The sequence below is a fragment of the Pieris rapae genome, chromosome 9 (genome assembly GCF_905147795.1).
Source record: "Pieris rapae chromosome 9, ilPieRapa1.1, whole genome shotgun sequence".
Classification (NCBI taxonomy): domain Eukaryota; kingdom Metazoa; phylum Arthropoda; class Insecta; order Lepidoptera; family Pieridae; genus Pieris; species Pieris rapae.
Window position 1 is genome coordinate 10,011,947 of NC_059517.1, and position 60,948 is coordinate 10,072,894.

General features: G+C 33.3%; 4 protein-coding genes across 8 annotated transcripts in view; 2 read left to right on the forward strand and 2 right to left on the reverse strand.

Moving 5' to 3' along the window:
- The window catches only part of LOC110999374 (transmembrane channel-like protein 7), a 7,712-nt gene extending 1,176 nt beyond the window's left edge, over positions 1-6,536 (forward strand). The window contains exons 2-5 of the mRNA XM_022268387.2: positions 1,650-1,845; positions 2,219-2,326; positions 3,541-3,641; positions 4,436-6,536. Of these exons, the coding sequence (XP_022124079.2) occupies positions 1,665-1,845; positions 2,219-2,326; positions 3,541-3,641; positions 4,436-6,406 (2,361 nt within the window). The 5' untranslated portion in view covers positions 1,650-1,664 and the 3' untranslated portion in view covers positions 6,407-6,536. The remainder of the gene's footprint in view (positions 1-1,649; positions 1,846-2,218; positions 2,327-3,540; positions 3,642-4,435) is intronic.
- Positions 6,537-9,214: 2,678 nt separating this feature from the next.
- Positions 9,215-15,857, reverse strand: LOC110999384 (ADP-ribosylation factor-like protein 13B). Of its 2 annotated transcripts, XM_045629609.1 has the most exons (8): positions 15,504-15,857; positions 14,898-15,104; positions 14,390-14,489; positions 13,349-13,919; positions 12,936-13,089; positions 12,372-12,512; positions 11,236-11,351; positions 9,215-10,528 (listed from the first exon to the last, which is right to left on the reverse strand). In XM_045629609.1, the coding sequence occupies exons 1-7, from the start codon at positions 15,520-15,522 to the stop codon at positions 11,239-11,241; spliced, it is 1,305 nt and encodes a 434-aa protein (XP_045485565.1). In that variant the 5' UTR covers positions 15,523-15,857; the 3' UTR covers positions 9,215-10,528; positions 11,236-11,238. The 2 variants fall into 2 exon arrangements, with proteins under 2 accessions (XP_045485565.1, XP_022124099.1); XM_022268407.2 differs by lacking the exon at positions 15,504-15,857 and having other exon boundaries at positions 14,898-15,479.
- A 258-nt stretch (positions 15,858-16,115) lies between these two features.
- LOC110999381 (tubulin-specific chaperone E) lies at positions 16,116-20,178 on the reverse strand. The gene is made up of 7 exons (XM_022268402.2): positions 19,743-20,178; positions 19,158-19,264; positions 18,746-18,925; positions 18,221-18,632; positions 17,972-18,103; positions 17,674-17,830; positions 16,116-16,579 (listed from the first exon to the last, which is right to left on the reverse strand). Exons 1-7 carry the CDS (start codon positions 20,085-20,087, stop codon positions 16,266-16,268), a joined length of 1,647 nt encoding a protein of 548 aa, XP_022124094.2. The 5' UTR covers positions 20,088-20,178; the 3' UTR covers positions 16,116-16,265.
- Positions 20,179-20,481: 303 nt separating this feature from the next.
- Positions 20,482-60,561, forward strand: LOC110999375 (protein enabled). Of its 4 annotated transcripts, XM_022268388.2 has the most exons (16): positions 33,713-33,872; positions 46,254-46,744; positions 51,026-51,191; positions 51,863-52,018; positions 52,698-52,813; positions 53,467-53,569; positions 53,813-53,947; positions 54,595-54,701; positions 54,839-54,935; positions 55,013-55,063; positions 55,274-55,468; positions 56,042-56,206; positions 56,297-56,399; positions 56,991-57,082; positions 57,515-57,632; positions 58,000-60,561. In XM_022268388.2, the coding sequence occupies exons 2-16, from the start codon at positions 46,260-46,262 to the stop codon at positions 58,026-58,028; spliced, it is 2,118 nt and encodes a 705-aa protein (XP_022124080.2). In that variant the 5' UTR covers positions 33,713-33,872; positions 46,254-46,259; the 3' UTR covers positions 58,029-60,561. The 4 variants fall into 4 exon arrangements, with proteins under 4 accessions (XP_022124083.2, XP_022124080.2, XP_045485624.1 ...); XM_022268391.2 differs by lacking the exons at positions 33,713-33,872; positions 46,254-46,744 and adding an exon at positions 20,482-20,811; XM_045629668.1 differs by lacking the exon at positions 33,713-33,872 and having other exon boundaries at positions 46,136-46,744; positions 52,698-52,807.
- Positions 60,562-60,948: the final 387 nt, after the last annotated feature.

Here is a 60,948-nt window from a genome sequence, read left to right on the forward strand (position 1 = left end):
ACAATTCAACACAAGGTCAAAGTCTTAGAATTTGTTTCTTAAAATACTTAAGCGAATGTAAAATATACACAGAACCAAGGTTAATAATTATAAAAGTTTATATAGGTTTTACAACTAAAAGGTGTTAAAATTGCAGTTGAAATTACACACTGAGATAACTTGAAAGTCCTGATTTTTATGAATAGAGTTGTATCAATGTAGTTTATTGTTATGTTATAAGATGACTGCAATTATCAGATTAGAACATGTGTTTATTGTTCAATTTGATTGTGATTATCAGTTTATTGAAAATAATTTATTTGAATTTTGTTGGGTAATTGTGTACTTGTATTGTTTTATTGTTTCTTCATTGTAGCATTGTTTTCTTAAAGTATTTGTTGTAGAAACATAAACAATATGTTTTTAATCATATATGTTATGTAATGCATAAATATTAAGTCAGACATTATATAAAACTTTGCTCTACTTAGTTAACTAGCAATACATATAATACACTTAACAGTTAACTACCCCATATTTAAAATAAAAAATCTATGTATAATTAATGTACATTGATGTTGTTTACATATCACATAACAAGCATACGCAATAAATTATCATTTATTTCTTATTACTGATATCTTATCAACGGAAATTACAATAATTTCCGTTTAGTGAGTTCTATCATACTTATAACAGTTTATAAAAAAGTACCTGCGTCTAATAACTTTGTATGTTAATTAGATCTTTTTTTAAGTTGTACAATATACAATGCACATTGCCTATGTCAGGTTACGTTATATTGACAGTTCATATAAAATATTTAGTACGTGCGAAACGTCGCTGTCGCGAACAAGGTTACAAATGTTTTTATTGTTTCAATAAAGTATATTTATAAAATGAAACGTGTAGAAAACGTATTTATCACTTTAAAATTAATAAATCATTCTTAAAACGGCAAACTTGCACATAGAAATAAAAAATAACTTCAGTTTCTGGTGCTAATTAAAAATCAAATGTCGACTTTCGCGCCATTTATAGGTTCTGTTGGCTATTTTAGATCACGTCAAGGGTTTCTGCACAGTGTCTATAATCCAGGTCACCTACATTTGACGCATCAATGCCTGTATATATTGCTCTTTTGAAACTCTTTAAGGGCACTTGTTTTTACTCTATAAAAATATGAGTCCACTTTAAATATTTTAAGTGTAAGTGGAGAAATAAAATTAAATTATTGACTTTCAGTTCACAGTTTGACTTGGACAATTATGATTATTATTTACAATTTTATTATATATAAATAACGTGTTACGTCGTCTGTCCGCTAAGGACGCCTAAACTACTTAACCGATTTAAATCAAATATGCACACCGTGTGTAGTTTGGATTACTACTTACGTACCTACTTAAAAGATAGGATAGTTAACATAATTCTACTGTACGTGTATGAACTGAACTAATCCTAAACGGCTTGAATGATTTTTTTTGTATGCGTTTGGGTGGAGTCCTGGATGATTTAGATTCACAAATCAGCCCGGCAGATAGCGCTGCAGTACTTTCATACTTTGTTTAATACCCTAATCGCTTGAAATATCATGCAGGACAACGCCTGTGGGGTCCGCTAGTTTTTCTATATTTTGACGAGCGCGTAAATTTCTGATAAATTTTCAGAAAATGACATAAATAATGTCTGGAGGTAACTCAAAGAATAAGTCGCGATCCAAGCGTCACGAGGGATGGGAGGAGGCTGGTGGGGAGTTCTACCAGGAGTTGTACCCTGGTGGAGAGCAAGAACTCTTCGACAACCTCCAGAGAGCTGATGCTGCGAAATTGGCAACGTTGCTGCCTTCCAAACAGGCTAGAAATAGTAAGTAGAGTTGTTGGTTTGTCAAGTCTTAAACTAATAAGCTTTGTAAGGATAATACATAAATACCTTGATTCTGTGTGATCAGCAAGTATTTACAAATAAGCTTCTAAATCTATCATTATCACATCTAGTTGGCTTTGAAAAAAATTATAAAAATTTAGTATTTACGTGGGATTATTAAATTTAATAACTGTTTTTTTAGTGCTGATGGTGTCAGTTAACGATGGTTGGGGACTTTAAATCTGAATGTAATTAAGACATTTAAATACTTACATAAATTAAATTATTGTATAATATTTTAAAAAGTACATTATTGGATAATATTTTAGAATTTTAAACGTTGAAAAGCCAAGTAACGTAAACCTTATTTCAGCTACAACAGCGAAGCGAACTAGATCTCAAAATGAGCGTCGTCAGTCGACGTATGCGCGTACGACGCAAAGCAGAGACATACATCTCTCTATGTTGCCCGATCTATCTGGTAAGTTTTATTTTTAGTATCAAATTCTTGGATGACTATGATAATTGCGGCGTTATACTCATATATAATTTTTTGTTTTAAATTTGGCTCCGCGAGCCTCTTCATAGGATGTGTTCTTCTTTAGATTCTATCAAAAATATCGACCCTTTTTCGCACTCCTCTACTGCTTTATTAAAAAAATAAAATAAAACAACTGTTAATGTCCTAACTCTTCCATGTATATGTGTCGTTGTCATGTTTTGTTTTGTTTGTATCATATAGTTATATTAGTGAAACCTATTGTGGATACATCCAATGTGTTTATTTTATGTTTTATTTTTTACTTTATTTTTATTGTAAATTAAAAATAAAAAATAAAAATTATTTATTTGGAAACAAAACAGATGAAGTATCTGTTTTGTTTCCAAATAAATAAATAAAAATAATGAAAAATATATGAGTATAACGCCATAAAAAAGTTCAGTCGTATAAGTGAGCCGATGGCTGACCATGCGTCATACTCGTGAACGGGTGCTACTTGTGGTGACTGGTCGGACTTGAATTTGTGTATGCGGTGATATTAGTTGTTTCTACTATGTAATTGCGTGCTGTTCTCACGAGTATGTAAGTGCGTGCTCCTATTTCACCATGCCTCGTGCTGATAGAGGACAAATCTTTGTTTTTAATTTATTTTATTATTCTTTATTCCTTAAGATGTCGTATTGAATGCTGTAATGGTTGCAGCTCCTTACAAACGTTGAGTAAAATAAAAAACATGGCGATTAAAAAGAGTGGCGGAGAGTTTATTGCCAGTTTTTCTCTTTCGATCTACGCCCTTTTTTACGATTTAAGAACTGGCAGTAAAAAAAGAAGCATTCAAAGTATATTTATTTTTTGACGTTCATAAGTATACATTGTGTTACCTTCATGAATAAAGATTGATTTGATTTGACTAAGAGTATGATAATTGGAATATATTATAAAACTACATTTTAATAAAAACCACTGTGGTTGAGTGATTAATGATCGATCGATTCCTAGTGAAAAACAATTTGGGCCAGTAGTCGTCATAAATGGAATAAAAATAGCCCATTTAATTATTTTATACGGCAATACTTAAGCGTATACTCAAACTCTTCAATTAACACTAAATTAAGGAATGATTAGTACTAATTTATAATTTCAATGCGCACGCACCACTCTGTTATTTCATTGACCTTAATGTAATTTTTCAGAAAATCTATCAAATGAGGAAAGGACCTGGGAGGAAATTATGCAGATTAAGGCTATGCCTGTCCCGATGCATCAGAAAAGAGACCTCAAAGCAAGACTGCAGGTACTTTTATTGACTGAGTTGACGAACAAATTCGATCTGGTTTAGATTTTTTTTTCTATTGTGTCTGTTTTGTAAAATTTCTACTTGATAAATAATTTATTTTCTGATTTAAACCTTAAGTTTTGACTAGAATTGAGTCTAGGACTTCAACGTAATACAACATAATATGAAATAATGTATTTAATGCAATAAAAGTATTAACATTTGTATATACAACATTTATGTTCACCATAATTGTCATGTAACATTTATATTGTAACTTATACTATAGATATGTCGCAGCCAACTAGCTTAATCAGCCATTCAATTAACAGACTAGCCTTTTAGCCGTAGCGTTTGTTACGACATTTAATCAAGTGGCTGGCTAATGCTTCGACGTTCGTATATTAGAGTCATTATTTGGCAGAATTAAAAAAGATGTAACATGTGACAAAAACATTTTTCAATAAAATTTCACTGTCAAATTCACATTATTATCATCACTACACTCTTTTATTGTACTTGTTGTTTTTCATGAAACTTTGGAAAACACCATCAGAATTGTAGTTTGCCGACGTCATATTAAACGGTATAAACGTTTAAAGATAAATAAATTTACATTAACAGTCAACAGTCTAGGCAAGCAATGAAACGTCATCGATCCAAGTCATTTACCTAGCTGTTTAATCAACTGGCTAAACGTCTTTCAGGCCGTTAGTTAAACGGCTAGGCTTTTAATTGAACGGCTAATCAAACTAGTTGGCTGCGACAGGTACATGTGGTGGTATACTTTAATAAATAAATAAATATTTCAGAACGCTACAAAACTTCGTTTGCAAGGCTTCGAGCAGCTTCAATGGCGGCAACGCAAAGTGTGGCACCGATTCAGTAATCGATTTACGGAAATTGTGGGGAAATTCGAGTTATGGCAGTCCGCGTTACGGGAAATCGAGGGTAAATTTGGCGTCGGTGTCGTTTCATATTTCCTCTTCCTGCGATGGTTGTTTTTCCTCAACATTGCCATATCACTATTCGTAATTGTATTTTTAATCCTGCCTCAAGTGTTGCTAGTCGAAAATAGTCTGTTATGTAATGATACGTATCCGAATTCCACAATTTGTTGTTCCGAGGCGTACTTCAACCGGAATTTGACTGGAAATAATGTGATTTTAGACTTAATACAGGGGACCGGATGGATGGAACGCACCATTTTGTTCTATGGCGTGTACAGCGATCAGATTTATTCGTATTTCGTTAAAAATCTATGGGAGACAGAAATGTTCTTCAACATGCCATTGGCGTTTATCCTGGTCCCCATTTGTTGGGTTCTGTTCTCTCTGATAGCGATAGTGAAAACTGGGGCGAAGGGGTTCAAGGAACGGTTGATAGAGAGTGAAGGCCAGTTCTACATGTACTGCAATCTGGTTTTTGGGGGTTGGGATTTCTGTATCCACAACGAAAAGTCCGCTAAAATTAAACACAAAGCGCTGTATAACGAAATCAAAGGGTGTTTGGAGAAGGAAAGGTTCAACGAGGAGAAGCAGTTGAGGAGCAAAGAGAGTCATATTTTGATGCATTTACGACGTATTTTAGTTAATTTAATAGTTTTCGTTATCTTAGTTGCGTCTGGGGTTTTGATATATTACGCGTTTAATTATTCAAAGGATCTGCTAGACGAACAAGCGTCCGGGGCCGAGTACGTCAATCGGACGGCCGAGAGGTTGACGTTAGAGTTGAGGGAGGGGTATACGTTCGGAAGATTCCAGAACATAGTATTGGAATTCCTTCCGTCCATATGCATTGTCGTCCTGAACATAATTGTCCCAGAAATGTTCGAGTATCTGATCCATTACGAGAACTACAATCCCGCGCATGTCATTTTCATATCTTTACTTCGAACAGTTTTGTTGAGATTATCATCGTTCGCGGTGTTGTTGAGCCAAATCTACATACAAATAATGGACCCGAATAGGATCCTGTGCTCGGTGTACACGGATGAAGGGCGGCTGGAATGTTGGGAGACTTATTTCGGACAGCAGTTGTACAAGTTGATTTTGACAGATTTCGCCGTCCAATTTGTGATGATATTCTTCATAAACTTCCCGCGTTCGTTCATCGCTCGTCACTCGCATAACAATTGCCTCAAAGTGATCGGCACTCAACACTTCTATCTCCCAAAGCACGTTCTCGACATCGTATACGTCCAGACAATTATATGGATGGGGGCGTATTTCTGTCCGTTTCTTCCTGTCATCGGTTTGATTTATTCCTTCCTGATATTCTATATGAAGAAATTCGCGTGTTTGGTCAACAGTACTCCCTCCCCGATAGTTTACAAAGCGTCCAAATCGAAATCCCTCTTCATGTCGTTCCTGCTGTTGGGTTTTGTGATATCGATAGCGCCAGTGGCCTATGCTATCGCTGAGATCATGCCGTCAATAAACTGTGGACCTTTCAGAGGTTATTCTACAGTATGGGAATATGTTGTCATAACGTTTGACACATTTCCAAATATTCTTCGTGAGTTTATCTTTTTGCTGGGGACTTCCACGTTCGCCGTTCCCGCGTTTGCCGTGCTGTTGTTCTTTCTATATTATTATTGGGCGGTCGCGACGGCTAATAGGCATATGGTGACGGTTCTCAAGAATCAATTGGTGCTGGAGGGGCACGATAAGCAGTTCTTGTTGAATAGACTGAGCGCGTTTATTCGGCAGCATCAGAAACGCTGCGAGAGGAACAGAGCTAGCTTCGCGGATGACGATTCCGAACAGAATAGTTCTAGATAATTTCTCTCCAAGTTATCCTTATGATAAATAACAGTGGATGTTTATTGTATATTATATGTCTATTATGAAAGTACACATTTCAATAGCTCTCTAAATCGAAAGATATTTTAAATACTACCAAGTTATGATGGAAGAATATACAAAAATTTTAACAGCTTACAGTAATTTACAGCGGAAATTTACGTAAACAAATTCATTTTTTTGTGGTCGTTTTGTAAATATCAAAAATTGTTTTCGTGGGTTGATCTTGTAAAATATATAAATATGAGAATATAACGTAAAACATATGTGAGGTTTAAGGATAGTTATTTTAGATTGTGTTTTTTTTACTTTTTGTTAGTTGTTTGTTGGCAAAATTTTAATTTCCAACATATGTCTATATGGATCAGATTTTATATTGGAACCAAACAATATTACTGTAGGATCTTTGTAATGTCCAATTACCCAAAAGTTGGGAACTGCTCAATTTGTACTGCATTTTCATCTCCATCTGGCTTTTGGGCGAAAGTGCCAAATTCTCTTATACCCTATGTGTTGTGTCTTACCAAAAGCACTGTATATTGTCTAAACACAAACTTGAAGGAAATAATTCTTGAGTCCCCAGTCAGCGTTTCTTATGATGTTTTGAGTGATTTTTACAATTTTAAGATTAATTTTAGTTATACATTTTTAATATGTCCAATTATCTATTGTGATTTTTGTATTATCTTGTAAACTTTTTTAGTCTATCCTATTGCCAATCTTAATAACTAATAAATATAAATCTGAGACAAATATTTTTAGAAAACTTCACTTTTGGTGAATTTCGATCGATCACAGATTGAGACCGAATGTAAAGTTTTAAATTTGGTTATTAAAATTGGTAATTTAGTTTTGCGTCTTCGCATTCCACTCTTGTCCATTCTTAGTGCAAATTTTTAGTGAATTATACTCCTAGCATTTATAGATGTAGTGATCTCATTTTATCATCTCGCCCCATGAAGCAATTACTTAGGATAAAGTCTTAAAACTACTGTCCTCTTAGAAAACAGTTATGGCAAATAATTGCACCGTTTTAAAGTACTCAGCGTAAACAATGTGACAGAGACAAAAGAGTAAGGATTGCAATTACATGGATTTAGTGTTTATAAATAAATGATACGTCGTATATGTCAATGCGACAGTGACAGATCCTGAAAGCTCAAACGCATACAGCAAATTGTATACAAATAGAGGATTGCCATTCCAAAGATATACGTCCGTTTCATTTAGTTCCAAAGGCGCCCACGAGGCGCTGCTTAAGTTTTCATTACGAAAGTCTATTAGGTGATGCGTTTTTGTTCAATGGTGTTCATATGGTGCGAGCTGAACATATATTTCTGTGTTTCCTCTAAGAAATTGCTTTGTGTGGTGTTAATTCTATCTTATGAATTTCGTAACTATTGTACAATTAGATTTTTTTAATATACACATTTAATTACTCGTGTTAATCACATTTGACTATCAAATATTATGATTTTGGTATAATTGTGAATAATAATTTTGTTTAAAAGTTCCTAAAATCAAGTTTTGACCCTTTTACATTTATTTTCGTCACAAATTTAATAAGATAGTTTAAGTTTATTTATTGTGTATAATATCGTTCATTTACTAAAAGCAGACTTCTATAAAACATATAAGAGTAAATATATACTATATTACAATAGTAAACACTTTTGGAGTACTAAAAAAATTTATTAGTATTTTCAAAAATGTGTCGCTTTTTGAGATTTACTTCCAGTCTGTTGACTTTACTTATTAATAAATGTACTAAAGTTATAGATCTCAAATAGCTGCTAATGTTTCATTCTTGTCATAATTAAAATTTGCCAAAACTTTTGCCTGCCTAATTATTTATGATTTTAACACTAAATATTAATTAGTGATATATAATATTAAATATTAAGATAAGGTTGCTATAAATATTAGTATATGAACGATATTTAATGAACCATTTAGACGTAATAATGGCGCCAAATAATTTACTCAAGCACTAGCTGCCATAGATTTTGATACTCTAGTATTAATTAATAAGCATTTATAGATAATAGAAAAGCAATAGACAATTCAATATGTTAAGCAATTATTTCAAAAAACACAAATTAGACAATTCTAGTATAATTCGGTTAGAATGTATTTGACAAGTTTAAAAATGTTGCAATATGTGAAAATTTATTTGGGATTCGTAAGTTTCGACACTGCCAACACTGATTATTGTATCATATATTTATGTGAAAATAAATGAATGTAGAAACTTTATTTTTTTATTTATAAAACATTATTCAGAAAAAGTAAACCGAGCATCTGAACTGCCCTTTCTCCTTTCTGTGAAATGTGTTTACGCTTTGAGACAAATAAATGATGAATACTTAAATTTATAGAGCAGTGTGGGCCTAGTGGCTTCAGCGTGCGACTCTCATAGCTGAGGTCGTAGCTTCGATCCCCGGCTGTGCACCACTGGAATGAAATTCTTTCTTTGTGTATTTAACATTTGCTCGAACGGTGAAGAAAACATCGTGAGGAAAAAAAAAAAATAAAAAAAAAAACCGACATGTCTTAGACCCAAAAAGTCGACGATGTGTGTCAGGCACTGGAGGCTGATCAACTACTTGCCTATTAAGTTTAAAAATGGTCGTGAAACAGATTCAGAAATCTGTGGCCCAGACCTAAAGAGGTCGTAGAACAACTAAATTATTTTATTTTTACTTAAGTTTAAAGGCGCAATTTGACAGACACACGTATTAAATGTAGGAGAAAAAATTCACCAATAATAAGAACAACACATTTTATTTATATTATTTATTAATATTCTTCGTATACAAAATACAAAACTACTTTGGTATAACAACTTTAAATCACATATAATTTATTTTAGAAACCTTTTCTGATCGGACTATTAAATTTAACAGGAATTCAAGTTGAAAGTTTAATTACAGTATTTAAAAAAATGCCGACAGACATATTTTTTTATTTCTTATGCTTAAAAAAATATGTATACTTTCATTGTTTTAACAAACAAGTCAATTGTCTCTATCATACTGTTATAGAGACAAAAGAGCATTTTATTGAACTAGCGCCCATTCCCAGTTTCTTACGGGTAAATCCGTAGACGTCGACTCCTAATTCACTATTGGAAAAACAGTGCACTAGTCTTTGAGTATATCGCGAGCAGACGCGGGGGAGGCTTTTGAGCATCCGATCGAAAAGGTTTAATTGAACACGACCCTTATCTAATATTTAAATTTAATGTTCTGTGTCTATATACTCATATATAAGATAAGATAACTTATAATCATCGAATACTAATTCTTATATACCCTGTAATCATTTATAGCAAAGAAACTACAATTGCAACATGGTGCTTTATATTAAAAAAAACTATTTCAATCTGACAGGAAGGTGAATATTTTTGAATTGTCCCGTTCCATTATCAAGAAAATTTTAATAAAAAACTTACCCTACAACTAAAAATAAAATTCACAGCTTTATAACTTTAACAATTTTCGAAAAAAAAAATGCTCCGTAAAATCTATGAACTAAAAAAAATTCCTAAAAGTGGTCCCTCAATTCCATACATTTTTTTTATTTAATCAATCTTCAACGTATATAATCAAACAGCTAAACACATAAGTTGAGACAGTTCAAAAATGTGACAAATTATATAACTATTTGACGCTGATAATATTTCAGGAATTAACTGTTACATTTTAACGGTTCATAATTTGGTGAAAATATCATTGACCAACTATCGAATATTTTAAACTCGACCGGCGCGTCTTGTACTTGGTTACCATGGTAACGATGTTATTTCCATACAAAAATCTAATGATATAAAGTTTTGTAATATAACTGTTCCAACCAAAGACTTCCATATAACCGTTTAGCAAGGTTAACTATATATACGATCGTTTTCGCCTACTCGACAAATTAAACATCAAATATAATTCAAGTTATTAGCCAAAACATTTTCCAGTTTAAAGGTAAACGATATATTAACTTTCTTAGCATATAAAGGAACATAAATTTCTCTCTTAAATTATAAATCAACATCTTAAACAATAACTATGTTCTTGAATTGACAATTGAAAAGTCGAAAGAGGGTATCTGTAAAACATAAACAAATTATATTCAAAGATAAATCGATACTCTGATAATTCTAGCTCAAAAATCTTACGACAACATTCTCAAAAAAAGAGTGTGTGTACTTATGTACACGCGTTGAAGTTATACTTCTTTGGCGTATGGAAAATAATTACTAAAATGCAGTAGAGAATAACGATAAATATTAAAATTATAAATAAGATTTTATTTAAATAAATAAATTATTAGTAAATACTATCACCGTCGACCTAACTTTACCTTGTCGAATTTATGTGTCGGTGTGCGCGCGCATCGTAAAAATTCACTCTCATCATTTTTCTCCATCGCGCCAAAAAAAGTATAACTTCAAAAACGCACAATCTTATGAAAATATTTTTTTATCAAATTGAAATTTAACTCTCACCCCTGAGGTCGTAGGTTCGATCCCCAGCTGTGGACCAATGGACTTCCTGTCTATGTGCGTATTTAACAATCACTTGAACACGGAAGGAAAACATCGTGAGGCAACGGGCTGATCCCCTACTTACAGATTGACAGATTACCATGAAACAGATACAGAAATCTGAGGCCTAGATCTAAAAAGGTTATAGTGCCCCATTCATTTTTATTTTATATTAAATATAACTTCTTATCAAAGATACATAAATTACATACAAAAATGGTCGTTTTCTAACTCTCAAACGAATGTTATATATAAGCTATTTATATACCTATTAAGAAATGGTAGCGGCATGTTCAAAATCTCCTTTGTCGAGTTGTTTCTGTTTTCCCGGTTCATAGAGAAGCATCGAAGTGCGTACAGGACTTGTCTTATTACGCTGCATATCTGAAATTAGACAATGCAAAAACCCCCCGAAAATAAAAATGCCACAAGGACGGTAATTTTCATGGTATTTACAACGAGCAGTAGTGTCATCATGAATCTTAACACGTCGTCCGGAGAAGGAAATCTTCGTGAGGAAATCGAGAAAAATTTGAGATGTGTCAAGGGACACCCGAATGGAACGAAGTTCTTTTCGATTAATAAGTGAAGGAACTCTAATATATTTTTTTTAAAGTTATAATAATATTATTTTTATTATTAACAAATATAATGTTAAATAGACTAAATCAGTAGGGCTTAATTCAAGTAATAATTGGCTTGCGGTAACTAAAGTAGGGAACATATGTTATGGATTCTATTTTATTTAAATGTCTTTATCTAGTATTATAATTTATTTCTTATGTACAAAAACCTGCATACACTCAACAAAAACATCGCGACACCACTGTTAAATGCGGAATAGAAAGACGAAGCGCTTCCTTTCTGTAAGCGAGAGAGAGAGAGAGATTTTCTGTGTATTTTATATGTATTATGTGTGTCAAATTTTATAGAAAAAAAATACTAATCAATTTAAGATCTCCGCTAACAAACTGTACTAATAACGTTACTAGACAAAACTTTTCGAATTTAATCAAAATAAATAAACTTAAAAATTGATTTCATGTTTGGGCCCGTTCTAGTTTTACGTAAGCACTATTTGGTGATTTTCTCATGTCGTGATTACGTCAACAGTAATTATTTGCTTTTTACACATATTACCCACACACGCTGTCAATGCTTGAAAACTAAATACTTTTCGAGGATTCCCACAAATACTACGTTTAGGTACTATTATTTTAAGAGATTTGATTACTTTTGTCGGCAAGAGGAGACCTTCGACCTTCACTATTAACAAAAATTACATAAAATTATTTAGTACGCGATTAAAATGAGTCGATTTGAATGCCTGTCTAAATCCATCGGTTCTCTATTATTCAGACCCCTGGGAAACGGAACATCAAAGGATATTAGGATTTAGCTCACATCTCAAGCTGAGCCGACGGCGATGCTGTGAGCAGATCTCGAGTTGTCTCCTCACCAGTTGAGAGGCGGAAGCTGGCCGAGCGCTCAAAGGGAGGCTGGAAGTCCCCGGGATTATGTCCGATGATGCCGTCTTTGTGTGGTCTAAAGAACATTTAATTTATGATCATTTGACTTGGTCCATATTCTTTTACTAATATTAGGATAACAAAACAAATCTATGCTGTATATTCTACTTTTGTAATGATTGGCATTAAACTGGAAACTGAAACTTTTAAGATTATCTTCTTTAACAAAAAAGTCTTGCCCAAACTACGAGGGTAGGACACAAAACCAAGTGCAGGTAGTTAGATTTCTCTTTATAGATCAACAAAGCAAAGAGAAAAAGTGCCATCCTAATAATTTGTGTTACCTAATTTTATATGTACTATTTACCAACAAATTTCTGTATTTGTATAAAACCTTGATCGGCAATCAAACACTAATAATTTAATAATTAACTCACCGCCGAAGATGTTCGCTAGTGCGTTGCTGGCCTTTTCAGGGAAGTCGTAATAAATAACTTACCTCTTTCAGTCAACACGATTTCCCGATGCATCTGCGAGAGTGCAGCGTCGTTTATCAACACACGGTGCTTATTAAAAGCGTCGTAAGTTTGATTCCTATCAGAAAACATTACATTCGCCTTATCCTCTTGTATGGATGAGTCCATTGAAGACAGCTATAAGGTAAAACAAAAAATATTAAATGAACAATAACGCGCAATCCCACTTTGCGGAACCAGCTTCCCACTAAAGTATTACGAAACCAATTCTTAAAAGGCCGGCAGCGCGCTTCCGACCCTTTGGCAGTGTGAGTATCCATGGGCGGCGTATAACTTACAGCCACCTTCCCTTTTGCCTCCTATTACCTATATATATTAATGTATATCTGTATGGATATGTATGAATAAATTTTTATGTATATCTAATTATACATACCGTCTTACTCTTATTAGTGGGACTCGATTGCGGTCGATTCTTAAAATCAATATGATTAACCCCAGCCCCGGCACTCCTCTTGATGATCGGCGACAATTTCCTGAACTCGTTTCTTGGCTCCAATTCGATTTTCACAGTTTCCGTAGTAGACGTATTCGCTCGACCGAATAGAGGCGACAGTTTTGGTTTCATTACGCTATCAGAGTCATCCATACTTTCCACTGTTATTGTTGAGTCACTCGAACCTTTCACAGGCTTAACTACAATCAATCCATTATCTTTTGGCAGTGAAAAATTGGGATTCTCAAATCCAGTTTGTGTGGCTATGTCATCGCTGTGAGCAGTAAACGTCTGAGAGCCTCTAGATGACTTTGTGAACATGCGCCGTCTACGTTCCAATTCGGCATGTATATCTGTTTGCACGCGCAGGTTGATGTCGCCATAACGACTGACTATATAATTAAGGAGCCACTGGTAGCCTTTCCGAAGGCCTGGATCGATTTTGGGCTTTTTTGAATTGGTATATGACGCTTCGGCTGTGTAAGATTCAACTAGTGTAGGGCATCTGTATCTGTAATATATTTATATATTACATGGAATGGAACATAGTGTACTAAATTAAAAACTAAGGGCAATATAAGAAGCACAGAAATAAAACAAAATTTATTTTTTTATACCACTATACCATTGCAAAAAATTAAAGTGAAAATGGGCCACTAGGGAAAAGAAATAAGAAGCTCATTTGCATGATGGGCAGACAAGCTAAAAGAGGGTGGTGGAAAGGATTGAAAAACTCTAAGGATCCCATGGAAAAAAATATATAACAATTTATTCATTTATAATTATTTCTGTATAAATTTGAAGTGTGTATATTTTGTGAAGATGGATGAATGTGTCAAGGAATAAATGATGCTTAATTAATATAATTAATAATTTATATGGACTCCGAGATAAACTAACCACCTTAAGTCCGATAACTTAATCACTACCCAAAACATTTTATAAGACTAATGAGAAATAAAAAAAAAATAATAAACTTACCTGTTAACTAGAGGTTCTATATTTAGTTTCTCTACAACATCTATATCATCAAGAGCTCCTGTTTTGTCTTGTTTATTAGCCAGAACTAACACTGGTTTACCTGAAATATTTTTTAGATTAGAGCTAAATTCAGAATAACTAGAACAAAAAAAATTATAATAGTGATTGAATTTACAAGACTAACATTTGCATCAAATTGTTATAAAGCGGTTTACACTTTATCAGAGGTTGATTGTATGATCACAGGTTTTTAATTATTTTTAACAGTTTGATATTAAGTATATTATGAGATATGTTGGTAATATTTTTAAAATTTTAGACATCATTTTTTTATTAGAAAATATTAATTAATAATAATATTATTTAAAAAAAATCGATTATAACATTGAAAGTATAATCTAAAGTTCACTTCATACAGCAGGAAAACTAATTAAAAAACTACTACGCAACCGTGACAATCAATTATGATACACTGATAAGGCATTATTAAAAACGCAATATCACTTACCCGATATTTTGTCGTGTGATAGAACCTCTTCTAATACGACTTTACATTCTTCCAATCTGTTATAATCGCTCGAGTCGATTACAAATATTATACCATGTACCTCACTGTAATATTGAGACCAAATCTGTCTAAACTGCGGCCCGCCGCCCAAATCATATATTGTTACAGGCGTATCCTTATGAATTAGATTTACTGCCTTAAAACCAACTGTAGGCAAAACTTTATCATCATTTTCTCCGGCTAAATTATTCACTGTTTTAGTCTTGCCCGCGTTGTCTAATCCAATCAAAATTAACACTATATGACGGCGTAAACGACGCCGCCGGAATATTCCCCAACAATTACCCATTATATAAACTTTACCACACTATTTTGGCAATAATATCACGGATTTTATGATAAATTCTTCAAAGAACTTTGAAATTGCAACGTGCCGCCATTCGTATTGTTACCTTTTTTGTTGACACAATGGTTACCAATGGCAATAGAGTATGCGGCCAGTAATATTCCAAAGACAAAATGTCAATAAGTACCACACATAATAACACAGGAGTTTGCACTCTATATGCACAATTCCATAAAATTTCGTCTTCGTAAAAGTCTTACCTAGCTTTGGAGTGAACATATATTAGTTTTTGCACTATTTTTAAACAAAATTCAGATAGTTAAATGTTACTTAAAAACAAAATATTCCGCCAACATAATAGGCCAGCTATGTAATGTCTGCATTTAGTACATAATAAAAAGTTAATAACTTCTAAAGGCACGCATAATAATATGTTTTATCAATAGCAATGTTGTTAAATAGATAAACCAAGGTTACAGGTGTTCCAATAATAAAGAATTTACAAACTTCACCTTCAATAAAAGTCAGACACATCATAATAAGTAATTAACGATCGATCTAAGTCACGATCGAACTCGCAATTCGTCTAACGTTAGATAGAGATTTACAAAGTATATATCGAATTAAAACTAAATCACTAACGTCCATTCGGACGGCTACCTAAATTCATCCGGTAAAACAAAATTAATATAAACAATTCAACTAAGGCATAAAAGTACCCGCTGATAACGGGCCTCCGCCTTCCCCTACCTGCTCTGTGCTCAACCGTTTCCCTGAAGCATCTTCTGGTTGGCTATCTTTTCACCGCAAAAGTTACCATTTAAAAACAATTGAATCTACTTAATATAGGGTTTGGGTTTAAAAAGTTAGGCTTTCAAAAATACATAAGACTTTTATTTTCTTGAAATAAATACAGGTACAATTCCTTGTTATTTACAAAGCTAAACTTTGAAATTATAATGTTAATAATTGCGCGCCAATAATAACAATGCATTTTGTGTTGCCATATCAGTAAATTTAAATTATCTAAATCTGACAATTATTGCGTCGCCACTTTTGACCGAAAAGTAAGCTAAATCTTTCATCACATTGTCCAGTTCCATTTCTGAGCCATTATCTTTATCGTACAGTAGGTGTAAAGTTGGATATTTGGTGTTGCCTTTTGAGAAGAGTCGTTGAGCGAGTGTGACCAATTTTTGTACTGCCATTGTTGAAGGAAATTTCTTTTTTAATACTTTGCCATTTTCATCTTGTAAAGTAACTTCCAAAAGTTGTGATGTCAGTGTCATGTTCTTCTGTTGCTTAACAAGCAGGCTGTCATCGGGAATGCCATATTCTGAAAGAATTTTAATAGTATATAAAACACCATAAAAAAGAACAGAGAGACATTGTCAATAAATTTAGTTTAATTTATGAATAAAATGTAAAACTTGCTTAACAGATATAGATATATTTTCTAATTTAATACATTACTGCTATGATTAGATGTTTTGAGATTTTTTATTATTATTGATTATTATTATTTACAGATTTAAAAAATCATAATATGTTACATTTGATAACCGTTGTGGTTTGTATAAATATCGCCGTAGCAGTCTAGCTTAGGAATGCGACAAATGCATCTAAAAGTAGTTTTACAACTAACAACTTAGTAAATTGATTATTATTTTATATAAGTTAACACTATTTAACGTGGTGTTCGTCAAGGTTGAATATTGTGTCCGTCAATTTACATTATGAAACAAATATATCAGAAACCATACACGCCGACGCTTAGAAGCACTTGGGATATGGTGTGAAGATAACACTTAGCACTATTCATATACATGCTGGATCCAAAAAGTCTGACGAGAATTTTTTTAACCATTCTGGAATGTCAAAAAAAATCCAGGGTAAACGGCATGTTGGTAGAACCACTCTTTGGACGGGTAATGCGTCTTCGGAAGAGTTCCTGCATCTGCTACAGGCCATGAGTCTCAAAACAATGATAGGGAAAATTACGAGCCATTGTCTCCTTAATAAACATCTATTTGTCCTAGGCGCGACACACAGCCCCATGTGCAGAGGCTGTTTCAGCGCAGAGGAATCAGTCACCCACGTATCCCAATCCTGGATTGCGAGGCTCTGGCTAAACAACGTACGAAAATCCTCGGAACAGTGAGGTCGCTCCGTGAAGCCTGTGAAGTGCCCAGGTGACTTCTGTGCTTCTGGAAGGAGCTGGGCTGGCTTAAGTAGCCAGGGCTTTACGCAAAACGGACCAAATTCGAGTCTTGTTGCGGAAATTGAGCTCACCTACGTAATACCTAACCTATACAGGCCAAGAGACGGCCAACCCCCTATGGAGAGGCACCAAAAGAAAAAGAATTCAACACTTATTGGTAATATTTGTTATTTTGAAAAAAATTAGATTAGTATATAGCAAAAACTTACTATCAATTAACTCCTGAAAACGATTGTGCTCCAAGTCAAAAGCCTTTTTCTTGCAAGTGTCACTCTGCGCTAACTTCCATTCCGCTCCATAACGTTTCAAATAGTCATATTCGGCTCCACGGCGTAACTCACGAGTTATTATTGATCCATTTAGTTCCTGAAAAATTATAGTTAGGTTAATATTTAAAACATATGAAGTTCAGTACTAAAACATTTTGTTATTAATGTTACCAGTTTAACATTTGTGTAATTATATAAATACTGTAAAGTAAGGCACAGGTTGCAAAGTTAATATTACCTGTAAAGTCCCAATTTTAGCGATAATCAGTTGTGAGCCAGTGTCATAGTCTTCAGAGTCTTGTATTGGGTTCTTCAGGAAGTAAAGCTTTTTGAGATTCTTTAATTTGTTCAATTCACTCACTGACTGCCACTGAAAAGAAATATTTTTGCATGCAAATAAATATTAATGGAACTACAGATGTAATGTAATAATCCCATACAAATTGTACACTTTGATACATCTGTGTATATTTTTAAATTCACTTACATCACAAATTCGATTTCTGTTTAAGAACAAAACCTCCAAATTTTCAAATAGATCTTTTGCATTCTCAGGGTCATTGTTAAAACGGATACTTTCAATGAAACAGTCGTTTAAACTAAGAACATTCAATTTTTTTAATCTTCCCAAATGAACAATTTCTTCCCATGAATCAATAGGGTTGCCATCTAACCGTAAAACTGATAAAGTGCTCAAAGTGACATCTGGCGGCGTTATTTCTTTGATCCTATTATATGCAGCTATGATTTCATTGATATTGGGCCAAAGGTGAGAGAGTGCAAGAAGATCAAACCAATTGTAGTCACAAACAGATATGTTGAGTTTTTCTAAATTTGCAAAATTAATAGAGAGATGTAGCATTGTTTCTTCGGGCATGTCAATTGCCATACGGTTTTTGCTGTAACATAGATAAATAATAATTGTTAAGACACTTAATTCGGTAGTCAATGCATTTAGTATCCGATTCCTCATTGATCACTTAAACACATAAACAGTAAAAATTTTAAACACCTGATATTCAATTCATTCAATTCAGGTAGCTGTGCAGATATATTAATCACTTCCCGCCAGTTTGCAAATAGATTTTGTGAAACATCAAGACTTCTCACATTTGGACACAGAGTTGCTAGATTACCAGCCTTTGCAACATTCTGATCATGAACACACACTTCTTGAAGACGGTCAAACTTTCTAAAATAAAAATTAACATCTATAAATATACATATAAATAATAATTACTATTAACTAAAGTGACTTGAACTTAATGTTTGTGTTACATTTTAATAAAACAGAGTTTACATTTTCTCCTCTTTTAGTAAACATTATTTTCAAGGAACAAAATTGAACACTTTTGAAAAATATTTTATGTTAAAGTTCTAACAAATCGCTTTACTTTTAAGTCCACAATAAAAAAATTACTTACTGTTTTTGATGTATCTTTTCAAATCCGACCATTTCAATAAATGGTGCACCCATTTCTCTTTTCCATTCATTGATCACAGTTCTGCGATGAGCAGCTACAGTCTCATCCTAATAATAAATTTTATTTTATTTTTTACATTTACATTTAATTTATATATATAGCACCAAAAAAAGGTTTAAATATTCTCATTCAAACTAAAACCATTATGTGACTCAAGTTATATTTGTAATAATAAAAAAATAATTTTAAAGAGCATTTAGATGTGAATTGTGTTTATACAGATCTGGCTTTTACTTTCATACATATAGATCAATTTCTATTTAACAAAGTTGTTTCATCAAAGATTTGTGCTACTCCTAAAAATTTGCAAGCCATTAAAGTATTCACACTGTATTGAATACCATCAGTTTCAATGAAGATTTAAAGAGAAAATATCTTTGAAAAGACAATGAAGCACTTGTTTCTTTTGTGTGGGTGGCTGAATCATACATATTGAGATTCAATTTATTCAACATATGATAGGATTAATAATAAAATCAACAACATATTAAAATTTATTTTTATATAATGATAACAAATAAATACCTCACGATCGCCGTAGTACTTTTGAATGGCTTCAGCACAAGTTCGCAAAGGAGAAACTTTATTAGGGCGAATGAATGATCCTGCTTCTGGTCGAGTTGTTTTGAAGTATTGGATACCGTCAAGACTTCCGTCATGCTTTCCACGTTTAATGTTATCCCATTCGACTCCATACCAGGTGCCTTTATATCCCTGGACATCACCTATGTACTTAACAGTACCAAAATCATCATTACTCTTGATCCTACAACCTATTGTCACCTGCACTTCATCATCGTCACCATTATGGCTGTTCATGGCACCATTACAAAATTTTGGTATTAAATTTACAGGCATTGCGCCCACCATTATTTCAACAAATTTAAAAATGGAACTATTTATCAAAAGAAAAACAGTCTGATTGATTTTTTTTCTTACAAGATACAACTGCGACAATCGAACGTCACTGTCAAAATGGCATTATTTTTTTTGTCAGTTGTCAAGATCTTAAATATAAGATGTCTAGTGATTGACGATTGTCGATTTTAAAAGCCATCGTCTATGGTCAATAAGCGAGCCGCTGAAATATTGTGCGTCTTATTAAATCACACAAAAGTAAACAATGCTATTTTAATATCACTAATGAATAAAGACTTCCTCCATAATGAATTAAGATTCTTAGAACAAGATTAAACCATATGATGTAACACATTCGAGCAATCTATTGTAGATCGTGAATCGTTAGATAGTATCTGTACTCTGCTGTCTCATTTTTACAGTCTACCTTCCCAGTTCCCGGTACACGAAATAATTTAGGTTCGCACAGCAAGCGTTCTCTAGTCTTGCGCGTATTTGAAGTCGAAAACAGAAAATCGGAACGTAAATTGTGAAGAAAAAAACTTCGGAGCTTTTGAGTTTTGATATTTGACAAAAATGGCCACCCCGAAAGTGCCAGACTTTTACTCCAGTCAATAATTAGGAAATGTTATTTTGTGATTGTGAAATAATGCTGTTTTTAAGTGAACAATCGTTCAGTGTCGTGCAATAGTGCATCAGGGTTCATTTTAACAAAGGATAGGACCTGCAAAATGAGGTATGTACCAATCGTGTTAAGGAGAGCTTTTATACAGAAAACAAATAAATATATTTTAATATCAGCACACACGTATCGATCTATAATTAAACTTTAATATTTACTTCTCTCTTTCATCTGTTTCGTTCTTTACTGAGGTGTGTGACTGACATAAAATAAGTAAACATTCTCGTCATGGACCATCGATCTTTTCGTAATTATGGACATATTTATCAATTTTATGAATAGAAGTGTTTAAAAAAACAATAATACGCTTGCATATTTTTATCGTATTCCCGTATTTTATGAATGAAAAGTTTCTTGCTTCATGTTATTATTGATTTTCTAAGGTGTGTTGTGATCTATCTAGTGTACCCCACACGAAGGTTTACGGATTATTTTAGTACCCTTATGATTTGGTTGCGATGACCTTGAATCAATTTAAATGAATGAGCGCGACACGAAATTTCTTTGAATTAGGGTGGTGTTCCCCTACCAAGGGTTGGTTTGTACTTGGAAAACAAACTCCCTATATAGTTTTATTAACAAGGAAGCTATTAATATATTATGTTGAAAACATTTATTACCTATAAAAAATAAATTATTCACTTCAGTTCTTTCAGAAAATTAAAAAGTGATATAAAAGATCAAACTAGTATCTTCATTATCTCATTACCATTGTGTTATAATAAACTAATACTCTTCTTAATTTCTGAAATGATCATATTAAATTATAGGCATTATAACATAGGTACATAAATTAAAGGTATAATTAAAGTAATAGAAAGCTATAACAGGTATTATACATTAGTGAAATTTTTCCTCATCTTTATAACCATAATAACATTATCATAATTAATTTAATGGGTCAAATTCAATCCATGACAGTTTTTAATTTAGTAAATTACTGAATTTACAGTAATGACATTGAGCCTAGGGAATTATTATAAAACACATAGGTAGTGTACAAGGTAAAAATATATAATACTTCTTTCCATTATTATAATTTGTTCTCTGGATACTATGGATTTTCGATATAAACATGGTTAAGTAACAATATTAATTTAAAGGTGAATAAATATTGCAGAAATAAATAACTTATTTTAAAACAAGCTATTCAAGGTAATCTCTTTTTTAAACTGGTACCATAAAGACTTATTTGGTATAAGAAATATATTTGTCAATGAATCCATTTTAAAAACCAGAATGTCCATCTCAAGGTTAGTCAGTGGCAATAAATTAAAACTTGTTATTGATAACTAAAAACACTGTGCGTCTCAGTAATCAGTTCTTAGTTAATTAATGGTTTTCTCTGAAATAATGATATGGGTATATACTGCTCACCTATATAAAAAAGAAAATGAAACATTTATACAGTCTAAATTGAAGTCTAAATTACCATATCCTCTTAATTTACATGCATGCTGCTATTAATCATAATTAACAAAATACTCCCCTTGAATGCATCCTTTTTAAATAGTCCTAAATTGTCACTGGTATGAACACATTATTAAAAAAAAATTTAATAAGGTTTATGATTTAACTGCAATAGTTTGTTTAAATATTTATGTATGACACAGTTGCATGGTCCCTTGCTTTTTAACTAACTGTAAAAACCTAAAGCATTTCTTTATATGTATAAATATGAATTCAATGCTTACAATTCTGATTTGTTGTTTTTATCCTCTGTTTTAGTACTTGTACAAAACAATCCTTTTTTTGGAAGTACTATACAATTCTTAATGGAAGTGGGAAATATGTGCCTATAATTTTAATCAGTGTTGAATCATCAACGATAATTGGTTTGATTGCAGCATTATAACACTCATGTGTTGCAAATGTTATTACTAGGTGGCTAATGATACAGGTACTAATTATATGTATTAAGCCAATACCACAACTTTGCCTTACAAAAATATTTATGATGTGTAAAAATTAACTTAAAACACAAGGTGTGTTTACACAAAATAATTAGATAGTAAGTAGTCACATTTATTTCAAGCAATCTAATGCTGGAAAATATATATAAAAAATTTGGTTGGAAATCAATAAGAGTGCCATCAGCTCTTTACTTAGCATTTCTTTTATTGCCTTCTCTGGAGTTTTTAATCTGAAATTCACTTGTAGCAATTTGACCTAACACTGAATCATCCATGTCCAGTGTGGATGCTAATAGTATAATCGCGCGGATGTTAGATTTATGTCGCATGCTTTATACATGACGACTAGGGGCCTAAGGAATGTGAGATGTAGGAAATGTGATGATTAAGCTACATATTGAAACATAGTGACATTGCTGATAGTGGCTGACAAAGGCATTTAGATTATGTGTAATTTAGCCATGTAAAAAAATGTAGACATTTCTGATTGTGACGAAACAAAGCTTGTATATATAATATATATATATATATATATATATATATATATATATATATATATATATATCTTGTATATTTTAATAAATAAATATAATTTATAAAAGTAATTGAATATACAATTTGAAACTTACAACTGTTTGATGTGTTTGCAGTTTTAGCGTGGGAGGTGAATTTAAAACTTGCTTTAATACTTGACACAAAATTAACAGTAACTTAAGTGTTATTAAGTATATCTTTATTGTAAATTTTTACTTTCATTATTGGTCTTATTGTTTATTGAATTATACTTTATAATATTATAATTACATGTTTTAGAAAATATTCCAACAGTATGAATGCTGAATATAATGACTTATTATTTTAATAATGATTTAGAAAAGAGTAAGGGTAGTGTTATTCAGAAAAAAACAGCAGGATACAGCCCTTAATCTGTACTCCAGAGGGATTATGGTTCTTGGAGTTTTTTTTACCGTTGATATATTTACTGAATGTTACAGAACTCATAGCAATTAGCTGTACGCGTTTATTTTTATTTGAAAATAATTTCGATTATCATTTACGATTATAAAGAAAATATTTTGACGAGTGGTTATATTATTAACTACTTATAATATTTTGAGTTTGTGTTAAAATTAAATAATTTTTTTTTTTGGAATGTATATATTTTTCTCACTTACTTTAAATATTACCCTGCTATTAACATACAGATGTATTAATACTTAATATCTTAAGCCTATCTGACCTTCCAAGATAAAAATACCTAAAGTGACGATTACGTGTTAAACCGTGATTCAAGGAATTCGCTGAGTAAACGAATGACTAATTCTAGTCCTGCTAAGTGCCGTATTTATATCCGTTATTTCAACTTCTGCAAATAAAACTAATCTAATACAGTTATACGTCAATCCCAGAAGTTCTTCCTTGGCAATTTTGAATCGTCGTTCCAGCTGTCCCCATCATCAACAACCTCTCGTTGAAAGATGTAGGCCTTTTATGAACAGTGGTTAATCCACATGACTGCCTAATTACGTGTAGATGACGCTTATCTAAGATATCCAGAGTTACTGAGAGGATAAAGAAAATTCATTGGTGCACGGGATTCGACCACAAGACTGAGCATCATATGGTAACAACTGAGCAAACATCTGCGTTTATTAATCTTAATATCTTGATTATAAATGTCTTTATCGCGAGATGGTGAGTTCTAAGAAGAAGTCGCTTCTAAGACAAGGAGGCCGTGAATCAGATAATCGTACAAAAAGATTTTCGTGACGGGTCTTCATTTGATAACACAAATTAGTGAACTTAAAGTGTCCAAAAGATAAGAAAATTCATTAAATATATTACTTACGTATATTTTAAAGTCGAACCCTCCATAGGTCAAAAACCAGTTGACATTTAAAAGTTATAGTTCCTCATAAAGCTTTTCAGGTGTCCGATCGTTATAACAACAATGGCAGTGAAAACGGTATAATACGCATCCAGCATAATGCTCGTTATTTTTTATATTTTTGCTGACTCATTCCGTGACCCAGAATGGTTTAGCGGAAAGCTGCAGTTGGGTTTAAAAACATAACGATGTGACTGTACATATATAGAGGTTTTTTCAAGAAACATGTACTTGAATAATACCTGTGTAGATGTTGTAAATTACAAAAATATTAAAAAATATATGTTGTATATTTACCGGGCTAGATTAAACGTTCTTTTGCCACCCCTATTCAACATACATAACTTTTAGTTTTTAAAAATATATCGTTAAATCAGGAAACATAAATGATATCTATCATATTTTTCCTTTTTAGAAAGAATTACTAGGAAATTGTTAACGATACCCAGGAAGTAAAACATATACTTAATGACAAACTTAAATTGCCCTCCTGTGGGCGTGTGCCCCACGTTGGGACTGATTTAGCCTATATGATATATATAAGTAGGTAACGTAATAACAGCATAAAAATAATAATAAAATATTTGTTACTATAAGAACAATAGAGAAATTCCTTAAACCTTAAACTAATCTTGATGTATTCAGTATTTAAAAACGACTATATATAGTGTATCTAAGAAATACTTCATCATAACGCTTTTGCTTCGCGACTCGAACTTGCGCAAGCCAAAGCGAACACTTTCGAAGGTAAGTAAGTAATTGTATCATTTTTGCTGGAGGCCATGACATTAGGAGGATATATTTTAATATTATGATGGAGAATCTAGTTCTATTTGTCATGACAGTAATGATTAAGAGTTACCTTCCTTGCCATTTGTTAACTGCACAAACAAAACAATTGTTTTTACATGTACTAAGACTTTTCCTTTCTCTCCAAAAAGTTTAAACCAATCAACATTCTTGTATCATGTATTTGTATCCGCGATAATATTTGTTGCCTGTCAAATTGTCAACATATCACCCAATGTTTGTTTTTATTATTAGATCTTTGTGAACATATAAAAACAATGTTGAATAAATTCATCGGAATAGCAAAAACATTCGACGAAAACCTCGATTTCCTACCGACGCTTCCTATTTTTGACCGCTATGACGAATTGGACGCGAAAAGCTTAAAATTTTCGACAAAAGCTTTTGTAGCGGACAAAGGATTACTGTTAAATATTGAATAGCAAATGCTAGGTGGCTAGTTTAATCGACGTATTGTCTGTGGGAATGTAGGCTTTGTAAAACATAATTTCCTGAAGAATTATTCTGCTATTTCTCACTCTTTAAAGGAATTCAACTTTCGCATTCAGTTACATATTACTTGAATATTTACTTAATTAAATTCTTAACATTTTTTATGAAACATATTCTTAAGAATCTTGCTACATGTGCAATAGTTATCTACTCTTTTCACTCGTTCGGTTGTTTACGAATTGACTCGAACCACTACCCGAAGTGGGATAGTCCGGTCGGAGTTGGGAATAGATTATAAATGAGGTTGTACACATGCGCACGGGCAATTCTATTGTTCAAGTTTGAAGTAATAGAGTTTACGTAAAATCAGTGAATCGAATTATAGTGAATCAAGTCATCATTGGAATTTCCTACCCTATGAAATGGATCAACTAGCTTTTACTATATTGACAATGATTTATTTAAATATTGATATATGTAAAGTTGATTAAAGGGCGTGAGCAGAAAGAAAGCCATGCACAAAGATACCTTTGAAGAGGTTCCGATCAACGTTAATTATTTTATTTTATTTTACTATGTATTTGCGTGTTGTTCCCACGATATTGTAAGTGCGTGCTTCTATTTTACCATGTCTACCAATAGAGGACAAATCTTTGTTTTTTTTATTTTACTTATTAATTACAAAGATTGGTAAAGTTGTCATTTGGAACATAGTGAAATATTGGCGATTATAAAGAGTGACGGAGAGTTTATTGCCAGTTCTTATCGACCGTTCTACGCAGTAAATGTAAATTTAGAAGCGTTTTATATGTATTTATTTATTGACGTTCATAAGTGTTCATTGTGTTACCTTAATGAATAAATGGTAGGATATTATTATTATGATGTATTATTTTTACTTTTGTTATGATTGGAAATAATAATAACTATTCTATATATATATATTTATATATATATATATATATATATATATATATATATATATATATATATAAAGCTGTCCCGGCAAACTAGAAATAAACTAAGTACTTACTTAATATAGTTTTGAAAAAAATTTGGTTCGTAAATTTTACGAACAATGCCGTTATAAAACTAGTGTATGCAATTAATGTAAGCAAATTAAGAGGCGTGTAAACAGTTTTAATTAAATGTTTATCAATTTTAGTGGCGTCTTCGTCACGGTGCGCGCTCGGACATTTTTTTTCGCTACGGCGTGCGTTCAATGATCGCGGTTGGTTGAAGGCATTAGTGGAAGCGGGAATACAACTATAATATTATTTTTATAATCATAATGTTGCATCGGGCTGATAAATGCATCAATCCCATTGCAAGAAATGGACAGGAAATTGAAAATGGACAGGCTATACCGCTCGCATGGACAATAGCAGATAAACAAAGAGAGTAATAACGTAAAGAAAGAGAGAAGCACGTTGGGCTGACGAGCTTAAGGAAGTTGATCGAGAAGATTGGGTGAAAAATGCTCCAAGAAAGAGAAAGATAGAACCAATAGGAGGAGGCCTGTACTGTATAAGAAAAAAAATATATCAAAATGAGGCTTGATTATTATTATTAATGACAATGTTTGAGTGTAGTTTACATGCTCTGAATCATCAATGTGATACGATTGGACGTGATTTTAAAATAAATAAGGAGAAATATATTTTTGAAAAATTTAGGAAAAATTATAACAAAAAACAGTAAATTTAACAAAAACTTACATGTTATAACGCTGATTTTTCTCCGTTAATTTCATGTTTTTTTTTTAAATTCAGCCTTTAAATGTTATTAGAGCAGAATGGACGCAATTAAATTAAGTTTGTTAACTAAACTATTTTTCGGTAATTTTTGTTACAGAAAAGTACTTAGTATGTAGTTTTAAAAAAGATGGTTATGCCGCTTCAGCTTATGAACTGTACCATAAAGTACAGTTAGCTGCCGTGACCACGGTTGTATGATTTAATACGTCCGTCCGTTTATCGCATGTGACATTAACCGACCAAATTAAGATAGTTAACCAGCAATTTATGTTATTTACTTGACTTAATGCGAAAATTGCGATTTTATAACTGTTGAGAATGATATATATATATATATATAAATATACTAGCTGCCCCCCCGAACTTCGTTTTTCCTTAATGCCTGGCCTACCTTTTAAGTACATACCAACATGGAACATTTTGTATTTTGTAGGGTAGTCTGTGATTTTTCTCTATATAAACCTCAGAGTTCAAGTTATTTAAGTTCTTAGCTAACAAATAATCAATAGGGGTTGAAAGTAGAGGGTAGATGATAATTGAATTTGAACTTATTACGAAAAAAAATTGTGTAAATATTTTTTAACTTAGGCATTGAGTGTCCATGGGCGGTGGTGTCACTTGTGAGCCTCCTGCACGTTGGCCCCACGTACTATAAAAAAAAATCTTGTTCAAAAACGGTAAATGGGTGACAAGGAATGCTGAAATGTTAAATTCTTGTGAAAACGGATTCTTTGGAGTGTTGTATGCAAATGTGTATGGCAAATGCTAAGCCATTGTCGCCACCGGATGCGGATGTATAAGGCTGTGCACTTATAGGTCATCGATTATGTATGTATGAATAATATATTTATTGCCTACCTTTTTTATTGAGTGATTTTGTTTATTATATCGAAATCGGAAGACGATTTTAAATCTATATTCGTAGTAAGCGGCCTGCATAATAATGTTATTTGTATTAAGTTACTACTCGATAGGTAATACAAAAAAAGAGCGTATCGATTCTTAAAAGGCCAGTAACGCATTTGCGAGCCTGCTGGCAATGTATAGGCGGTATCACTTAACATCCGATGAACCTGCCAGTTTGACCCCGGTTAAAGGTTGGCCGACTAAGTTCCCACACTTAGAATCCCACTAGGTACGTCGTGCGTAAAGGCCTGGCTAACTCAGTCAGTATTGCTTTCTCCAGAAGCACAGAAGTCTACTAGGCACTTCGCAGGATTCACTGTTCCGAGGATTTCTGTTAGACATACCAGTCCAGGACCACCTGGGTGACTGATTTCTCTGTACTGAAACAGACTATACATTGTTTGCACAATGCTATATAAAAAACAAAGTTTATAACTTTGACTTTACTTCGGACTGTTCAAAACTACTTCTGCACTCATATACAGTCAGTTTAGTTTAAAAGAATTGTTCCAGTTTTGATCACTAGTGTATTTACTTTTCACACACATCTCACTCCGTTGGAGAGTAACTGGACTTCGGATATCTAAATTTTTACTTAGATCATTTGACTTGGTTTTGGTAGTTATGGTAAATGGACAAAAATTTGGTAGAAGAATTGAAATCCGATGTAGAATGTTGTGTTTGCTCGGCCTCCAAAAGTCGACGTATATGGGGCTTTATCCTCACCAGTCTTTTTATTTAAAGACTGGGTGGGCTGGGCTTTAGGGTCGATCTCGTTGTGTACCAGGGCAAGGATGATTGCCTACTTTATTAAGAAGCTATCAAAAAACATATAAACACCTGTTCACTGGGTAGATCGCGGTTGACATTAGAATCTGAACAGCTGTTGAAATTTGATATCGTAGCATATGAATTCAATTGTGCGGAAAATTGAAGCCTTATTGTTATAAACATATGCTTTATGTTTGAGAAATTCGCGGTTAATACGCTTATACAAGGCAATTTATCTTTTGAATCGGATTGACGCATTTAATTATCACAATGATATGATTTTACGCCTTATTTTTAAGCCTTTTATTTCTAACAGCAGAACAAGCAGAAGTTGGAATTGTTAAGTTTACTTACATACTAGTGTTAGTTTTGTTAGTAATTAAATTTGTATCCTAAATTTAGTTGTGTTAGTTTTTCCTACTTTTAAACTATTATTCTTCTATAAAAACTCCTCTATAGGTGAAGGCCTCCTCCAAAGATAGTCCTCTCTCGATTGGGCTACTTGGATCCAGTTGGGACAAGCTGTTTTTTTTTTCGTTTTGCCATTCCCGTTTAGAATGTTAAGAAGTGTTATTAAAGCTACTTATGCGCTAAGCTCATCTCCATTTTAGCTTTAGAGCTTAAATGGAGATGAGCAGGGCATGTAGCAAGACACTCTGGCGATCGATGGACCATAAGGGTGACCTGGTGGGGTGGCCCTATTGGTATTACCTCAAATGGCTCGAACTGGATGCAACTCACCTAAAACCGAGATACCTGGAGATTCTTGGAGGAGGCCTTCAGCTATGGAAGGGTTCTTGCAAAATAATTGGGGATTAGTTATACAATAGGAATAGAGTGAACAAGTCATTATATTTGAATCGGTAGACATTCCTACTCATCGGATAAGAAGACAGAGGGTGTAGGCCGAGAGAAAAAGCCGGGGTTTAAAAACTCTCGGTACTCTTTTAAAATAGCAAATCATTATATAGCTGACAATGGCAAAAAATGGTCTGAAGAAATGAAATGGTATGAATCTCTCTGAAGTCGTGAGTTCAAATGTCCCGGATTCCGCAATGAAATTTTTAAGTCCGTAGCAAACTTGAACAGACTTGACCCATAAATGACATGTGTCAGCCAGAGAAGGCTTGTGTATACTAAAAGCAATGATCCAATTGATGCAATAGTTCCCTTCTAGAAAAGTTGCCCTTCCTTGTTCCTCCCTAGAAGACTCTTATTCGTGCTTTGTTTCATGTTCCTCACATCAACACTAACTATGCAAAAAACTCAGTTTTGTATCGTTCAGCTCGGACATACAATGACCACTATTTAAGCCTTGACTTGTTTAGGCTATCGCGGAATGTGGTTAAAAAGTGTATTAAGAATATCCATAGCCCAAAATTACCTACATCATGAGCACACCCCACATACACACCAACACGTATATACCCACACTTTTACACCATATGTTAGCTGTAGGATAACGTAATAAATAAATAAATATAATATTCATAGAAAATTGTAGCGCCACTTTATTATTATTAATTAAAACGAGTAAACTTCTGCATTCATAGTATGTAGTGGACGTTTTCATCTGTGATCTCGGTACAGAAACTTACGTCGCGTAGAATGGGCTTCACAAAGAACTCTGTAGCAAATGGCTCCGAGCTGTGTGACATGACAAATGACTGAGCTGAAATTTCAATCAGTAGATAAAGCAGCATTTCAGTTATATTTCGTATATATGTAGACGACATATCCGTTTAAATAGAGTTGATTGATTTTTTTTTTGATGAATTTTTTAAGTTATAATTAATTCAAAGGACACGGTTAAAGTGTTATTAGTAGAAGCAATTTGTGTTATTTTAAATACAGCAACATTGCGGTATTTTACTATAATTTAATTAAAGTATCGATGTTGTTTTTACACGCCCATATTTAATAGTAATTTGATGTTGCGAAACAAGTGTATTCCAATCAAAAGATATGACATTTTATCATGGATTGGACGCATATAATCAAGCGATAATGATAATTAAAGAATTATCAATTAAACAGAAGGCAAATGTTTATTCTGGGGCTATTGGGTGGTACGGGGCTTACGAATCAATATTTTTATAGTGACATTTGGTAATTTTACAGTACGAGTAATTTATTAAATAAAGAGCCAACCATTTTAATTAAGATTTTCTCCGTATTTTATATAAAAAGGATCTGGGTCCGGTTGTGACTAGAAAATAATTGGTTACAACCAGGTTTTAGGGCCATTAGTGTCCGAACTATGCCCCGACAGGGTTTATTCATTTTCTATATTAAACTAAGTAAAGCGAGAAGCGGAAATTAAAAGCCAGTACAAATTGGGTCGACGTACGCCCTATATACCGAGGTGAGGTTAAATAAATTTAAAATTATTACTACCTATAAAGACCGCTTCGTTTAATACTAGTTTTTTTATCGTTTAGTTAAAAAATATATGTTAACAGTCAATTTTACTTTCAAATATTACCTTGATAACATTTTACGTTTCTCTAGGTCTAGAGGAACTCGCAAAATCAATATATGTATTTGTACCTATAGTACATATAGTAGACATTTATATTATATCGTAACCATAAATTTAGTTTTATATTTTATTAACTCTGAGTTAATATTGACAAGCATTGTTGCATTAAAATTATGAAAGAAAGGTGTCGAAACAATAGTGACATTTTTTATTACGAATAAAACTAATACTGCTTGCTGTATTGGTAGTATTTTATCGCACACTTAAATACACTAGCGCCATCTAGTTCTTTATAAGTGAACTAAATGAAAAGTTGTAGCATTGTTGGTTTAGAATAACTTATACATAGTTGGTTTATAGTTGAATATATTTTTGCTAATAATTGTATGAAAAACATACTTTTATATTATTATTAGGAGATAACCTTACCAACTTTTTGTTATATAACTGTTTAAGGTAAAATATTTATAAAATTGACGTTTTGTTAAGGTTTTTGTCGCTTAAGATACATCAGTTAACTATAGCTTTTTGAGCAGTGCTGATGAATTAAATCCCGAAGAGCATAGGTTCGAACCCCGTTAGCGCACTAATTGACTTTTTCTTCTACATAAATATGTACGATGAAGGAAAAAATTATGCCGATCACGAAAGGGTTGACCAAGCGGCACTGTTCGTTTCCAGACGAAATCGTAACTTAATAGGTTTGAAATATGGGCATTTGAGTTAGAAAGTAATTAAAGAAAGCTTATCCAGGGAGAGGTTAATCGGTTAAGCTGTTTAGATAGTACTTATCGCAATGTTAGATAGGTAACACATTACTTTAACATTTAAACACCTACGTTTAGTATTGCGTCTTTTTATTTTTATTTTATTTTTATTATATGATCATTGAAGAATTGTTTTTCTAATATATGTTCATAATATATTAATTATAAGGCTGTAACGTAATCCTTCTTTTAATTAAATTTTTGTTGTGCAATAAAGTGTGAAAAAATAATTACTTATATAAGTAAATATTATATATGCACACAAAAATTATATATATACATATTGAAACTCAAATCATTTTTGATTAAGTACCCTATTGTTTCATTATGTAAATACTACTTTGCAAACTGCATTGCGGTACTTTGGGTATTAGTTTTGTATTTTATTACACTCTACGGTTAATGTAATTTTGTAAAGGTGAGTTTTATACTGTTATAATTTTATACAGAAATAAAATACGAAATACTCTCAATAAATTATTTTTACGATTTTAATGCATAGAAATAGTTAGTATTCTTTCTTATATTTCATCTCTTTCTGACAAATGGTGTTGACGTCTTGATGGTAAGAGACAATTAATAAGTACTTTAGTACAGAATTATTTATGTAAATATAAATGTACATTTGGAAAATGTAATAAAGGACATTGAGATATAGGATAGCAAAATGTTCTATATGGTGGTATGTAGCTACTAAAAAGGTAATAAGTAAAAAGGCCGGCACCGCACTTGCAAACCTTCTCGCCATGTGAGTGTCAATGGGAGGCGCTGTCACCTAACATCAAGTGAATCTTCTGGCCGTTTGCCTCCTATTATATAAAAAAATATATACATATACATATTAAATTAGGCTTAATCTATTTTGTATAGAACGAAATTCGCAGGTGCTACTACTTAGTTATTTTATAAATAGTAGTGTTTTTAGTATTTTGCTTTTAATTGCCTTATCAGATGTCAAATTGTTTGTCACTTTATTGACAGTTCTTCGGCTAAATTTTTTGTACTGTTTATACATTTATCAATATCATTTATCGGCAATTCGTTTAAGAAATAGTGAATTACTTAAAATTTATCACGATATTAAATGTTTCCTGATGAACCTGTGCAAGAAAATGCAATGGCTTAAACATAAACAAATCCCACATCTCTTTCCCACGGTCTGTATCCGTCCCTCTCTGATGTTGTTTACAATTTCCTCCCGCGATCTAGATTCTAGTTGGACGCGATCCGCGCGCACGCGTCGACGTTCCGTCATTGATCTATAGATCATTTAAAAGATTTAAATCTTTTGTGACAAATGTGCGTGAAAGTGTTTAATGGGTTCTTTTAAAAAATATTTGTAAATTTTATTTCTCTAAAAAAACTACGGGATTTTTTAAGAGCTTAAAGGTAAATCTTAAATCAATTAGGCTCATATATAAAGCTTTAGGAATATTATTTGTTTTATATACTTATATAAATTACAAAATCTTATTTCACCAAAAAATGATTTAAAATAATGCATCGGAATTTACGGTTATTTTTTTTTAATAGTTTAAATTTATTTTTAAACATGTATTGGGAAGCTGTGTTTGAGATATGTAAAATTTAACAAAAGCCAGGTGTAGACACAGCTGTTGGTTACCGTTTAAACTTAACTGCAGTTTTAACTGGCATATTTAAAGGTTAATTTTGTTTGGATGTTTATGTTATAATACTTCGTTTTACTGTTGTACTGAATAACATGAGGAGATTAAAAGTTCAGTAAAAATATTATTTAAATAATAACTTAAGGGTAAGATTTAGCGCTATTCGTTTCAGTCATGGTCCATAGTCCTCAATTGTCATAAAAGGAAGTTTTTCTTTAATATTGACCTATATATGAAAAAAAAAATACGATCTGGCCAAGAAACTAGGATGTAGGGGAGTCTTAAATCTCCCCCTTGATAAAAATTGCTTAGGACTCGTAGGCTTGGGGTCCTAGGCTCTGAAAAAGTCAAAGTCTGATTAGTTAACTCTCTGATTAGTTATATTTATATGGAGTTGGACCATATTTCTTTTTGCCTCTAATTGGATCGATTGTGAATTTAAATAATTGTTTGAACTTAAATAGAAGTTAGATATTATTGAAAGAAGTCTATTGTAGGTATGAGGGTGTGCAATTATTTAATCAATTACCGTCTAACATTCGCAATATTGGTTCGTTTGACAAATTCAAAGGGGCATTAAACATGTCAGAGTCATAGTAGACTAAAATTGGGACGGCTAATGGCGACGTGTATCTCGCAAGTATTTATATTAAGTTTCTCATGTAAATAAAATATATTTTTTAAAATTAGAAATAAAGTTCTATAAATCCATTAATTAATATGTGACTGTGAGTCCAGCGTTAATTATAATTTTGGATAGGAGAAACGAATTCCAGTGCCGAAACGTCTAACAATTCAAAACAACATTATCTATGTGTTTTGTTTGTAAACTTGGAATCTGGTATAACTAAACAAATATGGGTAAACACAGGAATTCGGTCATGTTGATAATGTTATCATTACTAACAAATATATAACGCATTCATTCGAATATTATATTTATATGTATATAATTTGTCGCATGGAAAATTTATTTTTTATTGAATCTGGTAAGCACTACTACTTACTACTGCAAAAACAAAAAGCGGCTTTATCGCTAAGTAGCGATCTCTTCCAGGTAACTCTAACTAAAAAAAAAAATTATGAGTAAAGTGCAAAACTTAACGTTACTTAATAAAATTATAGAACCTTAATCTCCAATAATACAAATTAACTAAAAAGGTAATTAAACGTCAACTACTAAGTAAATTCTTATCAAATATTTATTATATATTGTTAACAGATTTCATACCAGCGGCCTCTCTCGCTCTAGCCAGCTCTAACTAGTCTAGAAATCTAGCCTAGTCTACGGCGAAAGAGTTTTAAAAGCCGTGCAGAAGTTTTTTTTATCGTTACAACGAAATTACTTATTAATATACAAAATTCTATTCTTTTAAATTTTTGATTTTATCTTCAGCGGTGAAATATTTTTTTTTACTTTGACATCTACGAACATTTAAAAAAAATTGGCGTTATCGCTATTGGCTGAGTTCTCTTGAAACGTCAGGTGATACACATAAATTCCCACTCTGTTATTACAAGGTAATAACTCGTTAATGGGCTTTTTGTACGGAGAGGAAGAGGGATTGTAATAGTTAATTGGAGAGGAAATCAAACGCATTTATATATGTACTTACCTATAGTAACGTAAGCTACGCACTCGAGAGCCCTCTGTTGTGACAAAATATTTCCGTTTTTTGTCATAAAAATAAATAATAATAATAGTTTATTTTATGATTTTTCAGTGTATTCAGACAAACAAAACGTAACTTTTTGGTATCACGTGATAGTTATTGTAATTATTAAAACGACGGATTACAACAAATATATTATAAATATAAAAGTAATCAAAGTCAGATTAAATTTATTAATGAAAAACATTAACTAATTCATACGTAATTTGGCTGTGGCCTGTGATGGTGTAAATTTAGGGTAGATACGTGATGATGTGTATATATACACATCATCGCACAGTATTGCATGCAGGTGATTTTTCGCTATGGATATCATTAATACTCCTTTAAAGATTCCGAAGAAAGCAGTTAAGAGGCTTATTATAAAGATTCCGCGATAGCCTAAACAAGGCTTTAATATTGGTCCTTGTATGTCCGGGCTGCGCGATACAAAACCGCGTTTTTATCGCCTATAGATTAAGCCATTCTAGATGTCTAGTTACAGCCTGTGGTGTTCAGGAATCCTAGTTTTGCGGTCATCCGTGGCTTGACCACAATTGGATTAATTACTTAAGGTCAAGACTTCTATTTCCGTTATACAATATAATATATTTTCCTAATGGCACGTATTACCATATTATTTACTACAAATATAACGAAAAACGTTTTTTTTATATAAACTATAAGGAATTTACTACAGCAACTTAATTATATTAAGTTACCAACTTCCTATTGACGTCTTCCTAAAATCTATAATTAAGCTTCCTTAAGTGAAGATTACAATTTTTTAATATTAGAAATTATTTATGTTACACAGGCGGGGCATAAGAATTTTAGAAAGATTAAGGCCAGGCTTGGGGTAAAAACATTATAACTGATTCGAACGATATACCTATGGTATTTCTACAGCGTGAATTGGAAAACTATTTAACCAATTATTATTTCTCTCTGTATCTCTTGGTCTAAGGCAATATTAAAGTAAGATGAGAACATCTCCGTTCCACATACGTGAGAAAATAACAGTACATGCAGCTTCCTAGTCGTGTACCCATGCGAGTATTAATGACTACACGAAACTAATTTCTGTTCATACAATGGTTGGAAAGCCTTGTTGTGGATATGATGATAGATCATACATTAGTATCCCCGATATACACATGTAATTTGTTAGGGGGCAACGTTGTGATTATAATCATTAAGGAAATGCAAATAGTGGGAACTTTTAGAGAGATATTACATCTGTGTTGGACTTAGCATACACCCATGGATGTAAAAAGAATCCCGTGATGAATTCGCTTTATTGAAGTTAAAACACAAAGAAGTTATAGAATATTTGTTTGTTAAACCTATGTAGCCAAATTACGCATTTTATCGAATTTAGCGTGCAGCGCCATCTGTGCAATAAATAAAATAATAATAAAAGAAATGACATTTGACAGTCGAACAATAAAAATATATAGAATAGTAAGAAAAATTGATGTTTTCGCATTCAAGTCACATCCATACTTAGAACCTTAGTATTACCTAGAGGCGGTTATTCAATAATATTACGTAAAACAATTTTGTAAAAATCTACATAGGTAATGTTTAATTTAAAAATGTCACATCAAGGTTATCGCAAGCGCTGGGCCTTATAGCAGTATTGTTTTATTACTTAGCCATTTCCTAACAAGCCCAGTGGCCCACGCCATATTTGCTAAGTGGGTAGATCGTAAACTTTCAAATTAAGAATGCGTTCTATAAGGTCGGGTCAAGTCTTAGCGCGTTGGCGGTCGTAGAGGGAAGACGTCGCCTTATTAGGACTCGATACTAAATACTTTTATTTATTAATCATTTTATGGTTTTGAAATACTCCCTGTGATTTTCCAAGATTTATATTGTACTAGCTGCCCCCGTGAACTTCGTTTCTCCTGAATGTGATTTTACTTTGCCAGGGACAGCCCTTATCGCTTAGGGGTTCTAAATATACTATATATATATATAGATAGTAGCCGATTGTCAGACCTACTAAATATGCATAATAAATTTCATAAGAATCGGTTCAGCCGTTTCGGAGGAGTATGGGAACTAACATTGTGACACGAGAATTTTATACTATATGTATATAGATATAAAGATAATTTAGGCTCGATAAATTCAGAATCTGTAGGTGTACATGTAGGTATTAATCTAAATAAGACTTTCCAGACGATTAATTGTCTGACCAAAAATATTGCGACACTCAAATCGATGATGTCAATGTCATCTTCACAATCGAATCCCACGATGCCGCAAATGACTTGGGAATGACCGACACATTTCGTCGGTATTAGTAATTTGTATTAGATTATTGAAGATAATTTGAGTTGATTGTAAAGCTTTCGTAAGGTCTATTAGACCTGGTTAGAGTAATAGAAGATACTACAGCCTCATACTAGCTCAAACAAGTTTTGTAATATGGCAGTTTTTTTATAGAACAGAAGCAAGGGTCATCAAGCAGGAGGCTCATCTGATGGTTTGCCGGCCTTTTAAGTATAGGTGCGCTGTTGCTTGTAGGATTCTATGACGAGTAAATATATATAGAAAAATTACTGTACTTATATGGAGGATTGACAAAATACTTTTATAATAAGGCAGGTTCTTTTACGAGCTAGGTATTAGACACTATAAAGATGTTATGTATTTATGTTTGTATTGCTCCGTGATATATCTATTCGGGAAATGTCGCGAAGTAAAATTTGTGGTAATGACGTTTTTCCACAAAAATGCAGCCTAAATTTATAAATTCCTTATTAATTTTTAAAGTCCGTACTAATTCTTTTAAGGCCGGTAACGCACCTTGCGAGCCTTCTGGTATTAAGAGTGTCCATGGACGGACTTAACATTAGGTGGCACTCCTACTTTTAAAAGTAACAGAAATGTATTCATTTTAAACTTCACGTTTAAAGTAAGAAATCTAATAAAATGCTAGGGATAAGTCACAGAAATTGTATGTTTTGAAGGATGTAATATGAAAAGTTTGTTCGGAAAGTGAACCGAACAAAGCCGAGAAACCGAGAAATATCGTCTTTTTTTAATAATTTAAGTAAAATTCTTCAGAGTTAGCAAGGGAATCCATGATTAGACCTTGTAAATGATTATTGTGGTCATCGGAATTCAACAAAGCGATGCGGTCGAGGTGATTTAGTAAGAAACGTTTGGAATTTTAACTGTTTACAATCTGTTCCGGTGCACTGTCCTCCATCAAGACGTCACACAATGTAATGACACGGTCGATTTGTATTATGTCATTTACAAGTTCACTGTCACTGCTCAAAATTCGAACAAAGTCAAAAGACATTTAGTCATTTAGGTAACACAATGTACACTTATGAACGTCAAAAAAAATATATACATAAAATGCTTCTAATTTTACATTTACTGCCAGTTCTCAAATATTTTTTTTTAAACTGAAACTCAAAACATCTTTATTTCATGAATCGTAACTTTTAAGCCAACTATTACTAAATAAATGTCTTTAAAAGAGTTTGTTCTTTATTGACTACTCACTAAATAATTATAACTAATTATTTGGCCTAAATTAAACCTTTTGTTTTTTTTAAATGTCCCGTTTTGAGTCACAGAATGAATGGTAACCCAAGCGAAACAGCAAGTAAATACAATGTGATGATAAAACGAGATAAAATATCAACATTAATTAATAAACATATATTTCGAACATATATAACAATGGTGTAATAACATATCCCACTCCGTTTAACATCGGTCCTGATGGCTTATGCAATGTTTATATGTCCTTACGTATGAATTTGATTTGGCGGACAGGAAAATTTGATTGGATAAATACGTCTCTCATCGTTTATTAATAGTTAGTTAATTACGCAGAACATAGTGATTACAGTAGTAAGGATAAAGCTGATGAAAAAGTTGAGGAAAAATTTCTGTCATATTTTATATCGTTGACCAATTTGAAATCAGATCTAATTAGTTAATTATTTGGGGTGGTTTGGGTTCGTGTTATATTTAGGATTAAATTCGATGCCTGGAGTGTTGTTGTTTTTTAAGTCTATCAACGTATTGGCCAGGAAGAATGTTAAGATTTGTATGAAAGTTACGAACTAAATGTTTTTTTAAGGTATCGCGTACCAACGCTATGTGGAACCAGCCTGTTGAAGTATTTCCGAACCAACTTTTTTTTTATAGAACCGGGGGCAAACGGGCAGAAGGCTCACCTGATGTTAAGTGATACCGCTGCCCATGGACACTCTCGATGCTAGAGGGCTCGCAAGTGCGTTGTCGGCCTTTTAAGAATTTGTACGCTCTTTTCTTGAAAAGGACCCTAAGTCGAATTGGTTCGGAAATACTTAAGTATTCTCCAAAGAAATTCGGCAGCGGCAGTCATGATTTACTATGAATAAATTCAAACCCAGGAAAATTTTCGTTATTTTAAAATCTGCCCTTTTTGGGCGTCCGAACGTTACTACGTAGTAACTAACAACATTATAAGTATTTTTTCCGTCGGTAAAATCGGAAGTTAAACTTTTAAATTGGCAATTCGAATGTATGCTACTCATTTAGAAGTACACAGATAATCGCAGTGTTTAATTGTCGTCCAATGGTGGCTCGGCCCGTGATTGGCTACTTCCTGTCATGTCCGGTGATTGTACCGTAATTCCGACCACCAAGCTGCATTTATTTAATCTCGTGAATGATCGCCTGATAATGAAATAAGCCAAGTAACTGTGTTGCTTGTACTGTACTGTTTATTTGGGATGAACGATATTTTAAGATTGATCGTTAATTTAATCTTGACAAAATAATATGCGAATTATTTAATGCTAAAGCCTAAATCCTATTTTTGAATACAAAGCTTGCAAAACTAGCAAAGCTAATCTTAGTTCCCAATTTAGAATGTGGGTTAGTGCCCAAACAATGGACGTCGTCGCTCTATTGTTGTAATAATGGTAAAAGTATTACGTGGCTTGATGAATTGACTCCATCGTGACTTACAAACAAATATATTCTCACCTTCTGTGAGTTTTATTTATGATGAACCCTTGGTAATATCTGGCAAAGAAGCACTTATGTGGTATTGGAGGTGTATGCTTAGGATTACCTGGGTAGGAAAGAAACGTATACTAAGGAGACAGGACACTTTGGACAAAGTGAAGGACACCTGACGTCGTCGCCAATCCTCTACTCGTTGGATCGATCAAAGCTCTTATGTGTCTTACCGTCACTCAGGCATTGAAGTTTGCCAGAACGGGGAAAAGTGAAGGGAATTGTGCGCGGACATTAAAGCAATAGAAAAGAAGAGTGCTGCTCACGAAATAAGAAGTCCTGTTCTCACCTTTAAACCGTAGTTCCCCAGTACCAACCAGCTCCTTCTGCTTGACTGTATTCAACTAAGAGCGATTCTGATCGTCAATGACCAGTCACTTTCCGAGCGGCTGGAACCCTTGGCGTTCCGATGTGGGGTCTCTTTGCATCTTCTTCCGGATTTACCATGGAGAGAGTTCAGAGAGTTGGTCGCACTTATACCTGCAGCTGAGTTTCATCGTCGGACGAGAAGGCAGAGTACAAAATACCATCCGTATCAGCTCGACGTCCGTCGTTCTGTCGGTGGAACCACTTGCCCACTGAAGTAATTCCGAGCCAATTCGAGGGTCCATCAAGAAAAGAACGTAACAATTCTTGTGATTCGTCTCGTAATGTGAGTGTCTATCAGATGAGCTATCTGCCCGTTTGCTTTGTGTGCTTTAATAATAAAAAATGTTTGAACGATTAAAAACAAATATTTAAATTACTAAATTTGAGACATAGCGTAAACAATACGGTTCAAATACTAACGGTAATTTATATAATAATCCGTGAAGATGATTGTCATGAGATTCCCACGGAGTTTTTATTGTTTGTATTGGATTTCGTAGTTATTACAAACAAAGTTTTTAAAGTACTTTAACGGCGACCCCGCATCGCGTTATCAACAGGAAGAATACCGGAAGTGTGTTGCAACGCGATAAAAAAATAGCGTCCACCAAGGCGCCATGCGCGCATGTAATATATAATTGCTTAATAAATTTTTTATTTCTCTTTTCATAAAGCAAACATTTTAAATATATTTCTTTATTATTAATAATAAACTATTTCTTTGCAAATAAAGTGGGACACACAGTGAAATATTTCGTAGACGTGAAAATGTTTTGAAATTCATATTAATTATTTATAATGATCTCAAATAAACAAAACACATGTTTTCTTTATTTGTTGTGACTTCTTTCTTCTTCTTGAAGTGCGTCTCCACTACTGGAGGTTGGCGGTCAGCTCGATATGCTTTTTCTTTTTCTTCACCAAGCGCATCAGCTGTTCTACGCTATCCAATCCCTTCCTCTTATTACCGCGTCTTCTTGGAAAAGGAGGAGAATATTATAAAAATGAAACGAAAACTAAATTACTGGCTATCTGAGGTCGGGAAGGGGTTGTGAGTTTTGGTGGTGCGCGCTAAAATATATGATAAAAACGCTCTGTTGTTGAAAGACGTAGAGGTGATACGGGTGATACTACGTACTTGTTTAACAGTATATAAAAAAGTTTTATATACAAGTTTTTTAAACACTTTTAATGTATCTACTGTGATTACTTTACTGTGCATTACAACGGTTATGGCGTCACTTACGTAACACCGCGTCTAGATTCCACGTAACGTTCACCTGGCTGTGTAGTCGTGAGCTCTCCATGCACCAATGATAGCCAGCAATGCTCTATAATTGTGGCTAGTTTCAGAAGCCTAAAATGAATCATACAAATCACTTGACGCATTCAAGTCGATCTATCAGAAATATATATTTATTTACTGATACAAAGAAACCAAGCTAATACTTCCGCACTGAGTCGATTTACCATGAATCACGGCAAAAAGTTGTTTGGTTTTTGTCATCTCGGTTCCAGAGACCACTGCCCTTTTGCAGTTAATAGAATCTTGTATTGCGTAAAGGTGTGGTCATGTAATAAGCGGCTGATAGCGAGTGAACATATACAGTCAAAATATATTATAACATCGGGTCATAAAAACTGATGTTTTTGTTATACAATAGAATGTAGTCGGGACGTTTTTTTTATTACCGACTATATGTTGTTCTAAACGAAGTATTTTTTTAATATAACATTTAGTATTTATTGATTAGTTTCACTATTGACTTGAAAGAAAAAATTATCTACATACAATAATAAAAGTAAGCCGTTACTTGCTGTGTAATTTTTTTAATGTTCCTTATCTGTTAGCTGAGCCATATGGCCCAAAGCTCCTTTTAGTTTTTACAAGCATACAGGTAGATTTTTAGGCCTCTCGGTAATGAATTGCGCTACATTATTTAAGTAGTCAATGGTTTATTTATCGGTACACAGAGAGATTTGTACAGTCTATAATTTAAAATGTAGGGAATCTCTGAAAGTTAAATTCAAAGAAATAATATACTTACCTTTCCCTCGCAATACGTTTATGAAAATATTACGTATGTATACAAAAATAGTGATAAGTTTACTGGAATAGAACATACGCACAATGTTAATACTCGGAACAAATGCAGGCTGCAATTTCCCCGTACTAGACTATCTAAAGTTAGTAATTCTTTTTTGGGAAAAGGGATTCTCTTCTTTAATAAAATCCCAGAGGCTTTTTTATCTCTGCCTTTTAATAAATTTTAGAAATGTATTAAAGAAAAGCTGTGTATAAAGGCTTACTATAAAGTTAGCTACTTCTAATTAATATGCTATATTTGATTTAAAATAAGTTTTGTTATGATTTGCTTTTTTAAAAGAGTACCACACAGACAGCAGGGTTCCTGTAGTAGCCCGGTTGGCACTGCGTGTGTCCCCAACTGGCAGATGTCCTAAGAGGATAAATACAAGCAATGAGATGATAGGATCTCTATCTGGATACGAAATAAATTCAGTTTAATGTTTGGGACAATCAACCTGATTGTTAAATATTAAATGCAAAATATCAATTGATTTCACTGGTAACATCGGTTTGGTTTGGATCACCGCTCTTGATGTTTTTTTAGTGTTTTAGCATCTCACGACCGCCCGATCGATCAATTGTATCTAGATGCCTTTCTATCACTGACCCGCCAGGAGAAATCGGTTCTCCTCTCCCTTGTTACGGTCACGAGAACATAAATAATCGTCTTATATATTTTTTAATAATAGGTTATGTTGGTTACCATACATTTGGTAATATCTGATTTCTATAAATGACGTATTCAATTTGTTAAGTTTTCTTTTATTAAACGATTTTTTATTGAGGGCATGTGAAAGATGACGGAAGACGATAGAACCAGGAAACCCAGTTCTTCTGGCAACGCGTAGTGATATGGGATCTCTTTGTATCTTTTACCGTGGAGAGTGTTCAGAGTAGTTGGTCGGACTATATGCAGCCGAGTGTCATAATTGGACGTTGAGGCGGAATACAAACATCTAGTATCACTTTGTCGCCCGTCGTTCTATAATTGTTTCATGAGGCAATTTCTGCCGCGCACCTCCTCTATGTGGCCACTGAAGTATTTCCGAAACAATTCGACTTAAGATTCAATAGGGCGTACCAATTCTGAAAAGACTGGCAGCGCGCTTGCGTGCCTTCTGGCAGTCAGAGGGCTAGGAGGATCGCAAGCGCACGATTTTGCCTTCTTTAACAGAAGAAATCATAAAGGTATCTTTAAAATATGTTGTACATTTAAATTAAGTGTAAATCTGTTTAAAATCTCTTGAGAGTGAGACTGATTCTCTATCAGTTACACAACATTCAAAAGGTTATTAATGTTCAGATAAAATTAATTCGCGTATGCCCTCAATTGCAAAAGATTTACTCGTTTTAATTGAATCAATCAAGAGCACTCTGATGCTGTATTGTTTCCAAGTATTTATTACGCAAACTTTAGATAGAGTTTATCTTTGGTTTCTGTTATAGCAATTTTTTTAATATCATAAATAAGTAGTTCGCCCAAGATAGCCAAGTGTTTGAAACCACAATATTTATTTATGTGTGGTGTAAATACTTTATTACTCATATAGGAAATATGTCAATGAAACAAATGCAGGAAAGTCTGACCCATCCCTATATAGTGTGCTACTAGCAAAGTGTCTATTATGCTAAATCTAAGTTGACAGCGTAGCAGTCTCGCTAGTTTTGCAGCCCTGCTGTCAAAGCAGTACGTGATGTTTCGCGCTTAATTAATTTGTTTTGAAATAATTATATGTGATCACATATAAAAGAAAAACCTTGGCGATTATAAAGAGTGACAGTTTCATGCTAGTTCTTGTTGTCCGCTCTTAGTTTGGGAACTTTTTTTAAGGCTTTCGGAGTAAAACAAACTAGACGAATTCTAAACGAGATGTTTTTATTAACGCGTTCGTTGATTTAATTAAACTCTTAAGATGTTATTGTTAATTCGTCGATTTTGGGATGTCTTTATTCATATGTAATGTAGAGTACATTGCTCCAGTTTCATTGCCTTCTTTGTATATAAAGATGTTATATGATAACTTGTCATAACATCAGTTATATACATAACATGCTAGTGGTGTTATGCATCGTCATCATAATGATTACAGTTAAATGTTATGCGCAGTTTTAAGATGAAATATCTCTGATGATGAAATTACTAACAAATATGTTTTTTGTAACAATTTTTGTTACCTCTACACCGTGGGCGAGTATTACACCATAAGTTTGACAAAAATTATAAATAACATGCATGTTTATTTTTGTATGGTTGATTGTGCGGGATTTTAGTAATTAATCGATCTAATGTACCGCTTTCTTATCAAATAAACGTTTATTTATTGATAAAAAAATACAAATTATGTACCATATAGTATATTTGGATATAAAAATAAAGTGATCTAATTACTTACCATCCAAATAATTATGTAAATAGTCTGTTTATAACATGAATGTATCGTATTTGATTTTGAATATAACGTAAGAGAACATCTTACAGATGCAACCCTCGCCCTATTCCGATGTGATTTTGCTTTCACAAAGCACTAATCTATCAGACTACTTATTATACTGCTGTATTCACAAACCTTTCTAAATAGCACTCATCCAGTCGTTAACTTTCTCAATGACCTGCGCGAGCGCAGATTCAATTACACTTCATCTTAATTCGTTTTCTCACTACAATCCTTATTCCACAGCAATACGGGTGTTGAATGTATAGTTTTTTTAATCAATATCGGATGTCGACTGATAAGGTGATGAACTAGAATTCAGGTTACAAGTACATATGATAATTGTGTCAACTGTCACTGTAGGCTTAAGTTTGCAAGTCAGTTTTGCGCGGGCATTCGTCGCGGACGGACGTGTTAGTCATGTTAACGATATTTTATGTTTGTTAAATGTGTTTGACTGTCGGACAGTTTTAGGCGAATTTTTTTTAGTTTTTCTATAGTGAAGTGTTTTTAAAAGAACCCATTAAATTTGTGTTAATATTAATTAAGCAATGAAACAGTGAACCATGCGTCGGGCCAAAATGAATGTGAACCCTGACTTGGGTGATTTGGAGGAGATGCTTGCTCATGTGCAAACGCAGATTGAACAGGAGATTGATATGGAGAAGGAAAACAAGATGCCGTCAATTATCAACGTTCAAGAATCGCCGAAGATGAAGAGGAATGGATCTTTCAACCGATCTGAGAGTTTAGAATACCGGCGTCCCCCACGCCCTACGAGGTTAAATGGAGATGGACCTCAGTCTTTGGAGTACAGAAATGGTGATTATGGTACCACCAATAGTGTTAAAGGATCCCAAAGCAGCTTGAAGTCGAACGACGACTCTCAGGTGTCCTTCCAGTCTTTTCGTTCGGAGCCTGTGCAGCGTCACTCGGTTCTGAGTCTTCAGGATAAAAGGGATGCTTCCATGAATGGATGGTCTAAAACTGCGACTTTGCCGAGAGGATATGGATCCACTAAAGAAAAAAATTGGGAAGAGTATTGGTCACAGTAAGTACAAATTAAACTATTTTGTAAGTCACGGTCGTGGTATTTCTCCTGATGATCACAGCTCCAATCAATTCGCGTCTTTATTTCTTTGTTTGAGGGTGCATTTTTCAATGTCCCAGATTGGATATATTAATATTAAAAGTAAGTTTTATACGTATAAATTAAGTTATATTTGGAAAACGAAATTTATATATATTCTTTCATATATAGGCATTATGACTATCATAACTTAGAAGTATAGAGGCAGAACAAAAATGTTTAACTAAATTAAAATCGTAATAGTTTGATTTATTTCATAATTCTACAGCTAACATAAACTATATATAAGAAATAGCTAAAGGTGTAATACATAATATGTACAAAAAAGGTTTAAACATTTACGAAACGAAAAATTCTTTTCAATTACTTACTAAGAATTTACCCGCTATTGATATTCTTAATTTAAAATAAATAAAATAAAATAAAATTTTAAGCATATTAGCTTATTTGAAGGAATTGATTCACGTGATTCTTATCAAGCCTATATCGACCGGTACATTGCATAAGTGTACAGAGAGACATCTTTTATCAACATTGATCAATCACTATGACACGTCATTGAGATGATTCCAGTCTTGTAGATTGTCAAGGCAAGTTTGAAGTTAATAGATTTATTTATTTATAAGTTCTAAAACAACGTGTACCATGAAATTATACAAGAAATTTACACACATACACATAAATTATATAAGAACATAAGCAAGAGAAGAAATTAAACAAGCTAGCACAAAAATAATAAATAAAACTAAATGATAACTTTAATCTTAAGAGCATGATAAAGTTGGGAAGACTCTTGTAAAATATATCAATTAATTTATATTACTACTAACTTGTAGGTGACTTTCAGCGTTATTTCATTTAGAATTAATCGTCATGAATGAGTGTCTGAATTTAAAAAGTGTTTAATTGAGTAAAATCCCGAAATATTTTTGTGTTTTTTATACTCAACTACTGGACCCGAGAATGAAAGAACCGAATGCAGCGCTATCAGCCGGGCTGATTTGTGAATCTAAACAATCCAGAGCGCCATACAAATTCATTCAAATCGTACCAGCCGTTTAAGAGAAGTTCAGTAACATACAGACGCACAGTAGAGTTATATATATAAATATTAATCAAAGAAGACACGGCACCGCACAGATATCTTCTAATACAGATACAAAGTACGATACAAGATGTACACTGATGTTGTAATAATAAGCCCTATTTGAATAACGGTTACAATGGCAGATTCAAAAACAATATCTTATGTTTTGTAATTTGAAAAACAACCAACTTCCACGTAGGTGAAAGTTTTATCTACCTCTTGAAGCAGGTACATTTGGGATATTTTATTGGGTAAGGTACGATTCTAACGCGCGTAATATGTTTTTTATCGCATGGTTGCACTGGTTATGTTTGGGCATGTATGTGTTAAAACTACTGGTTTACTTGAATTATGTCCTTTTAAGTTGTGTATGTTATTGATAATTTAATCTTTACTCTATACAGATGTAATATTTTATTTGTATGTATGTGTATGTTAACGGTGGTTCTATTGTTAAAAACGGCTCCTTTAGTGTTAGTCTGTTAGCTTGATGGTTCCACTCTCCGCTCTGAGGTAGTAGGTTCGATTCTAAGCAACGATGGAATTCTATGCGCGCCTTTGAAGACTACTACTATCTATCTGCCAACATATGTACAAAGATACTGAAATCTGTGGCCTAGTATATCAATTGATTGTAATTATACTGTTTTAAAAAAAACTTTTATTGCTCCTCTACATTGCTTTTATATGTTTTTATTCTATATACATATATCTATGATGCTGTGGATAGAGCTTTTTCAGTTTGAGGTCAAAAGCGCTTACCAGGCAAATAAAATGAGGCGAGAGCGTCCTTACGCGTTGTTGCCTTAATTAAACAGACAGTGAAATTTTATAGAACGAAGAGATAATTGCAACTATTATAAGTTTAAAACGTGTTTAAAGTGTCTGAAAGAACATCTTACTGGCATACATTATACAATATACGTATAATATATAATATAATGTACATATGGGGGTGTTTATCACGTTGCTCGGAATTAATTATTTTTGTTTATCCGAAAATGTATTCACTTTTCTATTTGTCGCATAATTCCTCACTTAGACTACTTCAATCCTGTATTAGCACATTTCTATCACTTGAAATAAGGCTGGACCCCTGGCCACTGGACACAAAAACCATTGTTTACATTAACACATGTGTTGCGCATCTTAGGAATTTGTTTTTTTTTATCGTCTATGTATTGCATTTCTTATAATAATAGTTTTAGGTAGTATACATTTTAAAAATTAGGATTTTTCTTGTATTTGCATTTAAGTCCCTTTCATCTGCTGATCTTCTCCATCCTACCGGCAGATTATCTTCACGTGTATTTTTTTGACGGCTACTTTTCTTTCGCCCATCTCTATGAGTCTATGACGCCTTTCGTGTAATGTTTAAATGCCAGATATTTGAAGAATTTGTGTTTCTCTATTTTTGTATCTAATTCATGAGGAACATGGACTCTGGATGGACTGAATGCTTGTTGGTGTTAAATTCGGCTAACGGAATGTTGATGATTGCATTTTTTTTGCAGTAGAAATAGAATATTTTTGTAATATAAATACCAATACCAAAGCCGATACCAAAACTTAAAGTTGGGGTTTAAGTTGCTAGTTACAGAATAGCTCCACTAGCTCAGTACGAGCTGAATAGTGTACTCAGCAGCAAGATTATGGATTTGAATGTTGATATTTTTTTTTAATTTTATAGCAATTGTTATAACTATATTCCAGTTTCAAGTAATCGGTAGGGAAACTTAACGCGAGAAAAAGATAGAAACACATCAAAAGGAAACAAAGATAAGCTAGTTAAAAACATAATATTTACTTAATAATTATTATTGGTTATAAAAGATTTATAATGCAATAAAAGGCAGGAGATTTTAGTCGAAAACGAATGTTGAGTTTCTATGATATAATTCCATATTAAAGATAAAGTCATGAAGGAAGTACTTCTTCGAAATTGGATTTCGACGTTGACGTCATAATTTTTCGAATTGTTGATTCATTTATGTTTTACTGTGTAACCCTGCTCCGTATTTGTACGAGCCCAAAATGAGTCAAATTTGTATAGTATAACACGTTTTAATCCGCTATAACTGTGTTTTATTTGTTGTGACACCATGCAAATAGCACGGCCTTCTGTGGCAATACTTGTCTGCCTGCCCACGTCCTTATACAGAATGTTTTGAACAGTAAGAGAAACAATATCAATTTATTATCTTTAGAATATATTTATTTGGGCTAAATTTAATTTTAGTATTTAAATCGATTAAATAATTTAAAAAATCAGTGCCGCTACACCTGTAGGCCTCAGATTTCTGAATGTGTTTCATAACATTTCAATTCTTTTTTGGGGAAAGGGATACTCTTCTTTAATAAAATCCCAGAGGCTCTTTTATCTCTGCCTTTTAATAAATTTAAGAAATGTATTAAAGAAAAGCTGTGTAAAAAGGCTTACTATAAAGTTATTGATTATCTAGTTGATAAAAGGGCCTGGGACTAGTGCTGGGCAGGCTGCCTCTAATTAATTTGATATATTTGTTTTAAATATTGTTTGATGATTTGCTTTTTTAAAAGAGTACCGAGAGTTTTTTACGCCGGCTTTTTCTCTCGGCCTACACCCTCTGTCTTTGCCGATGAGTAGGGATGCCTACAAGTTTGAATTGATTGACGTGGAATAAGTGATACCTAGAAGATCTTATGTTCCAAAATAAACGTATTTTATTTTTACTTTTTTTAACATTTATCAATCTAATAGGCAAGTAAGGAATCGGTTTCCTCGCGATGTTCTCCTTCTGTAGTTACCGAATTGGGAGATTGCTTATTTGATTTTAAATTTGACTCTTTCCTCTGCGTAGGCGCATGTAGGCTGATATTGCGTGAGCACTTTCATCATTGCCCTTTTTAATGCGAATTGTGACAAATATCAAGTGGTGAAATCGGTGAATTTTAATTAAGCTTTAAGTGCAATGATTTAAAAATGCATATTTTAAAGTTTACTTTCGGTTCTGGCGACGTTTAAAACGGTTTTACTTGAAAATGGATGTCCATGGGAGGCGGCTTCACATAGCATTAGCTTCTTTCCCAGGGATTTTAAATGTCGTGGCCTCGTCTGTTTTCAAGACATAAAAATACTATTTTTTTTTAAATTTTGAAATATGTGTTTGTTACAGCGAGCAGTCGATAAGCAGCGCGCGCGCATCGGTAATGGTGTACGATGACTCACTCAAACGCTGGATTCCCTCCGGCTCCAGCTCGGGGCTGTCCAAGGTCCACATCTATCATCACACCCAACACAACACCTTCAGAGTGGTGGGGAGGAAGCTGAATGATCATGAGGTGGGTCGAGACTCGAGACACAAGATGGCAGAATCGTCTTTCTTCTCGCAATTTTTTTTAGTAGCTTTATTGTGAATAAATATCACGTATATCTACTAAGAAATTAACTTATATTATTATCTTGGTAGCATTTTATACTTGCTAAAACGATTTTCCGAATAATACCTCATTTTCGGCCGTCCCTTGAGTAATAATATTATGTGTTTCCTGTATTATACGTTTTCGCGACAGACGGATTTGTCTCTGTTGTGTCTGTCTTGTCAACAGCGTCTCGATTTCATTCAACTTGTAATAAAACCTTTTTTTGTTTGTCTAATGAATTTGAATGAAATATTAAAATTTAAAACCAGTGATTACTTTGAAATAAGTTTTAATTTTTCAGTGGTTATTGAGAACCCAATTATTTTTCTCTCTCTGTGTTTCTTTCTCTATCTACCTTTAAACCTTTACTGTACAAGCCTTGTGTACTAGGCCAACATCGCGATAAATGAGTTCTTTTATTATAATTCTTTACATTGTCTATCTTTTTTTATTTTCGATTCATTCTTAATTGTATATATTATGTAGTGAGCACTTCTTGCACACACTTTATTTAATTGATTTCGTCACAGAGCCATCATTTTTGTGTAATAATTTTAATAGTACTGTATTTAAACATAAAATATTTTCAGGTGGTGATAAACTGCGGCATCGTTCGAGGCCTAAAGTACAACCAGGCGACCGCCACATTCCACCAATGGCGCGACGCGAGACACGTCTACGGGCTGAACTTCTCCTGTCGCGAGGACGCTGACAGCTTCGCTAGAGCCATGATGCACACCCTGGAGGTAGACAATTCTTCATATTCCATTTGGCCGAAATGTCTGATATAAACGTGTTAACTCAAATCAAAACATGTTTTAAAGTAGTTATTCTTTTTGATAGAGCTTGTAGAAGAAATCTTAGATTCGTCTTGCAATAGTTTAATTAAGAGAGAAATTTTATTTCGTGATCTTAGGTATTCTGCTGTACTGGTTGTCCTATTTCTTCATTTATTTCTCTGTTGGTGCGTCCAAAATAACTCATCGTAGATTTGATTTTATCTAAGTAAAAGTAGTCTGATGCTTGAATTGAAAACAATTAATATGTATCGATCCTTCACAATAATTTCCATGGTTGAAATAAAAACACAATACAATATAAGTTGATACAAAAAAAATACAAATTTGGCTAACTTCGTTTTTATTCAATCATGGCGTGTATAGTCTAGCCAAAACGTAATATACAGCACAGTTTGGCTAAGAGAGTAGCTTTAGTTAAATATTGTTTATTTTACGACTTATTTAAATAAAATGCATTTGGCGATTACTTCTTTTTGGTTCCGTGAAACACGGTATCGTCCGTATCATACGATTCACGTTCTTTAAGTTAAATGAAAAAAAAAAAATTATGGAAATGGTAGATTTGTGATAATGTTCCCCATGCACACTTGTTACAAGACGCTAATAAGTATCTGGTTACTTCCAGGTGTTAGCGAACAAAGTCAGCAATAACTCCGCGCCGCCCCCGCCACAGCAGCCTAACCCTCCCGGGCCTTACAATGGACACAATAACACGCACTACGACGAAGATATGGGGTACAGGTGAGGTTTATATAAGACCTTTTTATATTAATAATAATAATTTAGCTATTAAGGCAGTTATTTTGGTAGTAATATTGTCCTAAGCTTTAAAGTATATATATATAATCATAAAGTTAAAAAATAAATTATCTTATTCGATAACTTCGCGAATATAACAGAAAAAACAATACATGCAGAGATTAATATATTCTCTAATGGGTTGTTTATTAAAAAAAAAACATTTTTAAGTGCCTATATCATACTTAATCCGCTGTTTTGCTAGTGTTTTTTTGTAACGTTATTTACTATAATTGTCATAATAAGAAAATGTTTAGAACTGGGGTAAATTTATAATCTAATTTACATTGCTATACATGCCTTAATTTAGTTTATCTAGCTGGTACAATATTTTAAAAATTAAGTAGAACAAATTTTTCTATTTATTTTGTAGCAATGTCATATTCAATGTAAAAAGTATTAAGTATTTGTTTTTAATAACTAGTAAAAACTGAAATAGGAAATGTAATATTTATTTTTTTTGTCATTTCCACCATAATTGTCTAGAATCTATTTTATAATAGATTGTTACATATATTGTATAAAATTTATTGTATATGTGGTGTACTTTAATAAGTTTATATAACCACTCAAAAATACTCATATTCTTATTTCAGAACAATGACCCGAGAAGATGCGGCCATGCTCCAACAGCCTCAATACCACGCTCCTCATCTTCAGCACCAGCTCCCACAGCATCAACCGATTCCACATCAGCCGGTAATAAACATTTAATAGAACTACAACATTTTAACATTTATTTTGCTTCATTGTAATGAAACCTACTATATTGAAAAAAAAAACCTATTATTATTACAGAAATGCATTAAGATTTAAGAATTCTTATAATTAATTTATGGTCTTAATTATTTAAATTAATTGATTTAAAATAATTTAAAATCTGTAATCGCGTTAGTTTTTATAAAACTATGTAATTAAATACGAGTTCTATAATTATTCCAGCAACCGGTGCCAGTGCAGCATCAGCAGCACCCGATGACCCCTCAGCACCAGGTAGCTCATCCTCAGATCAACCACCAGGCGCAGCACCAGCCCATCCCACCGCCCAGCCAGTACCACGCCCCTCATCATCACACCGTGAGTTAACCAAGTCGATAGTCATTCGTCAGTTTGCATTTGGGCAGCTTGGTAAAAGAAATTGAAATATATCGAATATATGTAATTCATAAAAAATGTGAACAAACATACATACACTTTTGAAATTTAGCTTAACTTTTTGGAGGCCTATATAGAACATAAAATTTAAATATTAGGCCCATTCTAAGAATATCACATACAGACTACTATGATAACCTCTTTTTTGAAATCAGTTAAATAAAGTTATCATTCAAAGAAAGGTCAAAGTATGATGAATTGGTCAAGTTTTTTATTATTAATAAGTATTAAGCTATAGCATAGATTTTATCGCGGGCCTTGAGCGCGGGGACCGAATCCAGAAATTCCGTAACGAAAAAAACCTAACACCCTCCACTCCGACTGGCACAGTGGTGATACTTTTTAGACACGAGACAGACTATATAGGCTTGTTAGTCTGAGTCTGGTAGATTGAATTAACGTTAAAGAAAAAAAAATACTGCATAAAAAAATAGGTTGATAAAAATGCTATGAATTATGTAATAGCTTTATCGCGGCAGTCCCCGAGTGCCACACGTTTCTTATTAGAAAAAAAGATTGCGCGGTATAGCTGTAAATCAGTTGGGGTATAAAAGTATATCTATCCCCAGACGGGTCCAGCCGTGCAATCTGCGCCCACTCCGCCGCCCCACGGTGTGCACACGCTGCCCCATGCCCCACACGCGCCGCCCACGCACTCGCACCATCGCACTAACAGGTAACTCACATATTTCTATTTAATTTATATTTTAATTACCTCCGTATATATTGTTATGATATTTCGTAAGCTTCAAAAATGACTGCTTAACTGCTAAAATATATAAATATATGTTATAAATATTTTAATGTTCACAGTGCCCCCATGCCCCCAAACATGTCCCTTACTCCAGCGAGTGGTTCAACGGCACCACCCCCAGTGCCACCTCATCAGAATCTACCACCGACGGCTAATGTAAGTATTTTTATTATATCTTCTATAGTGAAATTTATTTAGTTTCCTTTAAATTATTATTATTCATATATTTCTAGGGTCCCGTTGCCCCACCGACGCCACCAGCAGCACCACAGCCGCCACCAATGGTATACTTCAATATTTTTAACGGATTGAAACATGTTAATTTATAAAAAAAAAAAATTTTTTTATCGATGTACATACTTGGTAAATTTGTTATATATACGTAATTTATTTTAGCTGTAAATAAATAATAATTTATATTTATATAAAAGTATATTTTTTATCGTTTATATGTGTAGAGATTTTGTTAGTACTTACTGAAGCTCTTACTACAGCTCCAACAGCAGCCGCCGCCGGCACCTCCGGCGCCCCCTCCGGCCGCGGCCCCGGCCCCACCTCCGCCTCCTCCTCCACCAGGGGGAGCAGTGGCCTCTCCTCCGCCGCCGCCGCCGCAGCCGCAGCCCCCAGTCGCTGACCCCACGGGGCTAGCCGCGCAACTGCAGCAGGCGAGACTGAAAAGACAGGCTAAGGTCAGCAATTTATATTAATATTTTACTGCAAGCAATATATAATTCATTTGTGTATTTAAAAATACCAGTGCTAAATTATTTTTAGGTCTTAGCCTCAGATTTCTGTGTCCGATACATGATTATTTGTCAATCTAATAGGCAAGTTGATCAGTCTTCTGTGCCTGACACACGCAAACTTTTTGGGTCTAAGTAAAGCCGGTTACTTCACGATGTTTTCCTTTTCACCGTTTGAGTGAATGTTTTTAGTGCACAGCCGGGGATCGAACCTACGATCTCAGGGAGTAGTGTCGTTGAAGGCATTTTGCTCTCAGAGATTTTATTAAATTTAGTTCATTTATACATATAATAAAAAAAAATGGGCCATTTTAAATAATGCTTCAGTGCTATTTTAAAACATTATAACAATAAATATAAAGATATTAGCTAAGGCTGTGTCAACAATTTCCTTCTAATTCATTATTGACTTTTAAAATGACATTGCATTTTATATGTTCAGGATGAATTTTAATATATTGTATAATATAACATTATATATTGTTACAATAATATTGTAAATAACAATAAACCTTTCAGCAAGCCAACACAGAAGTGGCGTCGCCGCCGGGAGGCAACAGCGGGGGCAGCGCAGGGAGCACCGACCATTCCTCTTCATCATCAGGTCGAGCCAGCCTCCACTGCATGATGCACGAGATGCAGCGCACTCTTGCCAGGAGAAGGGCGCATCTCGATAAAGCTGAGGTAAGAAAACTATTTTTTTTATTAGATTAATTTATAGTTTAAGTGACCTGACTTCTATCATATGCTAACACCTCTGTTTTTACCTTCCAGGAAACATCGGTAGATAACTCGGTGAACTCCACCCCTATGAAGAGTTGGGAGCGATCTGCGACGTTGCCGCACCGACTTCCCGCCGCATGTAATGGCAACACTCGTGAGTTGGCGCAGCTTTTTGTGTTGCCATATTCATTAAAAAAAATTTTTTTAATACTAAATCAAAGTCTGTTTTGAATATATTTCGCTTATGCAATGCACGCCCATAGAGCAGCACTTCTTTTTTGTATTTAATATTGATACAGTATACAATTTTTGATGCGAAACATCTATAGCCGCACGTAAAACCGATTACTGGCGTGGCGACGCATGCCGTGGCGACGCATCGCCACGCTATATGATATACAGTCTAAATGCAGTAGTAAATTTCACATTAAAAATATTTAATGAAAATAATGTTTATTCAATCATCGTTCATCGTTATCTGGAAAAAAATCGTAATATTTTGTTTTATCATTATGACATATTTAGTTCCTATCACAATCTGTTCTTTTCTGCATAATATTACTTTTACAAAATAATTTCGATGTTTCACATCTGCCAGGCGTCCCGTGACAGCTCACATTTTTTTTAATATTTTTATATTAAAACCCTTTTTAGATCTTACTATTGTAAAAAGTATGTTGGCTAATGCACAAAGCGTGTTAGAGCAAAAAAAAAAGAAAAAAAAAATGTTTAAACATCGTTTCAGCGAGTGCCGAGTCTCCTGCGCAGCCGCAACCCCAATCACCTAGATCTGTACGGAAACGGTTCGGATCGGCCAGCGAAGAAACCATACTTAAGGTTTTTATATCATATTTTTTTTATTACGGTATTCTGAGAAATCTTATATATAAAATTCTCATGTCGCGGTGTTTGTGGTTAAACTCCTCCGAAACGGCTTGCCCGATTCTCATGAAATTTTCTGTGCATATTGGGTATGTCTGAGAATCGGACAACATCTATTTTTTATCCCCCTAAATGTTAAGGGTAGTCCACCCCTATTTTTTTTTTTTCAATTTTATAGATAAATGTTTATTTTTTTATCAACTGTATCAACGCCATTAAAAAATACATACAACACTACATTTTCAACCCTCTACGATCAACCCATATTTTTTATTTTAAATGATATACATGGCAAAACGGTGTTTGCCAGGTCTGCTATCAGACCCTATAAAAGTCTTAGATGTAAATAGTGCCTGTTTTTTTTTTAATTTCATACAAATTTTACAGCAAGTCAACGGAACCGAAGGTGGCTGCGTGTCAGCAGCTGAGTGGGAGGGCTTCAAGCAAGAGCTGATGAGGGAAGTCAAGACGCAGCTCACGCAGATGAAACGCGAAATACTTGACGGTAGGTCCAAAAAATATGTTAATACGATTTAATTAGACAAAAACTAACATACCCTCATCAGAAAAAAAAAACTTAAAATGTAATTGTCTATGGAAAAGATTATAATATAGCAGATTATATATATTATATATGTATATATAAATAAATGTCAATATTATTAATAGTAATTTTGTTAAAATGACGCATGCTTTATATTCCTGAAATCGTTATTTACCTAGGTTCCTATCTATGTCTATTCCTATATCACGTAAACTACTGAGCCATTTTTAGTGACTGCTGCCTAAGCAATATACCTGATTGAAACAAAGAAATTTGTGGAGAAATATAAAAAATTGATAGCCTAAATAGACTTTTCTTTCATTTTCAGCGATGAAAGCTGAGTTCGCTCGCAGATAAAAATGGCGCGCGGCGTCGAATGATTGCACTAGTCTACCGAACTACACGAATGTTTTTTGTAGAATTATTATTACACTCGGTAAATGTACTTTACGAAAGCCATTTTTTATATATGATGTATTGATTTTGCGACATTTTGCTATTGATTTATTAAATGTTTTTAAGTGTAAGTTCGGGAATTGTGATGAAAAACAACGTAATATAGGAGTTGCCTGGTTTTCTATTTGGATAAATGACACAAGAGAAAGGCACATGAATCGATGCATAGTTGTGTTTTTTTTTAATTTTATACTTAAAGTATTTATTCTAATGCGTACGCGTAGGTTAAGAGTTGTTTAATGTTGGACTTTTTACGAAATGCCTACGTTTTGTAGCCATTTAAAAAGTTCATAATTTAACTTTATATTATTGGATACGTATATCATTCAAAAGTAACGGGAATATTTAAATTTTGGTCGGGTTGACAGTCTTCCATACACTTTTAGATGCGGTTTAAAGCGGTTTTGAGTTCCCACCTCACGTGATATAAATATTATGAGTCGTTATTGCAAATATTATATTTGTCTCGGTAAAGTAGTTAAATCAGAGGGTTAATTGAATCTCTAGACAGATAATTAAATATCGATATTCAATCAAGTCGCTAAAGGTCAGTCAGACAAGTGACTGAAAGAAATGTTTATCGAGTTTCCTAAACGTTCCTAGGCAATAGGACTTACCTAACCAATTTACAATAAAACAAAACACAGAATTTCCAAGCTCTCAGTTCTTCACGATCACACATTGTTTTACATTATTAACCAACTCGCTGGTTTTCGGTCAGACAGATAGTTAAGCGTTTTCGATGCTGCTTTATTTAAATCAACATGCTAGCGACTTAATTGAATATCAATCTTTAATTAACTGTGATTTTACTACTTTACCGCGACATATCCATACTTTAAAATCCAGTTTTGTTTGCGTAATTTTATTATTCGCCGTGTAGTGCAAATGATAGGCCAAAATAGATAGTAAGTGCTTTTTAATAGATAAAACCCGACCAGAAATTACTGACAATCCTATTTTTTTTTTAACAAATTCAGAAATGTATTCAAAAGTGGACGAATTTTTAACAATAGGATTGTCACACAAGTAATGACATATTGGAAGTACACTTAGCGGTAAATGTTTTAGCCCCATTAGAAATAGTGTTAAGGAAGCGTCTGTGCGAAGCTTTATTTGAAAAAAAAAAAAGTTTTTCCGAAATGATCTCACTGTTTGCAGTTTTTTTTCTAAATTTCCTGGTGATTTTTTTCTAATAGAGTTTAGCACGGACGTGGTTTTCGACTGATAGATCATTCCAATGAGGGTAGGTCAGCGGCCTAACGGCTCGTACAAACCGAATGACACCATTTTTCTCCGTATCACGAATCGTTTTCGGAATCCTTTATTGGGAGTTTTTACACTTATTGGTGCTTCTTTGTCTGACGCGCAGTGGCATTGCATTTTTTAATTTAAAACCACCTTTTTCTTTGTAAATACTCGTTTCGCCTGAATTTTCCAATACTTTGTACATTTCATTTTTCCAGCACTATTGTCACTTGCGTCTGTACCGCGATCATATTTGACTGAATATGCATTTATGTTCAATTCAGTTTTTGTGTCACTTTAAAACCTACCTGACGTACACAGATAAAATTTTACTTTGAATTTCACTTTTATTATATCGATTTTTTTCTGTGTATGTCAGCTGCAAAATAGCACTAGCAACTATGATATTATAGACGGTGTTAAAGTAGTGATATCTATTAATATATTAATAAACTAACCAAATTTCTAGTTGGTTTTACTAACATATACAATTTTTGTATTGGTCTCAATTTATGTCAAAGATTGTATTTATTCGTAATGTTAATTGGTTCTTTGATGTGTCATTTGGCGACTACAGAATATAATCCGAAAATCGACGAATCAAAATGAATTGACAATTGACACGGCGAAGGACTAAATCTCTCGTGTAACATTATGTAACGCCATTTCGATGAATATACGCCTAATTGATAAATCGCTTGAGTTTTTAGTAATGTATGCGCACATCAAATTATTGGTATAAACGAAAATTAATAATCGACTATTAACGATGACTTTTGTATTGACTTTGTATAGTCTGCGACGTTGACAGTTAGATGTCAATGTCAAGTTGACATGTTATGGGTTTTGGCGCGACGCCTCGCGGTTTACTAAGTATTAATTTGATAGTGTGACGTTTAGTTGTACATTTTATAGTTTTCTATTTCAGTGTTTGTACTAATTTTTAAGTACAAATTTTGAAGGGATCCGCAGGATTTCTAAAATGCCTTAAAGTAGTATTTTTTCAATAATATTTTGAGTTATGCAACACATGTATTATTTTATGAGTACTGTTTTCTTGCGTTTTAGTTAATGTTGTCCCGTTAGCTTAGGTTACCAAGTGATGTGCGATTACACCCGATTTTATCGATAATTTTGTAGTCACAATAGTGTAAATAGTTTTCAAATTATATTTTTTGTGATCCCATTTTGTTTTTTTCATTTTATAACACCTATAAGTAAGTATTATCGAATCGAATAATGGACTTATTATAATCGTTAAAATAAGCGAAAGATATGAATGAATGTAAACGCCCAGACTTCACACACTGCCATGTTTTTTTTTAATTCAGTGGTTTATACAATAGATGGCGTTTACTGGAGTATTAGCTTGTTGTATGTGTACATATGCTGGAGTCAATAAAGTGGTGAACTAATAATGACGTTTTATTTGAAAGCCCTTTGGTCAAATTACAGAAATCTGAATAGAGCAATGCCCAGCTGAACACAGACATTGCGCAGCAAAGTCAAAGTCAAAATTTATTTATACATATAGGTAACATAATGTACACTTCTGAACGTAAAAAAAAAGAAA

What these genes read in the sequence shown, in the direction of transcription:
- LOC110999384 (XM_022268407.2), bottom strand. Translation starts at nt 15,246, where the DNA reads ATGGGTAATTGTTGGGGAATATTCCGGCGGCGTCGTTTACGCCGTCAT. An exon ending in ATAGAACCTCTAGTTAACAG is followed by an intron (nt 13,920 to 14,389) that starts GTAAGTTTATTA and finishes AATATATTACAG; the next exon opens with ATACAGATGCCCTACACTAG. An exon ending in CCACTAATAAGAGTAAGACG is followed by an intron (nt 13,090 to 13,348) that starts GTATGTATAATT and finishes TTTACCTTATAG; the next exon opens with CTGTCTTCAATGGACTCATC.
- LOC110999381 (XM_022268402.2), bottom strand. Translation starts at nt 20,087, where the DNA reads ATGGTGGGCGCAATGCCTGTAAATTTAATACCAAAATTTTGTAATGGT. An exon ending in AGTACTACGGCGATCGTGAG is followed by an intron (nt 19,265 to 19,742) that starts GTATTTATTTGT and finishes ATTTATTATTAG; the next exon opens with GATGAGACTGTAGCTGCTCA. An exon ending in ACAGAAATCGAATTTGTGAT is followed by an intron (nt 18,104 to 18,220) that starts GTAAGTGAATTT and finishes ATTTCTTTTCAG; the next exon opens with TGGCAGTCAGTGAGTGAATT.
- LOC110999375 (XM_022268388.2), top strand. Translation starts at nt 46,260, where the DNA reads ATGCGTCGGGCCAAAATGAATGTGAACCCTGACTTGGGTGATTTGGAG. An exon ending in AACCGATTCCACATCAGCCG is followed by an intron (nt 53,570 to 53,812) that starts GTAATAAACATT and finishes TAATTATTCCAG; the next exon opens with CAACCGGTGCCAGTGCAGCA. An exon ending in GAAACGCGAAATACTTGACG is followed by an intron (nt 57,633 to 57,999) that starts GTAGGTCCAAAA and finishes TTTCATTTTCAG; the next exon opens with CGATGAAAGCTGAGTTCGCT.